The sequence below is a fragment of the Anabrus simplex genome, chromosome 4 (assembly GCF_040414725.1).
Source record: "Anabrus simplex isolate iqAnaSimp1 chromosome 4, ASM4041472v1, whole genome shotgun sequence".
NCBI classification, from domain to species: domain Eukaryota; kingdom Metazoa; phylum Arthropoda; class Insecta; order Orthoptera; family Tettigoniidae; genus Anabrus; species Anabrus simplex.
Genome location: NC_090268.1, coordinates 416,687,878 through 416,759,966, shown reverse-complemented (window position 1 = coordinate 416,759,966; position 72,089 = coordinate 416,687,878). Strand labels below are relative to the sequence as shown.

The 72,089-nt window shown below is 41.4% G+C and overlaps 1 protein-coding gene across 1 annotated transcript; it reads right to left on the bottom strand.

The window, feature by feature from the left end:
- Nucleotides 1-18,905: 18,905 nt before the first annotated feature.
- Nucleotides 18,906-65,861, bottom strand: LOC136872782 (uncharacterized). Its single transcript, XM_067146624.2, has 4 exons — nt 65,753-65,861; nt 56,685-57,053; nt 40,180-40,413; nt 18,906-19,126 (listed from the first exon to the last, which is right to left on the bottom strand). The coding sequence occupies exons 2-4, from the start codon at nt 57,051-57,053 to the stop codon at nt 18,983-18,985; spliced, it is 747 nt and encodes a 248-aa protein (XP_067002725.2). The 5' UTR covers nt 65,753-65,861; the 3' UTR covers nt 18,906-18,982.
- Nucleotides 65,862-72,089: the final 6,228 nt, after the last annotated feature.

Here is a 72,089-nt window from a genome sequence, read left to right as displayed (position 1 = left end):
GCTAATAGCGCCTTTAGCCAGCACATCTCAGCGGAGGTGGAGGTCGCCAAACTGTTCAATTCACACTACTTATTAGCCGCATCCACACCCTTACCTGAGTAGATCGGCGCTAAGAAAAAAAGAAGAGAGAGGGACGACGACAAGAGACTATCGGAAGAAACTGTATTTTTCAGCCCGACTTGCTGTACGGGATAAAAGATATAAAAGTAGTGAGAATGACAGGATTGCACTTGAAATGAGATGGAAGGTAGGACCACGTAAGGCAGTAACGTAGCCAAGGGGTGGGGGTGGGGGTTATGGTTACAAAATGATGATGGAACAGAATAAAGGTGATTGTGCGTGTGTAGCGTGCGCATGTGTGATTGTCATTAGAAGGACACCGATACAACTCAATTATGTTGATATTCAAATTGCAGAACCCATACACTACAAAATCTTACATTGAAATACGGAACAAAAACAATACGATCAAGGTGAATAGTTTTACGGCGAATGGTATGTTCAGATTACAATCTAAAATCCAACTTTCGAGGCTTCTTAGAAAATAGATTCAAGACATCTGTTGGTTTTACAATTACACCTCTGTGAATGTTCAAAAGAGCCAACCCACTGAGTCGACTTTCACTTGTTTATTGTCAATTTCTGTTCATTTTCTTTTGTAAAAATTCCATTACCCCCAGTAACCCCTCCTTAGCTACGCCCCTGTTTGTCAGGCGAACAGGGGATGAGGATGGGTTACGATGGTTAGACCCTATAGGATATGCGGAAGTCCAGTTCCAAAATATTGACCTGAAAACGTAATATTTGTGAAAATATATTAAAATATCGCGCAAAAGTTTTAACATGAGATGATGCCTCTCAGGACCAATAACATAAGTATATTATAATTTTTCTTTTCTAAATGGCGGGCATGATTCCTACCAAAAAGATTTTCGCAGTTCGGCTGATGAACATTCAATATTTCTCACTGTAATTCTTCTGTCGTCCGGCGATTTTTCGGAATCAATTTCGCAAATAATATATTGTCAGGTCTCTGTTTGTAAATAAAACTTTGTGCTGTCCTGCGTGATGCCCTATCAAAGACGATTATCATTTTACTTCAGTCAGTATGTTAAAAATATTTTTACTATTTGACACAACTTACGAATACTCTCAACCTGTTCCTCAGGTAGATGTCTAAGGTCTAACAACATATCATCCTGGGTAGGCGAAACAGATGAACATGACACAGAATTACATTTTAGCAAGGGAATTTTACAATTATTAGCAAATTTGAAGGTGCACGACTTGCTCTGGATGTCGAGCACTAGACCGGTGTGAGACATAAAATCCACTCCTAATATAATGGGGCAAGACAAGTGCTTAGCCACAAACAGTTTAACTTTCCAAGTAAATTTTAAATCCGAATTTTGGCAAAGATGAACCCTAAAATTTCTAAATGAGAGGAATTGGCCGAAACACATTGAACCGAAGACGAACAATAATCAGGAAATTTACAGACAGACTTTAATTTTGAGTACCATTCTGCCGAAATAATAGAACAAACGCTCCCAGAGTCTTATATAGCGGTAACGGGCTTACTATTTAATTCCACTTTCAGAAACGGTACAAGTGCGGGGGTCTCCGCCGCAATCCTAAAGCATTCTTGGGGCATTCAAGTGCGGAGTTAGAAGAACTTCTACCTTGTTCCGAGCCTGAGCTTTCGGACGGTTTATTAGGGGCTGAGCCTTGAAAAGATGAACACACTGACTCAGCCGGAGATACTAGTCATTTCTTATTACTTGAGTTGGTGAAGTTGCAACAGAAGTTGAACAGGAGGGGGTGCTATTGGCATTAGGGCAATTCTGGCGATATGAGAAAACGAGCCACATTTAAAACAGCCTTGGGATGACCCTGCTCCGTTCTTTGTCCCACTGGATTTAATCAAGGGGCACTTATTACGCAGATGATCTGCCGACCCACAAGCATAACATTTACGGGTTGTGAAGGTTCGGCGAGGTGGAGGCCAAAAGTTATTCGAAGACGTAGGGGGCTCCTTAGCGACTCTTAAGGTGTCGGCATACCTAACTCCTTCGGCTGAGACAGCCATCTCCTCCAACTCCGCAAAAGTTTGCGGACGTGACGCAAAACACAAGTATGACCTATAGGGTGGGGAAATGCCTTCCACAATGGTCTGCACAATTTGATCTTCATGGAAATGAAGAGCAAATACCCTTGTGTAAAACTTAATATCTTGGATGAAGTCTGCCAAGTTTTCTTATAGTCGCTGTACACTATACCTTTGAATTAGTGATGACATAGCTCGAGCCGGAATGAAATTAGCTAGCAGATGGGCGTGGAAGTCTTCTATAGATGATTGTTCAGCTATTGCTCTGACTATCTTGTCCGAGAGGACACCAATGGAGTAAGGATAAATAATCTGAAGAATTTGAGAAGGGGAACGAGAAAACACAAGAGCGTGATCCTGAAACTCAACTAAAAATCTTAAAAATGAAATGACATCACTAGTAGAATTGATCGAAAATTTGGAAATTCCCCTAAGCAACATAGCCAAAGGATGAGGCAAATTACTAAAGCCAGGTGACATAACAGGTAACGGTCTAGGGGGCGAAGAAGCTTCGGAGACAGGGTTATTTAAAAAGAAAGGTGGAATCGAGGTACGACGATCAGACTCATTTTCTAATGGGGCAGACGTCTGTTGAGTAGCCACAGATTTTCTACTTTCTTCCCCTTTAGAAGAATCCTCCTCGCTTGCAATCTTTACCACAGTGGCTTGGACGGTTTGGGGGGTAGCTGCCCCTGTCAACAATTGAAGAAGTTGATTTGACATTTCAGAGAGATTTTCGACAAGGTATCTAGCCTCCTTACCATGGTCCTCTTTAGTTTAAGAGACAATAGGTCCCTTACTCTATTGTAAAAGTGAAATAGTCTAGCTTGTACTCGTATAAGTTGATTGGGAGATGGATCACTTACTTTAAAAAACTAACTAGAGATGCTAGCTCAGTAGTGTTGTCAGTGCTAGTGGAGAGAGCCTCATCAATGTCCTTCTCTCCCAAGGTGGGGATACACATTGGTAACTCTAATGACTCTTTCAGTTTGGTTGAATATACCGCAACCGTGCCTCCAGATTGAACATTTCTAATAGCTAATTCGTAAATCAATTCCTCCTTGCGCAAGTAGCCGAGATGGAGGACTTCGCGAGGGCCGGACATGATGACAAAAATTTACAAAATTTAGAAAATAGGTAAGGAAAACTCCAGCGACTGAGATAATTGTTAGAGTGCAAATCGAATCTTATGTTTGGCCGTCAAAAGGGGCTTAATAGAGACCCATTCAACCACGCTCTGCTACCACTTGTTACGGGGTTATCCGTGGACCAGCAGAGGTGAAAGGAGGTGCCGGGATGAATGGGTCTAACTACAAAATCAAAGTTAATTTACAATTTTAACAAAAGGTTATATTTTTCGAAAAAACAAAACTTTAACAACTTTTCACTTTGTGAAATAACAATGACACATCAGGTACCATGACAAGGTTTAAACAAAGCAAAAAGTCAAACTTTGGTGACTGTTTAGTAACCTTGCTTTACATTACCTGAGCTCTCAGCTCAACTTTATAAAAGATTACAATTTTACACAAAGGGCAGAAATCTCCTACTACATGGAGCACTTGCTCCCAATTTACAATATCAAGCCTCCCAGAGGCAATTTTACAACTCTTGAAAAAGAGCTCACGCGCTCTCGGTTCTCAAGCTTATTCCAGGCAACACAATATGAAAATCTAATTATCATTGGCCTTACGAGGCACTATTTACAAATAGCCATCTTATTACACTGAGGTATCTAGTACCCAACCTACGGGGCCTTAGTGAAAAAGAACAGGTTCAATAAACGGCCCGAGTACAACTGGAATGGAGTCAAAGATTGAGCTCCCCGAAAAAATTTACAGACCTATAGGGCACTTGGCCAACGAAACAGGGGCTAATCCCAAACTACTGAGGTAGCGCGAATGGAGATAACTTCAATACATTGGAGAAACAAATGCGGTACCTCAAACTAAGATGAAGGGGAGTTCGAGAGTGTATATCACTCTCTATCCCCGGTTTACAGTTAAAGATTTATGAAATTTTCCATGAGCCGACACGAGATTTACATTTTAGAGAAAGTTACATATTTAAGGTTTCGGACCTTTCCCTCAGGTTAAACTGCGAGGCAGAGAAATAAAGATGTTAATTGGCTATTACCTTACTGAAGAACTGCTGCCTGATGAAAGAGGCGCCTCCCGCCCCCTGCTTGACACACACACACACTAAGTTAGACGACGATCAAATGGCCAGGAGACGAGAAAATCTGCAGTTTATAAACCCTCGGAGAAAGTTCGAGACCTTTCACGAATAAAACAGCCACACTCTCACAATTTTATTGGTGAATGAAAAAGTTATACTCAAAATCGAAGAAGAAATACGGGATTGGTTGAAAATTAATTCCAGAAATTCTCGATTGGCTAAATTCAAAACTGGCGGAAGGAAAAGATAAATATTGCCAACCTAAAGATGAATGAACAAAATTTAATAAGAAAAAACTTATGAATACAAAATTTGTTTAAAATTTCTTTCACTTCAACCAGGGTACATGATCATAGTTTTTAGCGGTGACATCTATCAGAGAATGTCCAAACTTCTTGATAAATGGAAAACAACACTAGTTGAAATTCACACAGTACTGGAAACTTCACAATAACAAAATTTTAGTGGTGCCATCTTCAGAGAAAATTTATAAGTTGGTCTAGCTTCAAGTCCACTGTTTCTAGTGTAGAGGAGTTCTTTAAGGCGCAAGATTTAAATGTGCGGCGTAGAGGTGTACCTCCCGGTAAAATTATTATTATTATTATTACTATTATTATTATTATTGTTATTATTATTATTATTATTATTATTATATTCAATACAAAAGAATCATATTTTACAAAGTATTTTATACTTACAATTGGAAAATACATGCATAACATAATGATGGTGATAAACAGAATCAGTTTACGAAAGATGCGGTGAATGAAAAATAGAAAATGTTTGTAACAGCATTTCTGTGTTTACAAGTGATATAGAACATATTTTCTTTAATTTAACGATTCGAATATTTTGACGCGATCAGAAGAAGAACGTGCTTTTCGAACATCAGTCAATCAAACAATCACTACTGATCTGCATATAGGGCAGTCGCCCAGTGGCAGACTCCACATCTGTTGTTTTCCTAGCCTTTTCTGAAATGATTACAAAGAAATTGGAAATTTATTGAACATTTCCCTTGGTAAGTTATTCCAATCCCTAACTCCCCTTCCTATAAACGAATATTTGCCCCAATTTGGCCTCTTAAATTCCAAATTTATCTTCATATTGTGATCTTTCCTACTTTTAAAGACACCATCCAAACTGATTCGTAAACTGATGCCCTCCCACGCCATATCTCCACTGACAGCTCGGAATATAACACTTAGACGAGCAGCTCGTCTCCTTTCTACCAAGTCTTCCCAGCCCAAACGTTACAACATTATTGTAACGCTACTCTTTTGTCGGAAATCGCCCAGAACAAATCGAGCTGCTTTTCTTTGGATTTTTTTCCATTTCCTGAATCAAGTAATCCTGGTAAGGGTCCCATACACTGGAACCATACTCTAATTGGGGTCTCACCAGAGACAAACATGCTCTCTCTTTTACATCCATACTACAACCCCTAAATACTCTCATAACCATGTGCAGAGATCTGTACCCTTTATTTACAATCATATTTATGTGATTACCCCAATGAAGATCTTTCCTTATATTAATACCTAGGTATTTGCAATGATCCCCAAAGAGAACTTTCACCCCATCAACGCAGTAATTAGAACTGAGAGGACTTTTCCTATTTGTGAGACTCACAACCTGACTTTTATCCCCGTTTATCATCATACCATTGCCTACGGTCCATCTCTCAACATTATCGAGGTCATTTTGCAGTTGCTCACAATCTTGTAACTTATTTATTACTTTGTACAGAATAACATCATCTGCGAAGAACCTTATCTCTGATTCCACTTCTTTACACATATAATTGATATATATATATACGAAAACTTAAAGGTCCAATAATACTGCCTTGAGGAATTCCCCTCTTAATTTTTACAGGGACAGATAAAGCCTCGCCTACTCTAATACTCTGAGTTATCTTTTGTAGAAAAGGAGCCACACAATCAGTCATTCTTTTATCAAGTCCAATTGCACTCAATTTTGCCAGTAGTCTCCCATGATCTTCCCTATCAAACGCCTTAGATAAGTCAATCGCAATACAGTCCAATTGACCTCCTGAATCCAGGATATCTGCTATATCTTGCTGGAATCCTACAAGGTGGGCTTCAGTGGAATAACCTTTCCTAAATCCAAACTGCCTTCTATCAAACCATTTCTTAATTTTGCAAACGTATCTTATATAATCAGAAAGTATGCTTTCCCAAAGCTTACATACAACGCATGTCAAACTGACTGGCCTGTAATTTTCAGCTTTATGTCTATCACCCTTTTCTGTATATACAGGGGCTACTATTGCAACTCTCCATGTATTTGGTAAAGTTCCTTCATGCAAATAAAAATCAAACAGGTACTTCAGATATGGTGCTATATCCCAACCCATTGTCTTTAGTATATCCCCCGAAACCTTATCAATTCCAGCTGCTTTTCTAGTTTTCAACTTTTGTATCTTACTGTAAATGTAATTGCTGTCATAGGTAAATTTTAATACTTCTTTAGTATTAGTCACCTCTATCTGGATATTATCCTTGTAACCATAAATCTTTACATACTGCTGACTGAATACTTCTGCCTTTTGAAGATCCTCGCATACACACTCCCCTTGTTCATTAATTATACCTGAAATGTCCTTCTTGGAACCTGTTTCTGCCTTATAGTACCTATTCACTCTCTTCCATTTATCACTAAAATTAGTGTGGCCACCAATTATGCTTGCCATCATGTTATCCTTAGCTGACTTCTTTGCTAGATTCAATTTCCTAGTATGTTCCTTCAATTTCTCCTTACTTCCACAGCCTTTCCTAACTCTATTTCTTTCCAATCTGCACCTCCTTCTTAGTCTCTTTATTTCTCTGTTATAATATAGTGGATCTTTACCATTCCTTACCGCATTTGTAGGTATAAACCTATTTTAAAATTCCTCAACAGTTGCTTAAAACCCATCCCAGAGTCTGTTAAAATTTTATTTACCGATTTCCACCGATCATAGTTATTTATTAAAAACTCCCTCATGCCTGTTTTATCAGCCATATGGTACTGCCTAACTGTCCTAATTTTAACCTCTTCCTTTCTTTCACATTTATGTTTAATTACCACAGAAACAGCTTCGTGATCACTAATACCATCTATTACTTCGGTTTCTCTATAGAGCTCATCTGGTTTTACCAGCACCACATCCAGAATATTCTTCCGTCTAGTTGGTTCCATCACTTTCTGAATAAGATGCCCTTCCCATATTAACTTATTTGCCATCTGTTAGTCATGCTTCCTGTCGTTCGCATTACCTTCCCAATTGACATTTGGTAAATTGAAATAACCCGCTACGATCACGTTTCTTTCCGTATCGTTTCAAACATACCTGATTATCTTACCAAATAATTCTAAATCCGTGTCAACGCTAACTTTTCCCGGTCTATACATTCCAAAGACATCAAGTTGTCTATTATCTCTAGAAATGAGCCTTACACCTAGAATTTCATATTTCTCATCTTTAACTTTTTCGTAGCTTACAAATTCTTCTTTCACCAGAATGAATACTCCCCCTCCCACCGTTCTCATCCTATCTTTATGATACACTCTCCAGTTTCGTGAGAAAATTTCTGCATCCATTATACCATTTCTCAGCCATGATTCAACTCCTATTACAATATCTGGTAAGTATATATCTATTGAATTTCTTAATTCCTTTACAATACTCCTACAGTTGAGCACTAACAGTTTTATGTCATCCCTACTTGATTTCCAGTTCCCTGTTCCCTTAACACCGCTCCCTAGCGCACCCTGTTTCCCTGAATGTACCTCCCTACAACCCTTCTAAACAAATTTCCTAACTTATATGTGCCACTGCGGTTTAAGTGAAGTCCATCTGAGCGCAGATCCCTATCTCCTACCCACCCATTATGATCTAGAAATTTCACTCCCAATTTCCCACATACCCACTCCATAGTCTCATTTAAATCCCCAATCACTTTCCAGTCAGTATCCCTCCTACACACTATCCCACTGATAACAATCTCCGCTTCCTTAAACCTCACCCGTGCTGCATTTACCAGATCCAGCACATCCCCAACTATGTTGGTACTTATACGTGCTTGTCTTACGTTGTTAGTACCAGCATGAAACACTACCACTTTCTCCTTTCCCTCCTCTTTCTCTTCTACTTTCCTCAACATCTGCCTTAACCTAATTCCTGGATAACACTCTACCCTGGTACCCTTTCCTCCACACACTTTCCCGACATGTCTAACCAGAGAATATCCCATGACCAGAGCCTCAACACTACCCACCTTATTTGATCCCCTCTCCACCCGGTCAGTCCTATCTTTCTTGACAACTGCAGAAGCTACTTCCTCCTCCCTTTTCTCCATCCCATGACCCTGTTCCACGTGTCTTTTCCTATCCACTACTCCACATTTCCCTTTCCTACCCCTTCCCTTTCTCCTACTTCCAAACTTCTCGGCAACAGTTCCCTGTTCCTCATCTTCCCTCGGTTGTTCTACCTGCAGTGACTCGCACCGATTTCTCACCGACACCTGTCCTGAATTTTGATGCTGAATGGAGCCCTTAGCCTGCAATCTCCTTCCCCTTAAAACATTAGACCACCTGTCTTCCACAATTCCCCCATTTACTTCCAATCCCTCTATTACACCTACTGTATCCTGTACATTGTTTGGAGGCCTACTTTCCTTCCTGTCCTCTGAGAGTATCCTAATTATCTCCCTCAAGCTCTACAACTCCTTCCTCATACTCCTTAATGCCTGGCCACACCCATAGTTCCTACACTCGCACTGCTTAGCCATTTTTACTAAATAAGAAAAGTAAAAATATGATAACTTAATGGGTGCAAAATAAAAATGAAAGGAAATAAATATTGTCTAGTTTATTTCCAAAAAAAAAAACGACAGTAAGTTATTTAATATATGCTACTACTACACTACAATACTACTTAATTGTACTATTTTTATTCCTACAACACGCTAACATGATGAAAATTGCTGTTAATTACTGGAAACAGAGAATAATACACAAGAATTACACAATTCTTAACTGCAGTTAAGTCTACCCTAATTACAACAACAGAATTTTTGTAAGAGAGTTACTACAGATACCGGTACCACAGAAACGGTACTATACTATACAAATACTTCACAGTAATAGAATAAACACACTACCGGTACTTTCTAATAAGATGCTATAATACACTACAATAATTTTAAACTACGTTCAGACGTATTCTAATTACAACAGGTTATTACCAAGCAAATACAGAAAATAAAATTTGCATTAAAGTTCGAAATTCGCAAAACTACTCAAATTATAGAATAGGCACTCTAATTTCTAATAAGTTACTATACTACACTACAATAATGTTAAAACTACGTTCAGACGAATCCTAGCTTCTTACTAAGCACAAATAGAAATGAAAATTCCAATTAGGCCTAAATTTAGATATTCGCAAGAACTACCGGTAGGTACTCAAAGATTACCAACAAAGTTAAACACGTATACAGATTAATATTAGTGCTACTTTGTCCTACTATGCTGTAATAGAAATGAAACCTGCCGTTTGCTCACGAATATAACAAGCAAGATACTATCTAATATACTGTATATACACTACAATTCTCAACTGAAATGCGGTTATGTGATCTTTACAGATGGTGGGTTACTATTATTTTCCCTACTCCGCGGACGGAGAATAAAACTGTCCTTAAATGTTGAAAAATATGAGGTTGTTTACAATAATTTCTCAGAAGTATTTCTGTCTAAACTACGCCAGGGACTTGAATTGCAATTATTGGAATGTAGGAACTTGATTATTACCTAACCGCTCATAAATACTGAAATGTCGAGGGTGTGAAATATAAATTACGGATACTTTAACTGCCTACTCAGAACTACAAATGATCGGAATACAAGAATCAGCTGATTTTTATTTATATTTTCTTGATAAGCTACACCCTTTGTTCACAGACTGTTGCCAACAATGCCAATATTTGAATAAGAAGAGCGACAATAATCAATAACAATTACGACTGTTAACTATTTCACCAGTGAAATACTGTTTATTCTGTTGAAATCCTTTCTTTAAACAAAATTTACAACAGTATCGCGTTATTAAAAGAAGTTATTACATTCGTGATAGGTGGGACCGTTGAACTGCTATTTGTGTTACGGAACCACATTTATTCCATGGACTGCCGTGTCATATCTTACTGGCATATCTATGAACATTACAAGTGACACAACACTGTTTATCTTGTTTGTGTAATCTTTGGTTGTGGTGTAGATCATGGCGTACAATGTATCTCTTGGTCAGTGCAGTGAATTGTAAACTTGTTTTATGTAAATAGATTGGAGCATTTGTGTTAAATGTGTTAACGTTACATTATAAGCACTTTTCTCAACATCTGGCGACCGTGACAGGACTAGTTTCCGCGTAAATATGACAGAAATTACGAAATTGGAAAGTGAACGAACACAATTGCGCCGATTGTTTACATGTGCTGGCAATGACTTTGAACAGAAGTTAAATGCAGAACAACCCACAAGAGAAGAGGTCTCCGCAGGATTCAAGATCTTCGAGGACAAAGCTGAACGATTATTCGTGCTCGATGAAAAAATTCGTGATGTTTGGTACGCCGGAGAGCACGAAGAAGAAGAGATCGCTGCCGAATACGAAATCATGGAGGGATACCGCGAAAGGTGGTTAACCTTAAAGACCAGGTATGAGAATTTTTTGCATGATGACACACTCAGTGACAATGGGGCAAATAGTATTGCTAGTACTAGTTCTAGTAAATCCGGGAGTAAAAGAAATTTAAGATTGCCTAAATTAGAACTTAAACAGTTCGATGGAGATGTGCGTAACTGGATAGCCTTCTGGGGGCAGTTCAGAAAGATACATGAGGATGACGAAATCGAGGAAGAGGATAAATTCCAATACCTTTGCCAGGCTACTGTACCCGGGACGTCAGCTAGAGAACTCGTGGAAAGTTTCCCACCCTCAGCTTCAAATTATCAGAAAGCTATAGAGCAATTAAAATCGAGGTTTGCAAGATATGAACTTCTGATTGAGATTTACGTTCGTGAACTCTTGCAATTAGTACTTGAAAAGAGTAGCATGCTAAATGATATAAGTCTACGGAGTCTTTTTGATAAACTGGAGACCCAGTTAAGGGCACTAGAGTCACTAGGGCTTACTAGCGATAAATATGCGGCAATGCTCTACCCGCTTGTAGAATCAGCACTACCAGATGACATTTTGAAAGCATGGGAGCGGTCTCGTATGTCGCAGGCATGTAAGAAGTGTGACCAATCTAATTATCTCGAGACACTTTTGAGATTTTTGAGACAAGAGGTAGAAAGTGAAGAACGTCTCCTTGTGGCTCGTTCTAATTTCCTAGGTGGCTGTGGGAGTGCATCGCAAAACAACAAAGAAAAGCTACCGACAGCAGCAGTAATTTTCTCGAGTGAAGAGAAAAGGGGTGATAGGGCATGTATTTGGTGCGATAAAGGCAACCACATGTCTCAGGACTGTTTTAAAGATAGAGGTCTCACTACAGAGAAAAAACAAGAAGTTTTGAAAAAGAAAGGAGCATGTTTTCATTGCCTCAAGGTGGGCCATAGTGCAAAAAAGTGCGAAGTTGTACTCAAGTGCTTGATTTGTTGCAAGGGGCATCACACAATCAATCAATCAATCAATACTGATCTGCATTTAGGGCAGTCGCCCAGGTGGCAGATTCCCTATCTGTTGCTTTCCTAGCCTTTTCCGAAATGATTTCAAAGAAATTGGAAATTTATTGAACATCTCCCTTGGTAAGTTATTCCAATCCCTAACTCCCCTTCCTATAAATGAATATTTGCCCCAGTTTGCCCTCTTGAATTCCAACTTTATCTTCATATTGTGATCTTTCCTACTTTTATAAACGCCATTCAAACTTATTCGTCTACTAATGTCATTCCACGCCATCTCTCCGCTGACAGCTCGGAACATACCACTTAGTCGAGCAGCTCTTCTTCTTTCTCTCAATTCTTCCCAACCCAAACATTGCAACATTTTTGTAACGCTACTCTTTTGTCGTAAATCACCCAGAACAGATCGAGCTGCTTTTCTTTGGATTTTTTCCAGTTCTTGTATCAGGTAATCCTGGTCAGGGTCCCATACACTGGAACAATACTCTAGTTGGGGTCTTACCAGAGACTTATATGCACTCTCCTTTACATCCTTACTACAACCCCTGAATACCCTCATAACCATGTGCAGAGATCGGTACCCTTTATTTACAATCCCATTTATGTGATTACCCCAGTGAAGGTCTTTCCTTATATTAACACCTAGATACTTACTCTTACTATTTACTATTATGTGCAAAGGTTTAAAGGATATAATTCCAGTCGATAGCAGCAAGAAAAGTTCAGTTGAGAAAGGAAACGAACCAGGTAGAACAGAGAACTTACTGTCTCTTCAAAAGGGTCAGACATTGTTGCAAACTTTGGTAGTTAAAGTGTCGGTGGACAAGGTTGTTAAGTTGGCAAGAGTGTTACTAGACTCGGGATCTCAAAGATCATACATCACGAAGGACAGTGTTCACAAGCTTGGGCTGAAGAAGATAGGGGAAGAGACGTTAATACATAATCTGTTTGGTGGAGTAGAGATAGGGCGAGAAGTGCATGGTATTTATGAAGTTACTCTTAGAAGTTTAGATGAAAAATTTGAGTGCACCATTCCTATGTTGGACCAACAGAAAATTTGTGGTTTTGTACCCCGGCTTGAGACACAGCGGTATTACCCAGTGCTTCGAAACCACAACATAATCTTATCAGATGTAGGCTATAATGTTCCTGAGGTAAAGATATTACTTGGGGCAGACGTAATGGGGCAACTGCTAACAGGCTGCAGATTAGTTTTAGATGACACGATGGTTGCTCTCGAAACTAAGCTGGGCTGGACGGTGATGGGGCAGCGTAGAATATTCAGCAACTGCAATACAGTAACTGACCTCTTTTGTATGGCAGGTTTTAATGTAGCTGATTTGTGGCGTCTGGAAGCCATAGGCATTAGCGACCCGGCAGATGTCAAAACCAAAGAAGTTCTAGAAGCAGAGACACTTGAATTCTTCGAGAAGACAGTGAAAGTTGACCAAGAAGGAAGATACGAGGTTTGCATTCCCTGGAAAGAGGGGCACCCGCAGCTGAGGGACAACTACGATCTAGCGGAGAAGAGATTGTTGAGTGTAAGCAAAAGACTAGAAACCATTGGCAAGTTGGAAGAGTATGATGAAATATTTCGTGAATGGCTGCGGGAGGGCATAGTGGAAATGATACCCTCTGCCAGCAAGAATGATGGTCACTACCTCCCTCACCAGCCAGTAATAAAGGAATCTAGTATGACCACCAAAATTAGGCCTTTGTTCGATACCTCAGCCCAAGATAAAAGAGGCAACTCACTTAACAGCTGTCTGGAAAAAGGGCCAAATTTGGTGGAATTAATACCCAAGCTGTTGATACAATTCAGAAAACATGATATTGGAGTGACAGCTGATATCAGAAAGGCTTTTTTACAAATCAAGCTAGCCCAAGGTGACAAGGATTTTTTAAGATTTCTTTGTTGGAAGGACTGTCGTAACAAAGAGGTGGCAATCCTCAGGCACTGCAGAGTTGTCTTTGGAGTGTCGTCTAGTCCATTTCTACTGGGTGCGACTATATCACATCACTTCAGACATGCGCCTGAGGAACTGAATAGTACTGCAGAGCGACTCAGAGACTCTTTCTACGTGGACAACTGTGTTACCAGTGTAGCCAATGAAGAACAGCTGCAGAAATTTGTGAGGGAAGCTACTGCACTGATGTCTACAGCACAATTTGATCTTCGCGGATGGATCAGCAGCCCCGTTCATCAAGAAGACAGAGCTGCGATGCAAGATGGAGTTGTTCCAGTCCTGGGTCTCTTATGGGATGTCACTACAGATGAGCTTCTCTGTGATGTCAAAACCATTGCGATGACCACTTGTCGAGTTACCAAGAGGAATCTGTTGTCTGTGGCTCAGCGTGTTTTCGACCCAATTGGCTTCACATGTCCGTCTACCTTACTACCAAAGCTGATGCTGCAAGAAACGTGGAAACACAAATTTCGATGGGATGAAGAGCTTCCGGATAGCATTACAAGTAAATTCAAGAACTGGGTGGAGCAGATGCAATGGATAGCTAGATGTCGCCTTCCAAGGAGAATGGTACAAGTGGACTGGGGAGCGGAAGATATCAGTCTTCATGTATTTTGTGATGCGAGCAAACTTGCTTATGCAGCTTGTGTATTCTTAAGGGCAAGGAGAGGCGCAGAGGTATCGGCCCAGTTGGTCCAGGCTAAGGCGAGGATTGCTCCTGTCAAACATGTCACTATACCACGTTTGGAACTGTTGGCAGCAGTCATTGGTACCAGAATTTCTACCCAAGTGAAAGAGGCGTTGGGACTACAACGGTGCAGAACATTCTTTTGGAGCGACTCGTCAGTAGCCTTGACTTGGATAAAGCGGGCGGACAACTGGAGTACATTCGTGGGTAACCGTTGTCATGAAATACGACAGTACACCAATACTGATGATTGGCGCCACCTACCGGGGACTCTCAACGCAGCAGATCTTCTATCAAGGGGATGCAGTCCAAAGACACTCTTTGAGAGCAAATGGTGGGAAGGACCACGGTGGCTAAAGGATAATCCAGAGCAGTGGCCGTTTTATGAAATTGCCGCACCTGAAGACGAAGTCAATATTGAGAAACGGAAGACAGTTATATCGAGTGTGGCGTGTAGTTCACCTGACTTTTGCTCGCGCCTCTTGTATTTCTCAAGTTATGTCAAGATAGTCAGAATGATTGGTTGGATCATCAGATTTTTCCGCAACCTTACTAAGGCAAAACAAGCAAAAAGAGGTGAACTCACTGGTGAAGAAATGCAACAAGCCGAGAACACCTTGTTGAGAGTTGTGCAGCAGGAATACTTTCGAGATCACGAGCAGGAACTTGAGAAGAAAGTCAGGGTATTCAAGGACTAAATGGGAGTTCTGAGGGTTGAAACAAAACTTACCTTTGGGGAAGAAAGTGAAGCATTCACGAAACCCATCTTGTTGCCGTCAAACCATGCCATCGTGACCACATTGGTTTGGGACGAACATCATCGGTCACAGCATGCAGGGCTACTGACGCTCTTAGCTAGACTCAGGGAAAGATTCTGGATTCTTGGAGTTAGGAAAGTGGCGAAAAGAGTTATTGCAAGATGTGTCAAATGCGAAAGGTACAAGGCTAGTACTACAGCACCAGCTTTTGCTCCTTTGCCCAAGGATAGAGTGGGCTCAACAGCAGCTTTCGAGGTCTCGGGAGTGGATTATGCTGGATCGCTGTACCTAAAGTCTGGAGAAAAGGCGTGGGTTGTATTATTTACTTGTGCGGTGTATCGTGCGATACATATGGAGCTGGTGCAGTCTTTGACAACTGATGCTTTCATTCTGGCGTTAAGAAGATTCATTGCCCGGCGTGGAAGAATTTCTGTGCTGTACTCAGACAACGGGACCAATTTCATAGGACTTAATAATGCCCTGAAAGCGTTGGATTGGGATGAGATTGTCACCCACTCGGCTGTGAGAAAGATTACTTGGAAATTTATCCCACCTACAGCAGCCTGGTGGGGAGGATGGTGGGAGAGACTAATCAGAACAGTGAAAGAACTACTGCGTCGAATCTTGGGACGAGCCTCTGTGTACTATGAAGAGTTATATACTGTGGTGTGTGATTGCGAGGCGACGATTAACTCTAGACCACTTACATACATTGCGGACCATTCGTCTGAACTAAAGCCTTTGACACCAGGAACATTTCTGCAGGGTATTCCTACAAATGAGACTCCAGATTTGGATGCAGTTGACAAGGTTGACTAAGTTAAACGATGTAGGTACCTCCAGAAACTACGTGAGGACCTACGACAAAGGTTCAGGAATGAATATTTGGCGCTCCTAGTTCACCACGGCCAGAGGAAGACCAACAGCATCAAGGTGGGAGATGTGGTATTGATAGGAACAGATTCCACAAAACGCATCAACTGGCCCCTCGCGATCGTCGTGGAAGTGTATCCAAGGAAGGATGAAGTAGCAAGAGTAGCCAAACTGAAGACATCTGAGGGAGAGCTGATCAGACCACTCTAGCGTCTCTATCCATTGGAGGTGCACACAACTCCAGAGGATTGGAAGCAGCCTGAAACTGTGACTATCACTTCGCCTGAGACAAAGCCTCCACATGAAGAATTCAAATTGTCAAAAGGGGGGCGGAGAATTAAAGTGCCATCAAGACTTGATTTGTGAATACTCTTGATGTGACCTTGCTTTTGTGTTCATTTATTTATTGTGTTATGTGTTTGTGTTTCAGTTGCGCTACGGAGTATTTTGCAATTGAAAATAACAATTGCAAGGTGGGAGGATGTTACGGAACCACATTTATTCCATGGACTGCCGTGTCATATCTTACTGGCATATCTATGAACATTACAAGTGACACAACACTGTTTATCTTGTTTGTGTAATCTTTGGTTGTGGTGTAGATCATGGCGTACAATGTATCTCTTGGTCAGTGCAGTGAATTGTAAACTTGTTTTATGTAAATAGATTGGAGCATTTGTGTTAAATGTGTTAACGTTACATTATAAGCACTTTTCTCAACAATTTGAAATACCCTGTCAAATGCCTGCACTAATAGATATAACCGCTGCTGAAGTTACGACTCTTTTTAATATCCCGTCTTTGTAAGTACCGTATTTTTATCAACAAACCTATTGATATTTTAATAATACTATTAAAAAGAAAGATATATTTCTTCTTTCACGTAGACCTAAATTACCGGTTGTAATCTAGCGAATGCCTATGGAACTACTCAGTGTGAAAACTGTAAATAAATGCCACTAATCGCAGATTACTACAAATAAACATAAAACACAGTTATATGTGGAGCTAAATGTATCACACACACGCAAAATTTGGTAAATTTCTACAATTATTAACTACTTTATCGCTGAGATAACACAGAGCTCTTGGAACAGTCAACCACTCGCCAGCGCATCCAACAATCTTCTACGGACGAACCTCCACGTTAAAAACAGAAACAGTTACCGATATAATAAAACCTTACCATTCGATCGCAATTAAATTTTAAAACGTCATATGGCCAAATGATCTTCTGAAATGAGGCCCTTTGAGTTTATTAACAAAATAGTTGTTTCTCAGTGCCGGGAACTCCAAAATATTTTCCTTAAACATATTAAATGGTTGTAGCGAAAATGTTGTGGTATGTTTAAGATATAGTTCTATTTTTTAATTATCAAAATTTTAGGAAACAAAGGTTATAAACTCCGTTTACGTCCATCAGACAAGACGAAAGCCCACAAAGTCGCAGTTCGCCAAACACCTCACGAGAATCATGCCTTCAGTCCGGGTCATTATCTCAAAATTCTTCACATTAAAGCCAAGGACTTCATATTAAATACTTTAGAAATACTAAAGTGTAATATAATTGAAAAACCTTCCTTCCCTTACTACTCCCCCACTTAAGTTATCACCGCACACTATAACTTTCACACTGTACAAGGTACGTATATCCAGCTGATATTAAATGCTGTGTTCTTGTATATTTAAATGTACGACTAGATATCTAATCTGCTTTTCTGTCGTATTTACAGTCGAAACTTAACTACCGGAATGAGAATTATTTTGTGGTAAAAGAAACTACATCTAAAGCGTATCATAATTACTTTCCCTACAATTGAAAATCTTCAAGAAGGGCTATTATAAAATATGATTTTAATTTAAATGAAAGACACGTCAGATCGAGATGATAAGAGAAGAACGGCATCGTTATTTTGTTACTAGCCAGAGTAACTTCTGCCCTAATTAAGACACATTTACTCTCGCAAGTCGATATGAAGCAAATGTAGTTCCCACTTTTAGAACCCGCATAACATTTCCCTGAGAGTCGGGCTCGGAAAGTGGTCGAAATGAACATTTAGACGATCAAAAAACATAATGTTGAACAAACAACACTCACTTCTTTCACTAAAGCGATAACAATTCATAAAAATTCTATAATTTATACGCTTGCTGAACGCACTTGCAGCCATGTTGTGTTAGAATTTGGTTACAATCGGTTGCCGAAAGAATTGCACATGTTTTTAAAGTGAAGGTTCGTCCATAGGAGGTCGATAAATAGGTTCTTCCTCCGATCCCCTGAACATAGAAATGAAGGGAATAATAATTGTTTGTATATTTTAAGTTGAGTTCGACTAACTCGTTCAATATTTATTGTGATTTAAACTCGAGTCAACGACAGAAGAAACTTCTAGCACTCACTGGCATACTCAAGCACAACGCACCAACAATCATAAAATGTCAGAACTAAAACTCCACGCCCAGGTTTGTGCACAACTGCCAGTAAAATATCGTTTCATTTCTATTCTTTTAGTCTTTCCTTTTCTAGAATTTACCTTTACCTTCTAGGGAGAAAGGTAATGTCATAACCGCGTGCGCGCTTGAGGCAAAAACCAGCTATTCTCGGAACAGGTTAGAAATGAAAAAAGGATCAGTACAGGACATTAAGGATAACCACTGTGACTTTTTATTTTATTAGCTAATCGTTTTTGGAACAACTATTTACTAAATACTTCATGTACTATTCATCTAAACTTTGGATTCGTTTTGCCATCAACTTCATAGTAGGCGTCTTCATGTTTGGAAACACCACCTGGCCATCTTGAAGATAATCATTGTATGCGACCTCAGCAAGAACCTCCATTTCAATACGGTGAGCAAGGATCTGGAAAACGGAGAAAACAAATTGCATTGTTTTAGTTGTCAACACTCGTTACGACTCCTACAGCAAGTGACTCATACAGATCTGTAGTGAGAATTACCAGATGAAGGATGTTGTGTTTATAAAGCGAAGTGAATCACACAGATCTTTAGTGAGAACGACCATCTTAAGGAGGTGGTGACTATATAGTGGTGTGGCTCCTACAGTAGGTGACTCACACAGATCTGTAACGAGAGCGATCAGCTGAGGGAGGCGGTGTCTATATAGTGGTGTGGCTTCTACAGCAAGTGACTCACACAGATCTGTAACGAGAGAGACCAGCTGAAGGAGTTGGTGTCTATATAGTGGTGTGGCTTCTACAGCAAGTGACTCACACAGATCTGTAGTGAGAACGACCATCTTAAGGGGGTGGTGACTATATAGTGGTGTGGCTCCTACAGTAGGTGACTCACACAGATCTGTAACCAGAGAGACCAGCTGAAGGAGTTGGTGTCTATATAGTGGTGTGGCTTCTACAGCAAGTGACTCACACAGATCTGTAGTGAGAACGTTCATCTTAAGGAGGTGGTGACTATATAGTGGTGTGGCTCCTACAGTAGGTGACTCACACAGATCTGTAACCAGAGAGACCAGCTGAAGGAGTTGGTGTCTATATAGTGGTGTGGCTTCTACAGCAAGTGACTCACACAGATCTGTAGTGAGAACGTTCATCTTAAGGAGGTGGTGACTATATAGTGGTGTGGCTCCTACAGTAGGTGACTCACACAGATCTGTAACCAGAGAGACCAGCTGAAGGAGTTGGTGTCTATATAGTGGTGTGGCTTCTACAGCAAGTGACTCACACAGATCTGTAGTGAGAACGTTCATCTTAAGGAGGTGGTGACTATATAGTGGTGTGGCTCCTACAGTAGGTGACCCACACAGATCTGACGAGAGCGATCAGCTGGAGGATGTCTGGTGTCTAAATAGTGGTGTGGCTTCAACAGTATGTTATCCACAGAAATCTGTAGTGAGAACGACCAGCTGAATTGAACGATGGGGACACAACGCCAAGTGCTCTCACTGCACAGCTGGAAATCTCATGCCTTAACTGTAACATAGCATGCAAAGAGTATCCTTAGGTTGCCTGTCACTCCCGTTAGTAATCTCCCAATCCGATAAGTATAGGGCTCCTTCGTCCTTATTTCCTTTACCTTAACATCTGAACTTCCTCAAATCATAAGACAGGAGTAAGCCTAAAATAATATAATCGTGAAACAAACCCTACTATGTAATTCGCTGAGAACCAAATATAACGGAGGAAAAGTTAGAGACACAGAATAACGCATGCATAGGTCCTAAACCTATTAATAATTACATATAAGCTCGCCAGAAGGCATTATTAGACATTTTTTTACAATTACAGCGAATTCAGCCTATGCCTATCCCATGCTAAAAAATATGTTCAAACTTATCTGTTCTCTTTGCGTCTTTAGCTCCTATATCCAGGCCGGCTGCATAAATTAGTGCATCACTGCACTATTTATTTCCATGGTTGCAGACCCTTGATTCGACTCCGTGCTGTAGTTCATGGTTGGTTTCGTCTGCTTGAATGGCTCGTTCTATGGAGAAGTCCCTTTCCGTTGGAAGATCACGTTTGGAGGAAGATGTAGTTTCGTCGGAAAATCGCGTTTTATTGTTTACTGCATTTATTATTATTATTATTATTATTATTATTATTATTATTATTATTATTATTATTATTATGTCTTTATTTGTGGCGACGTTAGGGCTCTTGGCACTCTCTTACACTTAACCACATTATGCGGCTCGATAATTAATACAACCTTAATATTCAAACTCAACACACAGAATATATTATAGTAACATAACAATACAGACTAAAACTAAAAGATCTACATCCTAAGTCTAAAATGAACAAAATTAATTCAATATTAACTACTCTACGTGGAATTCATATAATATAACAGTAATTAATGTAAACTTTTGGGAACTATTTACTCAAGACATTCACTCACGCATTCACACTTAACTACATAATATAGCCTACGTATTCAAGAGGAAATCTTTAGACTACCTTTTGAAGGTAATTAATGAGGAACAATTTCTAACTTCAGGGGTAAAGCATTCCATATTCTAGCGCCCGACACAAGGAAAGAATTACTGAAGGCAGATGTATGATGTGGAGGTATTTCAATTGTTGACCCAGAACGCGTGTCACAATCATGAAAGGAAGATAGAAAACGGAAGTTACTGGAGAGATATTCATGTATATTTTAGTCAAGAGTCGATAGATAAGGGTGGATACATGCTGATTTCTCTGCTGCTCTACTTTTAACCAAGAAAGTTGTGCATAAAAAGGGGATACATGCGAGGCAAAATTAAATGAAAAAATAAATCTAATGCAGGAGTTTAAGCTATCTGCAGTTTCCTATTTTGTTCACTGGTAGCATCCAGCAACACAACATCACAATAGTTAAGAATTGGAAGTATCAGTGTTTGAACCAGTCTTATTTTTAAGTTGAGAGATAATACGGTCTGGTGAAACTTAAGGGGATGAAGTGATGAATGAAGTTTCCTGCATACATTAGTGACATGCTCATCCCAGTTCAAAGTTTCATTTATAGTGACTCCAAGGCTTTTTACTGATTTACAGAATGGGATAGCAACGCCATTTAGTTGAGTAACTGGAAGTTGTAGACTGTGTAAATGGGTGAGCAGTTTTCTCTGCCCTAGTATGATAGCTTGTGTTTTCGTTGGGTTGATGGAGAGAGAATTCTCTGCTGCATAACAGCTGATCTGCTCTAAGTTTCGGTTCATATTTTCAATAGCTGCATTTATGTCATTCACTTTTGTGGGGCAGTAAATTTGAATGTCGTCGGCATAGAGATGGTAGTTGCAGTTTTTCCAACTTAGAAGAGATGTCATTCAAATAGAAAATAAATAACAGGGGGCAGAGTATAGAACCTTGCGGCACACCATTAACTTTGTACTTCCACTCCGTTCGCTTTTCATCCACGATAACACACTGTCGTCGGTTAAGGAGGTAGGAAGAGAACAAATTGAGAGCAGCGTGGCTAAGATGGAAGAAATGCAATTTCGCTATTAATATGTCCGTACTGATAGTGTCAAAAGCACTGCTGAAGTCTAGGAGAATGACCACGGTCACTTTACGTTCATCCATTGCTTTTCTTACGTCATACGAAATTTTTAGAAGAGCAGTAGATGTACTATATCCTTTTTAAAATCCAGATTAGAAGTAATCAAGTAACGAATGGTGCGTCAAATATTGGAGCAGTTGTTCATGCATGAGATTTTCTAAGAATTTCGAAAGTGAAAAAAGTATAGTATAGTCAGATGGAGAATTTGTTAGAGATTTTTTTGGTACTGGAGAAATGAAAGCATCCTTCCAAACAGTTGGGAATTAACCTTACGAAAGACATGAGTTACATATGTGGGTTAAATATGGCAATACTACATCTATCAAGGTAACGACGAAGGATATCGGGATGTCGTCCACTCCGATTGCTTGTGATTTGATTGATGTTAGTTTTCTCCTTACATCAGTTTCATTTACTTTACGAAATTTGAACAAAGGCCGTTGTGGTAATGGAATAGATTGAAGATAATTTATTGTTTTTTGTATAATATGAGGATGGCTACTAACTATTTCTCTATTAAAGTGGGCATTTAATTCATCTGGATTTATGTCATGCGTATTGGAGTTTGTAGTTTGCCTCCCAATACCTACGGATCTGAGTTGTTGCCAGGTACTTTTTGTGGTCATGTTACTGGCTAATTGTTAGAAGTACGCATATTTTTGTTTCTGATTATTTGTTTAACTCTATTTCTAAGCACACGGTACTTTTCAAAAACGTCAGTTGATAATGTCTGCTTTGTAACATCTGTATAGTGCATCACGTTAAGCCATTGCGGACTTAATGTAATTTGATAACCATGGATCAGCTTTGCGAGTCACCCTAGCAGTAAGTTTAGGTACGTGTTTGTTATATAATCCCAACAATAATGTGTTAAACCTCTTTACTTTTTCGTCATTGTCAGTCAAGTGGAGTATTTCGTCCAACGGGCAGAGAATAGCGTCTTGTATTAATTGTTGAGGATTTAACTTGTCATGTCTCTATAGGTTATCCACTTCGGCTTTGTTTTGGGAACTTTCGAAGAATAAGCTAAATATATGAGATCGTGTTAGGATATACCTGGTACAGAAGTTTGTCCGTGTTTTAGTATTTTCTGAGGATTGTTTGTGATGAGTAAATCTATTAGAGTGTGTGAGGATCCGCTAGCCGTATGCACGTGGTGAATAGGGTTAAGTGGCAATACTGACATGTTACAAGAGGTCAATATGTTCCGTAAACGATTTGCTTCAATGGAGTCTATAAACAGGTTTGTGTTAAAGTCGCCATATATGAGTACATGTTCGTAGGTAGGTATGAGTCTTAGTAAATTTTCTTCGAAGTCGGTGAAGTTTCCTGGTTTTGGTGGTTTGTAAACAACTCCAATAAGTACTTTAGTCTTATCAACAGATAGTTCAACAACCATATATTCAGTTAAGGTGTCAGTAGATAATGTCGAAGTTTGTATAATCTTTCCCGTTAAATGGTTTTTGTAGTATAGAGCTACTCTTCCTCCACGGCGCCTCGGTCTATTGTGAAAAACTGCATTAAATCATTCTGTATTTACCGTGTTTAGAGGGACCGAGTCCTTCAACTAACTCTCACTAATCGCTACAACTTTCACCATGCTTCCTTCAAAAATAGCTTTCAGTTCAGTGTGATGGGCAATTATAAACTGAGCATTGACATGAGCACAAAATAATGAGCGGGGAAAGGACGAGAATTCTCTCTCCAGGTGACTGCGGGCGGGGTGAGGAGTCAGGGAAAGAGAAGGGTAGGAGGGTTCAGTATCAAGGTGGTGGTCGTTTACCCTGCCCAGGGAGAAAGCTACATTACTACCTGTGTTAGCCATAATCAAAAATAAACAAAGGACAACTTACTATGGTTTCCTCTTGTATGCGTAAGCCACTTGAATCATTTAAACATTCACTCACACTAAATTTATAATAAAACCACTTATAATTAAAACGTAAATCCATCATGAGTCATGTACGCTACTCTACTTGTCACCTAGACCTGAAATAACAGCGTTTAGTTCCGCTTTAGTGGTCACTGTAAATGTGTTTTTGTTTTTTCCTACAACTATGATTCTTCCTTCCTGAGTCCAAACTGTCGGGATATTTGATGTTTTGATGTTGGTCATGTTTTATTGGGAACGGTATTTATTGTAACCTTAAAAACAAAAGAAGTACAGATCGATCAGTCCTTGTAAAATTGTAGTATTCGCGAGTCTAAGTATTGCATTAAATGGATTTAAGATACCTAATTATTACACGACATATGATATGATATGATATGATATGATATGATATGATATGATATGATATGATATGATATGATATGATATGATATGATATGATATGATATGATATGATATGATATGATATGATATGATATGATATGATATGATATGATATGATATGATATGATATGATATGATATGATATGATATGATATGATATGATATGATATGATATGATATGATATGATATGATATGATATGATATGATATGATATGATATGATATGATATGATATGATATGTACAAAACATTATCATCTGGCGACCGCGACTGGAGAGTTCTGGCCGTGTAATTATCCTATGAAGGTAAAATAAGAGAAAACTTGCTTCGCGGTACACCTTTCGATTTCGACCGACGTAAAGACATGGCTGCTTTAAATGTATTATTGAAAGAAAGAACATAGTTACACCGTTTATTTACAAGAGCGTTTAACATATTCCAGAACAAGATTGCTGAGGAAAATGTGACGCAGGAAGATGTTTTCACCAGTTTTAAGGTACTCGAAGATAAGGCCGATCGACTGTTTACACTCGATGAGAGAATCCATGAAGCTTGGCATACCAATGAAGGCACGGACGAAGATGTAGCTGTGGAGTATGAAGAAGTCGAATCATATCGAGATAAGTGGACAACAGTGAAATGTAAGTACGAGAAATTCAATGAATGTCAAATAACGTGTGATGCTTCTTCCATAAGTTCGAGTGTTTCTCAGACTAGCAAATTGGTTAGTAAATTGCCGAAGTTATCGCTTGTGAAGTTCTCGGGAGATATTAAGCAGTGGTTATCATTTTGGGCACAGTTCAAACGAATACACGAAAGTAGCGAGCTCGATGATGCAGAAAATTTCTCTATCTAAGAGAAACTATGACTCCTGGGACAAGGGCTTATGAGCTTGTGAATAGTTTTCCACATATTCCTGAAAATTATAGTAAAGCTGTTCAGTTGTTAAAAACACGTTATGGTCGAAAGGATTTATTAATAGAGATTTACGTAAGAGTGACTGCAAAACCTTCCCTGTCAGTGTTGTATGATCGAATTGATGTTAATGTTAGGTCGCTAGAACCAATGGGTCTAACTACTGACAACTATGCTCCATTATTATTTCCTCTCGTGGAGTCTTGTTTGACTGATGAATTGATCCGTGTATGGCAGAGGAGAGGTGATAATATGCAAGAAGCTGGGTCACAAGAAAAGCTCAAAGGACTGTTAGAATTTCTGAAATCTGAAGTAGAAAATGAAGAATACTTGCAGCTAACTAGGAAGATCAGTGATATTAGTGTGGGTAAAGCTCAAACATCAAAACCTTTGAGAAAATCTGATGTTCCAACTGCTCAAGGTTTAGTTTACACTAGTGGTGTAGGTAAATGCATGTGCTTTCTGTAAAGTAGAGACTCATGCATCATCGCAATGCCAGCAGGTAAAAAATATGACTCTCGAAGAAAAGAAAGCTAGACTCTCCCAGAACGGTGCATGCTTCAAGTGCTTCAAGGTTGGGCATGTTGCAAGAAAATGTTATGCTCGCCTCTCCTGCAATGTATGTAAGCGGCAACATTATCCGGCCATGTGTGATCTTTCAGACAGAAAAGTTGAGAAAGAGTCGCAGGCTTCACCTCAGTCTACGTCAGTAACTAATTTCTGCATTAATTCCTCGTGTATCTATCTTCAAACTGTCTTGGTTAAAATAGTGCATGGATATAATCAGGAATTTGTGCGTGTCCTTCTGGACTCTGCTTCGCAGCGTTCTTACGTGAAAGAAGAACTGGCAGAGAGACTAGGTCTTCAGGAGATTAGAAAAGTGAGTATGAGCCATGCTGTGTTTGGGGGTATTACTGGGTCTCCTGTAGAACATCGTGCATTTGAACTTGTTCCTCAGAATCTTGATAATTCTAATCAGTTGAGACTGACTGCTCTTAGCCAGCCTGTTATTTGCAGTCATGTTCCTCGCCTTACAGCAGAACACGTGATGAAACTGGGACTGTCACACCTAGATGTGGGGAGAGATAAAGAAATAGAGATCCTTATCGGAGCAGATTTCCTAGGGTCAATTCTCTTGAATGAGCGTAGAATAGTGGGAGATTTGACGGCAATGTTGACTACATTAGGGTGGACGGTATTCAGCAGAAAGCAGCGCTCAGGTTGTGATGTGAGGGAAGCGACACCTATTCTGCTGAATATAGAGAAAGTGAATGACCTGTGGGAACTGGACATTTTGGGGATAGAAGATCCTATCACTGAAAATAAGAAATGTCAACTGGAAGAAGACCGTACAGATAAAAGAAGATGGTAGGTACGAAGTTCGACTTCCATCATATATGAGACAGCAGAAAAGCGGCTAGAAATTACAAAGAGAAAGCTTGACAACAACGGGCTCTTAGAAGAATAGAAGTTTTTCAAGGCTGGCTTGATGAAGGGATAATAGAAGAAATTCCGGGTGATCAGGCTGGAATCTGTGGGCATTATCTTCCTCATCGAGCTGTCGTCAAGAATTCTGCAACAACACCAGTGAGGCCAGTCTTTGATGCTTCCACGAGAAGAGGTAAGAATCCTTCCCTCAACGATTGTCTAGAAAAGGGTTCCAATCTCATCAAACGAATTCCTTCTCTCCTCCTACAGTTCCGAAAGAAGTCAGTTGGGGTTATTGCTGATATCCGTGAGGGGTTTCTGCAAAATTTCAATAGCACCAGAAGATAGAGATTTTTTTGAGATTCCTGTGGGGCAAGGAAGAAGTGAAAACCTATAGGCACAATCGAATAGTTTCTGGAGTGACATCGAGCCCTTTTTTACTGGCAGCGGTGATTGACCACCTTCTAGACCAAGCCCTGCATAATGCTCAAGATGAAAATAAAGTGACTGTTGGTATTATTAGACAGCTTAAGGACAGTTTTTATGTTGATAATTGTGTGACAAGTGTCTCAAATGAGGAGGAGCTGGAACTATTTGCCAGTACTGCTCAAGAGGTTTTTTCCCAACACAAGTTTTAGCTCAGAGGTTGGGAGAGCACTGATCCTTTGCATGAAGATGATTGTAAGTTGTCACCCGTCCTTGGAATAATGTGGAATCGCAAGGAGGATGTGCTTCGTTTGAAGTGTGAGCCTGTGGAAAATATTTCACAAGAGAAGATAACTGAAAGGATAGTGCTGTCTACTGTCCATCGGATTTATGATCCGATAGGATTTTCGGTGCCCATTATACTGCTGCCGAAGCTTTTACTACAGAAAATAAATGAGGTCTCTTGGGACACGGAAATACCTTTGGAAATGATAACCACATTTGGAAAATGGCTTTGTGAACTTCGAGAATTACATCAGTAGGAGATCCCCAGAAAATTCCCTGAGGTATATATAGAACGTAGCCTTCACGTCTTCTGCGATGTGAGTCGAGATGCATATGCCGCAGCGGTATTTTTACGTACGCATACGGAGTCAGGAGTTTACGTCCAGCTCCTTCAAGCAAAATCAAGAGTAGCTCCTTTACCCCGGCCGACCATTCCTCGACTCGAGCTGATGGAAGCAACAATAAGTGCTCGATTGTTGTCAACTGTGAGAAAAGATTTTGACGCTGAGTCAGTTTACTTGTGGACATATTCTACGACAGTCTTGACATGGATACAGCGTGAGATCCTTTGGTCAGTCTTCGCTGAGAACAGGGTTTGGGAAATAAGACAACTGACTCAAAAGGAATCTTGGAGGCATGTGCCTGGTACAGTGAATCCTGCTGATCTGCCTACTCGAGGATGTGGGACAAGAGAACTTATAACCTCCACATGGTGGGAGGGGCCATCCTGGTTGTACCTTCCAGCGGAAGAATGGCTTCAGATTGCAGCGCCAGAAATGGAGATGAAATTATGCACGAAAGAAGAAAGACTGCCACAAGCCTCGTCGTCACAGAAGATCCATTAAGGTCAGACTGGTACTACAAATATTTTTCTCGATTTCACAAGATAGTGAGATTGATTGGTTGGATCAAACGGTTTATTTTTAACTGCAAGTCTAAAAGGAGGAAAAGTGGAGAGCTGAGTTGTTCAGAATTGGAAGACTGAGAAAGAACAGTTATTAAACTTATCCAAAATGAGAGTTTTCGAGGACCTGAGGATCAAAAGCTGATTTCAGTTGTACCAATCCTGGACGAACATGGTATTTTGCGGGTGAATACGAGAGTATCAGAGAGGGAGGATAAATTTGAGCTTCGTCAGCCCGCTGTCTTGCCGGGAGATCACCCTGCTGTTCAACGACTTATTCATGGTACTCATGTTCAGAATTGTCATGTAGGCCCACAGACTCCGTTGGGTAATCTCAGAGAAAGATTCTGGATCTTGAATGGAAGAAGAGTCGTGATATCATGTGTGCGAAAATGTGTTATTTGCAAGAGATATAAGAGAGACTAATGGTTTCTACTCTACCTCTACCTCACGATCGCGTGAGAGATGCCAAGATTTTCGAAGTAGTTGTTGTTGACTTGGCCGGCCCGTTGATTGTGAGAGGTAATCAGAAGATGTGGGTATGTTTGTTCACATGCGCTGTGTACCGAGCAATACATTTGGAACTGCTCGCATCGCTATCTACAGACCCTTTTCTTCAAGGACTACGAAGATTTATATCACGTAGAGGAAGGGCTTCGACGATTTATAGTGACAACGGAACAAATTTTAGAGGTGCGAGTAACATGATGGCTAAGCTTAACTGGCAGCAGATGGAGTCTTATTGTAGCATTCAAAGAATTGCATGGAAATTTAACCCTCCCACAGCCTCGTGGTGGGGTGGTTGGTGGGAGAGATTGATCGGACTGTTGAAAGACATGCTTCGTAAAGTTCTGGAAAAATCTTCCCTGACATGTGAACAATTAATGACTGTTTTATGCGAGTGTGAGGCAGTTATCAATAGCCGACCCTTGACTGCAGATACAGAAAATCCTGATGACTTGAGACCAATCACACCAGCGGTGTTTCTGCAAGAGGCCCATGAGATAGGTGTACCGGATCTGGATGCGATGGGTGGACCTCAACTGAGGAAGAGAGCAGCCTATCGACTGCTATTGAGAAATGAACTTCGTCAGAGATTTCGAAAGGAGTACCTTGGCCAACTTCAATTGAAACAGAAGCAGCATGACAAATTTAGCAAGGGAGATGTTGTGCTCATTGAGGTGGACAATCGTAATAAACTAGAGTGGCTGCTGGGCATTATCGAAGATCTGTTACCTGGGAAGGACGGTCGTGTAAGAGTTGTGAGGCTTCGTACGAAGAGAGGAGTAGTCATGCGACCTGTTCAACGTCTGATCCCGTTAGAATGTTCCCTGTCATCAGTTGAAGAGACCGAACACAAAATTGATGCCTCGAAGAGAGAGGCAGACTTAGAGGTAGACCGTACTAGATGTGGAAGAGTGGTGAAGCGATCTGCACGGTTTCTGTAATGACTGACTGTTGCTAATTTGTTGAATGACTGAAAATTGCACGGTGGGAGAATGTCGGGATATTTGATGTTTTGATGTTGGTCATGTTTTATTGTGAACTGTATTTGTTGTAACCTTAAAAACAAAAGAAGTGCAGATCGATCAGTCCTTGTAAAATTGTAGTATTCGCGAGTCTAAGTATTGCATTAAATGGATTTAAGATACCTAATTATTACACGACATATGATATGATATCATATGTACAAAACATTATCACAAACGTTGCGCATTCCGAGCTAGTCTCGGGCTCGATTTAATAGATCTTTTCTTGTAACAGTCAATGACTCCGTAACCAACAGTTGGGTAACTTTGAAGTGTTTCTTATTGCGCCAGACACGATCGCGAACATGAAACTGGACGAATTTAACTATAATCGGCCTGTTTCCCGAGGTCACGACTTCCGCAGCTGATCTGCGTAGAGGTCCCAATCTATGACAGCGATCGATGTCATCCATCGATATGTCCACTTGCAGGTTAGATTTTACTGTCTCTAACACATTTAGCTCAGAGTATTAGTCTATTTTTTCTGCTTACACTTACTGCACTTGCGATTATTGTATTTGTCGATTAAAGTAATCTTCCTAACTTCGAGGAGCTAGTTACCCTCACAACTTGCTCGCGATGAGCCTGATATTTACTTTCTATTGTCTATGGAGGCACATGCCCCGTATTTCCGTTGTGCTAATGCTACCGACCTACGCCTACGATCCACACCGTGTGTCATTCAGTCTTAAACAGTGACAGCATCTATTGTTTCTCCTCTCTTTTATAACATTTAAGTACGTACGTACATACATACATACATACATACATACATACATACATACGGTATCTTTACTTCCACCATAGTACATACCATAGGTTAGGGTGATAGAGATAACAAGCCACTACTGCCTCTATGTCTAAATTTACAATCTATTAAATCTACTCTGTAGCATCCCACACATGCGAGGATATCCAGCACCACGTGTAAGACGCTACCTTAACTACTACAAGTTACACTAACATCCTAACTAGCTTATTCTACTGCCTAAAACTAAATTAAAAGAACTGGCTGGTCGTGGTATCTCCCCTGGTAAGGAAAACTGCCCGTCTAACCAGTAGACACCACGACCAGCCCCGCCTCATGTGGTCAGATACCGGAAACCAAGGGCAACTTGCTCACAATGTGTTTTCCTCTCATTCTTTGCGTGATAGACCACATGAGGTGGAAGCCAGTCCATCGTGTGACCCGTCACATTCTTATCTTCTGCCCAGCCTGTTGTATACGACTCAAATTTCTTTACATTGCCAGCATCCTTCCTTGCTTCTCCCCCTTTCCCCACATGCTGACATGCTTAATCGTTTTTACCATGGGGTGGGTCAGTCTCAACCCACCCTTTCACCTCTTATATCTCGCACTACCCATCACGTATCTTCCAGACTGCTCTTTCTCACTTACATACTCCTTTCTACTCCCTCACCTAGTGTTCTAGATATCTTCGTACAGTTCTTCCACATTATTTACATCTTATACCCTGCAATCCACATACTAATTGTTCATTTTCTTAAACTGCGCCATAAATTTAATATTTGTACACGTCTTTACATTTACTGTCTCAGCCTTCCTTCTCCTGCCTAATTTCTACATATTACAAAGTCTTTCACCATCCCCCCGATCAAGATATTACCTGTTCGTCTCTTAATACATTCCATTACCAACATATACAAATCTCTTCTCATAATATCTACCTACTATATAATACAACACTCATTCTACTGACCATCATCTTGCTCAGGGCGGATAACCATTCCTCTGGGCAAGATGTTCTTCCACATTCATCAGAGTCTTGCTCAATCCATCATTCTATTCAACTACTCTAGATACACATACACCATACCTCGTCCTCTCTCCACAGTTCACAACACCGACGTTACAAACATACCAATAGTTTCCTTACTACTCTACTAGTTTACACCATTTTCAAACAGTTCTTCCACATTATTTACGTCTTATACTCTACAATCCATTCACTAATTGCTCATTTCCTTAAACAGCACCATATATTTAAAATTTATACAACCTCTTTACAGTTACTCTCTCAGCCTTCTTTCTCCTACTTGATTCCTACTTTTAACAAAGTATTTCACCATCACCCCTATCTAGATATTACCTGCTCGTCTCTTAATACATTCAAATACCAATATATACAAATCTCTTTGTATATATACATTATATATAATATAGCATTCAATCTACCGACCATCATCTTGCTCAGGGTGGATAACGATTCCTCTGAGCAAGATGCTCTCCCCCATTCATCGAAGTCTTGCTCAATCCATCTCCCTAGTCACTACTCTAGATATACAATAATTCATCCTCTCCCACTCACTCTTACTCCCATTTACACTAACTCTATGCCAATCGTTCCTCCTTGAATTCACTACACTACTGCATTACACTATACAATAACAATCACTTCATAGTACAGATCCTTATATCTAATACAACTCTCTCGTTCTACTTAGAAGCATCCTGCTCAGGGCGGATAACCATTCCTCTGGGCAAGGTGATTCCCTCGTTCATCTAAATCTCACTACCTCTTTCTCTGAAGACTCCATTTCCAGATTCAACTCGCCATTTCGCCTATCTCCTACCTTCCTACTCATTTCTCCCTGCTTCTCTCACCTCCTACCACCTGTTTAAAACATAGCTCCAACCCTCCCTGCTCTTTGTTCCTTCCATTTCCTCTTCTTTCTATCTTATCTCTCTTCTCTTTTATTGTCCTATTTTCGCTCTCTCCATTCTTCCTGTTATTCGCTCAATTTATTTTAAAATCTAGCTCTAACTGCATTTAAATATTTTGATATATTTGTTCCTCTCTCCCACTCTCTACACAACCATGCTGTCATCTTATAACACTTTTCTACCTTTTCCAACTCTTTCTTATTCAGCAGTTTCTTTTTAATCTCTTCTAAGGCTCTGCATTGGTTAAATTTATGCAGGTCCGACCAACCCTCCCCACACAAAATACATCTATCCTTATTTTCTCGTCCTACCCATTTTTCGGAACTCCCATTACCCACCAATATAATCCTCTTTTATTTCTTCTGCCCTCAAACTCCTTTTTCGGGTTCTTTATTTCCACCAATTTGTTTAATACTGATAGCGAGTCTCTCCCTACATTCCATTATTAAACGCTGTCTTCCTACATCTAATAATCTTCCCTTTACCCTTTTCCATGCCCATTCTTTCCTCTCCCCCCATCCCGCGCACCCTAACTCCCCAACCCTAAATTTTGTAACCTTTCTTACACTTATTCACCCAGTATCCTTCGTTCTCCATACTTTTCTGAAACCTATACGCTTCTTGTAGTAACTCCCCTCCTTTCTTCCAATAATATGCAGTACTTAATCACCCTCTTATCTATCGTAATTTCCATCGATTCTTTACACACTAACCTAGTTCCCACATTTGCAGTGCAGTTTGGAAGGCCCATCATAATCTTGTTAACACCACCTGGTTTAGTTCTTTCCTACTCTCCTCCAATCCCCATACTTCTACACTAAATAACGCTTTGCCTTTCACCAGTGACTGGAACACCATTTTCTGAATTTTATACTTTATACCAGGGAATTTGTTTTCTAATACCCCCACTGCTGCAAGTGCTCTCCTTCCCTTTAATTTGGCCCTCCTAGATTGTTCTTTCCATAATCCCTTATTACTAATTATTATACCTGAATAATCTAGTTTTTTCAGGTCTGATTTCTTCCTGCTCTACCATCCAGACTTCCTTTTTATTTCCTGCCTCTCCTTTTCCTACATACCATTATTTGCGTCTTCCTTACATTTACTCCGAGCGACCATCTTCTAGTATACTCAACTACCTCGTCTAACCCTCTTTGCAACCCACTTGCTGTTAGTGCCAAAATCAATAGATCATCTGCAAATAGCAGGCCCGGTACCTCCAACTTCCCTATCCAAGGACATGGCCACCTCTCTCCTTCATGTCTCTCTAAAATATTATTTATAAACAATAAAAATAATATCGGTGATAGCTTACATCTTTGCCTCACCCACCGCTTCGTCTCAATACACTTACTCATCCCTCCCGCCTGTAATTAATTCGTCACCAGTACTTTCTCATATATTACTTCTACTGCCGCCCTCATTTCCTTCGATAGCCCTATCTCCCTTAATCTAGTAATAGCGCCTTCCGACTCACTGCATTAAAGGCTTTTTTCTAAATCAATCGCTGCTACATATAATTTCATCCCTGCCATCCTCAAATACTTCGTGATCAAAGTATCTACAATCCACACATTATCCACCGTGTTTCTTCCTTTCCTAAACCCATTCTGATACTCCGATATCCTCCCATACTGCTCTGCCCAATTCTTAATCCTATTCGCTAAGATGCCTGTATACACCTTCGACAAAGAGTCAAGGAGTGTCTTCTGTAATTATTAGGATCACTTCTAGCCCCTTTATTATAAATGGGATATAATACCCCTCTTCTCCACTCATTAGGATATTGCGCCGTTTCCAACATCCTGTTAAAAAATTTAACCACCACTTTCAACATCGGTTTATTGGCCCCCACTTCCTTCCATACCTCCTGCTGCATTTGTTCTTACCTTTCCTAACACCCAAATTACTTCCTTGCTTGTTATCTCTTCATCTAGTATCTGAATTGCTACTTCTAATTCTCTTACAATATATATCTTGCCCATTTCCTCAGGACAGTTTTCTCCTCCTCCTAAGAGACCTATAAAGTCTCCTACCCACTCATTTCCCCCTATATCTGTCTTCTTACCCATTGGTCTCGCTCTCTTTATCTTATTTATAGATTCCTAAATCCTCTTAAATCTCTTCTCTTTGCAATATCCGTTTATTCTTTCTACTTCCGCCTCTTTCCAGCCTTTTCTTTCTCGTTCAATAACTCCTTGTAATCTCTTCTTAATTTAGCAAAATATTCCTCCCTTTTCTCTTGTTCCTCTCCCTTCTTAAACTCCGCTAGAGCTGTCATTACAACCTCTCGTTTCATCCTACAGTCTTCATCAAACCACCCCGTGACTCTGTTATTATTTCTCCCTTATCTTACCTTCACTTTCTTTCCCAGAGCCCATACGGGGAGTTTTATTAATTTTAGCACCTTATCCATGTCATTTCCTTCCAACGCCCTTTCAGTTTCTACTCTTAAGATATCTCTCCTCTCTTTTAGCTGTAAACTCATTTTTACTCGCGTAGTATCGTTCCAGATATACTTCCATCCCTCCTTCTTATACCTCTCCCTTATTTTTCCTACCTCTCTCCTCTATTCATCATCCTTACCTCTTAGTTTTACCTTAATGACCAAGCTCGATAGCTGCAGTCGCTAAAGTGCGGTCAGTATCCAGTATTCGGGAGATAGTGGGTTCGAACCCCACTGTCGGCAGCCCTAAAGATGGTTTTCCGTGGTTTCCCATTTTCATACCAGGCAAATGCTGGGGCTGTACCTTAATTGAGGCCACGGCCGATTCCTTCCCACTCCTAGCCCTTTCCCGTCCCATCGTCGCCATAAGACATATCTGTGTCGGTGCGACGTAAAGCCAATAGCAAAAAAAATTATCTTAATGGGCATGTGTTCTGTTGGCCCACATTCTACCACCTCAAAACTTATCATTCTCCATAACGCTATCTCCGTGCTTATTCCTATACCTACTACACTCCCTCCATTCGATGTGATGTACGTCAGTTCCCCTGACTATCTCCCTTCAGCCATACATTTAAAATATATAAATTTTCTATAGCACATATCTCTAACAGCCTTACTCCATAACTATTTATATCTGTGGCTTTACTCCTTATTCTGCACCCTCTAACTTCGGTATCCTCTCTCCCATAATCTCGTACGCTGTTGCTCACTCTTGCATTCCAATCCCCCATTAAAATCATTCCATCTTCCACATACAGCCGTTTAACCCTGTTTATTTCTTCAATCAATTCCTCAAAAAAATGTATTTTTACAAACTGAATTTTAGGATGATTGTATAATAGGGCCAGACAAATTACCTCCTGTCCGTCTGTTCCCATTTTAATTCTAAATCACACTACCCCCTCTACCTCACTCTGCATCCTCTCTACCTTCCCCGATATCTCATTTCTTATTAAATCTGATATACCTCTGGGTTTCTTCCCATCCTCCCCAGTGTTCTCCTTGTCACGTTGACTACTCTATACCTGCCCGATTCAATTTCTACCCCTTTCCCTAACCACGTCTCCAAACAAAACCCCATGGTGCAACAGCCCCGAAGTACCATGACCTACCAAGCGACCGCTGCTCAACTCGAAGTCCTGCAGATTACGAGGTGTCGTGTGGTCAACTCGACGGATCCTCTCGGCCGTTATTCTTGGCTTTCTAAACCGGGGCCGCCATCTCACTGTTAGATAGCTCCTCAATTGAAATCACGTAAGCTGAGTGGACCTCGAACTAGCCCTCAGATGCAGGTAAAAATCCCTGACCTGACCGGAAATCGAACTCGGGGTCTCCGGGTAAGAGGCAAGCAAGCTACCTCTACACCGCGGGGCCGACAACCACGTCTCCACTAAGGCAATTATCTCAAAATCCTTCTATAATTCCACAATTTTTTGTTTCCTAGCTTCCCCCATCAACCCCTCAATATTCAACAGCCCTATCGCCATATTTAGTTATTTATTCCCTCCCCCTCCCCTTCTCTGCTTCTGTGTTTCACCACTTCCAACCCTACTTCTTGTCACTCTTCCTTGCAAGCCTTCCTCATCTCTCTCCTCTTCCTTTTCTTTTATATCGTCCTCCTCCTTTCCTTTCTCCGTACCCTAACCTTTTCTTCCTCCCCATAAATCTTTCAAACTTATCTATCTTCCCTTATTTAGCGCCTGCCTTCTCTCCATTTTCCTCTCTGTATTCCCTTTACACGGTGAAGTTGAATCATTACCCTGTCTCCTATTGCCTTCACTCACCCCTTTCACTTCACTCTGCACCACTCGCGCCCTATGTCTTGTTTCATTCCCCTCCGCGCTGTCCTGGCTCACCAAGGTCTCTGCATTCCCGACCATGTGGTTGCTGACGCTGCTGTTCAGAAATTCTCCACTTCCCGATCTTGGTGTGCTGTGGAGACTTCACTAACTTCTGTAATATCACTCTCCTCTACGTCATCGCTACTTCTCCTTGTGACATTCGTCATTTCTCTCTCTGCCGTCGGGGTCGCCTTTTGTTGATGTTGAATTTCTTCATCTGTTTGCTTTAGCCGGCGCACCGTCCATATGCGTGACAATCTGCCATTCCCAACAACCAGCTGCTGCCCTCTAATATATGCTTTAAGGCCTATCTTGCCTCCCTTAATGCCTGCTCAGGATTCTGTTCTCCTTGATGGCTTCACTACTCATCTCCCTTCTTATTCACACTTTCTCACCTTTTCAAATTACTCTCATTCCTTATCACAATGTACGCCAGCAATTTAGATAATAATTTCACTCTAATCGGCCTCCTTCCCTTAACTTTCCCAACCAGGTGCACATCGTCTATATCAACTTCGCTCAAGTTGATCTTCATCCTATTCTGCACCATTTCCACCACTTTATACACTAGTTCCACTTTAGTCTCTTTTTCCTCAAAATTCCTTGATCACTACTCACTACTAATCGCTTCGTCTCTCTCAGGTCTTTCTCCAAACTTCTTACCTTCTGCTTCAATAATTCCAGCTCATCTTTATTACACCCTTCCTCCTCCATTATCGCCTTCACATCTTCCTTAATACTCATTTTTAGGTCCTTAAACTCCTTAAATAGCTCCCGAAACAATCCTCTTATTTGTTCCGTCTGAGATGCCTCTCTTATCATCTCTTTTATGCCTCCAAACTCTTCCCATACAATAGAACCCACTAGACCAGGATTAACTTCAACTCCTCCTTTTATCAACAGCACAACCACCACCGCCACCACCAGTAGAGCTGCCAACATCACCCTTTTTTCACCATTTATATTCACTTTTCTCGCCTTTCTACTTTCCATTCCACAGGGCCAGCTCTCAATCGCTATCCTGCATTGTGCCAACGTGTTGCCCATTACTCCACACTCAACTCAGCACATCCGCACTCCTTGCTTACTCAAACACGACATTTTGATAAGATATCATAACCAACGCCGGGCTTTTTGTAAATAGATTTGTATTTGATTTGTAGACAAGTACATATTGTGTGTGCTGGCCCCGCGGTGTAGGGGTAGCGTGCCTGCCTCTTACCCGGACGCCCCGAGTTCGATTCCCGGCAAGTTCTGGGATTTTTACCTGCATCTGAGGGCTGGTTCGAGGTCCACTCAGCCTTAAGCGATTACAATTGGGGAACTATCTGAGATGGCGGCCCCGGTGTTGAAAACCAGGAATAACGGCCGAGAGGATGGATCTGTCGTGCTGACCACACGACACATCGTAATCTGCAGGCCTTCGGGCTGAGAAGCGGTCGCTTGGTGTTGGGGCTGTTTCGCCATGGGGTTTGTTTATATATTGTGTGGTTAAAATGTCAGCACTAATACAGACACTTACTACTACTACTACTACTACTACTACTACTACTACTACTACTACCACCACTGCTAGAACAAGCAAGATCACTACTGTACGCTACAATTCTAAACTTCACTTTAACCATATCCTAATTATAACAGGTTAATTGAAACAAGAGAACTGAAATTAGAACTCAATACTTGATAGGCTACTTTTATTATTATTATTATTATTATTATTATTATTATTATTATTATTATTATTATTATTATTATTATTATTATTATTATTATTATTATTATTATTATTGTCTTTCTACCTACGCACTAAGAGAAAATAAAACTGGCCGTAATTGCTGAATTATCAAAAGTACGGTAAAGGGGCTGATGACACTGTGCTGTCGACACACCTGCCGTACATCAGCAAGTATTCAGCGCCAAACTAGGTAGATATTGTAGGTGACCAAAATGAAAGTGGACAATTCCTTCCAGACTACTCTACAGCCCTCACAATACATATTCACCAAGTGAACTTATAGATCCAAAGAGGAAACATTAGTCAATACGAGGTGAAAAGACAAGTTCCCTGCCGGCTCAAAATGTACACAAGAAAGTAAGGAACATTCGCCAAGCGTCTGATTATACCACAGCGGTAATTATACATGCTTATTAGCCTAGATAGTTAATGAATAGACAGGAAACTCGGCTCTAAATAACGGTTATTCTACTACTAATAATATTAATCGTATGGCCTCAGCTACCGTGTGCAGACATTTAAAATCGACTCATCTGGCGGTCTGCTCGTCAATGTCGACGTTCTGTTTTACTCTAGGCCTACTAGATGGAAGACCGAGTAAACCGAAACTAGCGTGCTGGCCTTTGGTCACATTGTTCACGGGTTCGATTGCCGACAGGGTCGGGAATTTTAACCACCATTGGTTAATTTCTCTGGCACGGGGCTGGGTGTATAAGTTGTCTTCATCATCATTTCATCCTCATCACGGGTCGCCTACGGGTGTCAAATCAAAAGACCTGCACCTGACGAGCCGAACATGTCTTCGGATACTCCTGGCACTAAAAGCCGTACGCCATTTCATTTCATCGTACGACATGGAGTGTCGAATGGACTCTTGTCCTTCCTTCACTCAAAAATCCGACTACCTCTGCCGGGTTTGAACCCGCTATCTTGGGATCCGGAGGCCGATCCACTGGTCCACTGAGGCAGCTGGTTATCCTGCTACTTTTACCGGAGATATCAAACATAACATGTGTAACTGTGGTTCGTAGATTATGCTCGGACTTTCCATAGGCTGAAACGTTCTAACCTGACGTGAATACTAGAGACTAAAGGACTAGGCAGCGAATATTTGACCTTCATTAGAAACCAATACCAGCAGTAAGAAGGTCATTAAGACACGGGTCTTCTCCTCATGCTTAATTTACTATTCGATGGAGTCCACTAGCAGTCGCCAATGGCATAAAACACGGCATAAGATAGGGTTGTGTGTAGTCTGCGCTACTGTTCAGATCCTTTTAAGGCAGCCTTCGAAATGAAGCTATTCAAAAATGTTGTTTGGAACGTGCTTGTCCACAGCAGTGAAACGTGGACTCTTGATTCAGCGGGAAGAAATAGATGTGGTGCTACCTGAGGATCCTGATGGGTCATGACTCTCACCTGTGAAGATATCGCTGTGAAGACGGTCACAGTCAGCTTTAAGCCGACTGCACGCCCCAGATCAAAGCGCGCTCTCAACAACTCGATGCCAATCCCTTGGCCACGGTATGCAGGATGCACAGAGAGCCCCATAGCTGTCATGTACTCGTTCACACCGTACCGTTGGAAGACATCCACCTTGCCGCTGATGTATTCCAGAGCTGCTAGCACAGTCTTCGTCGGGCCGCCCTCGAACTGAACAAAGAAATATATATTCATTATTTTAGTTGTATCTGCCTGTAGTTTTTCAGCTTGAAACTGATGGTTTCCTTTTATAAATTAATGAAAAAGTTACAATATTTCTCTAGCAGCAAACCTTTGTAATAAAAAACAAGCTTTTTCAAATTTTCTAACAATCAATGTTAAGAAAACGTGAAACCGATTTATACACCATCCGAAAGAGCACACTGAAGTAAAACCCTCGAACAGTACATCCTGTCGCGCACATGGCCTATACACGAGTCACCAAGGCGGTAAAGATGAGCGGGTCGGCGTCGTTAGTGTCCAATCGGAGTGAAGTTCTTTTGAACTGTTGACGCTATGTAAGGAGAAGCGGGCCAGAGAGAGAGTTACTACTACCACTAAAAACTGTTTTCATTTATTTCCTGAAAGGGGAGGCGGGCTTCTTAGACGGCCTCTTAGTCTCTCAGGCCTGGAGATTTGTTACGGTGAAGGAGATGCTCGGAGAAGGTGAGGGGGTTGGCGGCCGTGGCCTCTACTAGGAACTGTCCCGACATTCGCCTTAGTGCAGGAGAATGGAAAACCACGGAAAACCATTCTCAGGACAGCCGACGGTTGGGGCCAGCCATGAGGTCCAGCCCTACCCCGTCTCCCGAATGCAGAGGAGTAAAACGACAGTAGAGCCGTAGCCACCCCTCCTCTGCTTGGTTGGCCGGTCAGAGTGCAGAGCTGTTGGACCACGGACCAGCCGTGGTCACTTGAGGGCCAAGACCCACTCTGCATCTACCGACCCCAGAGAGAGAGAGAGAAAGTATTGTGAGTGCAGTGAACTTGGCACCGTGAGTTGAGTACGGGTCGTTCCGAAGTAAGCTTCCGCCTATAAAAATGAACCCTCGTAACGGAATGAATGCGTTATATAATCACTGTAAAGAAAATCATTTCCAGCTTTCCATTTTAACCGAAGAAGATGAGACAATGTTTCAATATTTAGTAGACATATTAGAGTCTGATACAGAAATAATATATACGCAGACTTTAGATATTAATGAATACGAACCAGTATCTGAAACAATGTTAGTGCCCGACGAATACAATTCATCAGAAAAATTAACTTCACATTTATCAAAACAGGAATCAACAACAGAAGGTCCACAGAGCCCGGAAAAACATAGAATAGAATGGCCATTGGAAGAAAAAAGAAAGGTTTAAACACATGGTTGAGGACAAAAAAGCACGACACACAGTTGTGCCGTTTTAAGGAAGATACTGCAAAAGCCGGGCTCAGTGGCTCAGACGGTTGATTGATTATGGGTATAGATGTGAGGTCTTTGATGATGATGATGATAATAATAATAATAATAATAATAATAATAATAATAATAATAATAATGGATGAGTTAATATGAACCTGACATTGATGGACTATGGATCATTAGTGGATTTGTTGATGTTAGGTGATCTTCACAAGTATAAATAAATGGGTATATACTAGAGGCTTCGATGATATATCTATGTAAATAAAGTTGTAGGGGGTCCGCTGTCTGTAATTTCGTATGTTTTGCCAATGTTTTAGATATCCGTTTTGGGTCAACTCAAGACCGTATCGGTGGTTTTAGCTTTCGTGTCTGTTTGACTGTTTATTTGTCTGTTCCACCATCTTGGCGAAACAGCCGAATAGACGTCGACCAAACTTCATACTTACAGTATATTCATCCATGGAAAGGTTTAGATATGCATGCCATGTAAACGTCAGTGAACAGACTGGGGGTTTATAGCAAAACCAGAACAGTTTTCTTCCATTTTCCCCTATACTAGTCATTTTCTGTAAAATCCGTGGGTTAAATGTGAAACGTCTCTTCATTTTAAACAACTTTTGCTATGTACAGTACATCATTTCGCTTACTCTTCAGATGACGGGAGAAAATTGCTATATTCTCCAGATTTAATTCGCTGCATTGAGTGACCGACAGGCCGACTACGAACCTACTGGTAACCATGGCAATGTCTCTGTATGCTTGCCAGCAAGGAACTGACGTGATGCCATGTTCGTCATCATTCCTGTAAATTTGTGATTGTTCCTTGGGTAGAAGGCAAGAGAGATATCAAGCTGCTATTCTGAGGGATATTTGCGGAATACCCTTCGAGGTTACAATCGTCTTCCAATAGCACTGAAGGTGGCAGTTAGTATTTGAACAGTACCGCAGAGTGTAACCCATTATTTCAAACCGTAATGTGTTTCCTGGCATTGGCTATAATTTGTACTGTATTTCTCTTCTACCGTTTTCTGGTTTAATTTATTGCCTCTGCCTTGCCTCTTAAGGCTTAAGTAATAACACAATAAGGCCTCTTCTTATCTGTTTATCTATGAATCCCTGCGTCTAAATTTCTCCTTTGTTACTGCTTTCTCAAATCCTATCATCACACTTTAGTGAGGAACATTTCATTTTACATACATCCACTTGGTATTTACGTATTTGTCCTATCCGGCTGTCCTGCATTATTTTCCTATTTTCAATTAATGTCGACTTTTGCAACTGTATTATTTTCTTCCTTAATTTCTCCGTATGTGTGCGAGTGCTAATCCTGAAACCTGGACACTCTTTCCTTTGATAAAAATATCAAGCTGTCCAAATGTGTAACATTTTTTGCCCCGAAAAATATTGAAATATGGAGGCAATTTTAATGACGGTGCATACCTTCGTTTTGGGGTAATTGATGGCTAAACGGTAAGTCATTACACAAAATAGATAATATAATCGCCGCTTAATTGGGAGATATCTACGACTTTGGTCCTTTGATTTTTCTTTTCTTCTCGTATATCGATTCCTTATTCGTTTGACAGAGCTGCATTTCTCGATTATTAACCACTCTCTCCAACTCTATTGTGACTGGCATTAGGAAAAGGGACCTGTCTTTGTAATGAAAACTCCACATATCTACTGTGAATGGCAGTTGGCAATGTCGTTATAGTGGAAACTCCTGGACTCCATTGTGAATGGCAGTAGGAAATATGGCCAACCATTATCATTAAAACTCGCCAAAGCGCACGTTACATCGAAACAACGTACGGGGTCCACCTCGGTTTGTTTCTCGTATAGCACTAAGGGGCATGCAATTTAATATAATCTTACTCACTGTGTGTACAATAATTTAGGTAGCATACCGTAGCGAAGCACGGGTACATTTGCTGGTATATAGGTATATGTTACAGTAGAAGTGGAAGTTTCATTGAAGGTATGCCATCACTGGTGATGGTGCACCTTCACTGACCCCTTTAGTGAAAGTGGATTATTGATACCAGTTTTGCCAAACAATACACATTCACTAGGGATAGTGCACCATCGCTAGTGATGGTATACCTTCACTGTCAAGAGGTGAACAATGGTGCTGCAATAACAAAACAGTCATATTTCGAGAGTTGCATTTTATGAGCTGCAATTTGAAAACATAGTCATATTATATGAAAATAGCATGAAAAGTATAAAGTATGAACAGAAAAAGTAATTTGCTGCACTAAAAGTTGAATTTTAATTTATTAAAAAAACAGAGTCCGACTCGTTGGCTGAATGGTCAGCGTACTGGCCTTCGGTTCAGAGGGTCCCGGGTTCGATTCCCGGCTAGGTCGGGGATTGTAACCTTCATTGGTTAATTCCAATGGCCCGGGGGCTGGGTGTTTGTGCTGTCCCCAACATCCCTGCAACTTACACACCACACACAACACTATCCTCCACCACAATAACACGCAGTTTCCTACAATTGGCAGATGCCGCCCACCCTCATCGGAGGGTCTGCCTTACAAGGGCTGCACTCGGCTAGAAATAGCCACACGAAATTATTGTCCGCCTCTGTGGTGTAGTGGTTAGCGTGATTAGCTGCCACCCCCGGAGGTCCGGGTTCGATTCCCGGCTCTGCCACGAAATTTGAAAAGTGGTACGAGGGCTGGAACGGGGTCCACTCAGCCTCGGGAGGTCAACTGAGTAGAGGTGGGTTCGATTCCCACCTCAGCCATCCTGGAAGTGGTTTTCCGTGGTTTCCCACTTCTCCTCCAGGCGAATGCCGGGATGGTACCTAACTTAAGGCCACGGCCGTTTCCTTCCCTCTTCCTTGCCTATACCTTCCAATCTTCCCATCCCCCATCAAGGCCCCTGTTCAGCATAGCAGGTGAGGCGGCCTGGGCGAGGTACTGGTCATTCTCCACAGTTGTATCCCCGACCAAGAGTCTGAAGCTCCGGGACACTGCCCTTGAGGCGGTGGAGGTGGGATCCCTCGCTGAGTCCGAGGGTAAAGCCGAACCTGGAGGGTAAACAGATGATGATGATGATGATGAAAAAAACAGAACTGAATATTCATGTATTGCATCAAGGACGTGCACTGTGGCACTTACAGTTCCACAACACATTTGTCTTTTTGCAAAAGCATCTCAGAGTCTGACATTTGTGCAGGAAGTTGCATTTGAAGAATCCCTGGCCACCTCCCGTCGACTGAGACGTCACAACTGTCCTCAAGGCAACAGCTTTCTCTGCTGGAACATCCTCCTCTGAGATCATTGTAAGATGGCAAGTACTGAATGGGACCTGTAAAAAAAATGTTGTCGCAGCAGTAGTCGTAAATCGTATCGTCCCTTTCCAAAATACACTGACTGACAGAGCAAATGCAACACCAAGAAGGAGTGGTCAGAACTTTATGCCAATTGCAGGGTAGACTGACGTCACTGAGGTATGCTCATGATGTAAAATGCGCCGCTGTGCTGCGCACGTAGCGAACGATAAATGGGACACGGCGTTGGCGAATGGCCCACTTCGTACCGTGATTTCTCAGCCGACAGTCATTGTAGGACGTGTTGTCGTGTGCCACAGGACACGTGTATAGCTAAGAATGCCAGGCCGCCGTCAACGGAGGCATTTCCAGCAGACAGACGACTTTACGAGGGGTATGGTGATCGGGCTGAGAAGGGCAGGTTGGTCGCTTCGTCAAATCGCAGCCGATACCCATAGGGATGTGTCCACGGTGCAGCGCCTGTGGCGAAGTTGGTTGGCGCAGGGACATGTGGCATGTGCGAGGGGTCCAGGCGCAGCCCGAGTGAAGTCAGCACGCGAGGATCGGCGCATCCGCCGCCAAGCGGTGGCAGCCCCGCACGCCACGTCAACCGCCATTCTTCAGCATATGCAAGACACCCTGGCTGTTCCAATATCGACCAGAACAATTTCCCGTCGATTGATTGAAGGAGGCCTGCACTCCCGGCGTCCGCTCAGAAGACTACCATTGACTCCACAGCATAGACGTGCACGCCTGGCATGGTGCCGGGCTAGAGCGACTTGGATGAGGGAATGGCGGAACGTCGTGTTCTCCGATGAGTCACGCTTCTGTTCTGTCAGTGATAGTCACCGCAGACGAGTGTGGCGTCGGCGTGGAGAAAGGTCAAATCCGGCAGTAACTGTGGAGCGCCCTACCGCTAGACAACGCGGCATCATGGTTTGGGGCGCTATTGCGTATGATTCCACGTCACCTCTAGTGCGTATTCAAGGCACGTTAAATGCCCACCGCTACGTGCAGCATGTGCTGCGGCCGGTGGCACTCCCGTACCTTCAGGGGCTGCCCAATGCTCTGTTTCAGGAGGATAATGCCCGCCCACACACTGCTCGCATCTCCCAACAGGCTCTACGAGGTGTACAGATGCTTCCGTGGCCAGCGTACTCTCCGGATCTCTCACCAATCGAACACGTATGGGATCTCATTGGACGCCGTTTGCAAACTCTGCCCCAGCCTCGTACGGACGACCAACTGTGGCAAATGGTTGACAGAGAATGGAGAACCATCCCTCAGGACACCATCCGCACTCTTATGGACTGTGTACCTCGACGTGCTTCTGCGTGCATCGCCGCTCGCGGTGGTCCTACATCCTACTGAGTCGATGCCGTGCGCATTGTGTAACCTGCATATCGGTTTGAAATAAACATCAATTATTCGTCCGTGCCGTCTCTGTTTTTTCCCCAACTTTCATCCCTTTCGAACCACTCCTTCTTGGTGTTGCATTTGCTCTGTCAGTCAGTGTATTTAAAACCAATCAATTTATTACCTTGCGTAACGCTGGCTCAGCACACCATCTCTTGTCATCAGATATCAGTCGTTGTCTCGAGGACGACACCCAGGATAGACCTTCCTCGATCGAAGTCGGGAACTGGAACTCTCACTGTACATTCCTTTTCCACTGGTGGCAACAACAATCTGAGCACTGCTGCACTCTTTGTGCTTGTTCCTCTAAGCACTTGCACGCCTCAGTTCTGTGTCGTTAATAGCACGAGTTGGCTCGTCTAAATCAGGCAGTATTTATTATTGTCTGGAACACATTCTCCCTCTCTGTTCTCGTTGGTATGTTATCCTCTTGCACTGGAGATTTGCTATGATCATTATCCTGCAACGTTTCACTCCCTATTTCACTTCTAACACTCACTCGATTAATTATATTTTTAAGATCGTCCTCAGAGAGAACGTTCGCCAATGCTTCAGGATGTAAACTTGACGAAGACAAACCATGTTTAGGAGGGCATCTAACATCGCTTCGTACGGGGACCTATTAATTTCAAAATGTACAGCACTGTTCTTCATTAACTGGGCAAACCTTAGTGCACGGCTCCACTCTGAGGTGTTGTGCTACTGGAACCATGTAGTTAGCACATGTCTTGCACCAGCTCACCCCAGGGCTCTCCTTTTACAAGCGAGACAAGCTCGCGTGTTAAGAGTCGGAGGTGCACCGGCGAAGCCCCGAACTGGCGAGGAACAGTGGTGGCATCTAAGCAACTTAGAATTCCACAGTACTTTATTACACTTAATACAGTCAGAATAATTTGGCAAAGAAATATAAACATAAGGATATAATACAGATGTATACAATAGCAAAGATTACAATCAAAGAATTATAGTCGTAGGTCGTCGTGGACGACCTCGAAGTTTTCTGCTCCTCATGGCTGTTCTTCGTCCGGGCGATGGTGGTGAAGGAGGTGGTAAGCCTGTTAGCCACCGTGTCACCGGGAACGGCACTGGTACCAGGATGGACGGGTTGGTCCTGGCTAAGGGCCGTCGCTCCATCGTCCGGTGCTGGTTTCTCATTTGGCCGCGCCCCCTCGTGCCCAGCGGCCCCGTCCATGGGCCCTTCGTGGGTTGGCGACCACGGGGCCCTTAGATGAGTCCTGGCATTGCTTCTACTTACTTGTGCCAGGCTCTTCACCTTCTTCTATCCTATCCGACCACCCTTGATCAACTCTTGTTCTTTTCCGACCCCGACGGTATTAGAGCACTCGAGGCCTAGGGAGTCTTTCATTTTCACCCCCTTCGTGGTCCTTGTCTTTCTTTGGCCGATACCTTCATTTTTCGAAGTGTCGGATCCCTTCCTTTTTCCCTCTGATTAGTGTTATATAGTGGATGATTGCCAAGATGTACTTCCTCTTAAAACAATAATCACCACCACCAGCAGAGCTATTAACTTAACAGGGTTTTAGAGTCCTTCAGACTCGAGTTCAATGTAATCTGTAAAACTTAACTGTGCGCTTTGGATGTAGATGTTTTGTTTGATGAAGTCATGGTTTTTGTGATAGTAGTCAGCTAGTGCCAAGTCGAAGGCAAATATGAGACTTCAGTCATCAGTTATGTAAAGTATTCCCGTGTAAATCCTGAATGTCGGCCCTAATGTCCACCCACACTTTGCCATATTTGTCAATAAACCAGACCAAGATCGCATTCTTAGCATATAGTGTATGCTTGTGTAGGATAGTTACCACGATCCTCTTGCCTGATAATGACATTGTTATCATGCCATTGCACGAGACAAATTTGCACGTCTCAGGCCATGTTACCTGAGGCCGGGACATTACCCAATCCTTAATCCTGCCTGACCCTGAAGAGTCTTAGATAGAAGAGAGAGGAGATTGAAGGACTCGTATAGAAGAAAGAAGAGATTGATGGAGAGACACCCTGACAAGTCCGGGTTAAGTATTATGTACGGTCCCCACGCATACAGCGTGTTGTGGGGAACTCTACGCAGGGTCATTTGAACTTCAGTTTATGTGTACACTGGTTTGTGGACAACACGTTTGCTCGATTTCTGGGGACACATGGAAGGTGTGGTGTGTGCTTCGACGTCAACGACCTTGATTAACGCCTGTGCACCTTCTCGACAAGAGTCGAGAATCCTCGAGCGGTTGCGCTAATCCATGATGGGGTGGCATGCGATATATGCTCATAGGAACATGAGCGCCCATGCCCGGGGGCAAGGTGGGGACGCCCCCCCCCCCACCAGCTCTCAGGGAAAGGACAAAATGTAATATAGCCAGGTGTTTTTCTTTCAAGAAAATTGTTTAAAAATCGGTATTAGGTAGAAGTGGTAGGAGGTACCGTGTGTGGAATTCTAACGTGGAATACAAGTCGCCATTCGTCTTCCAAAATATTAAAAATACTACATACCCCCAGGTCTAGCCCCCTCCCCTCGCCCAAACTATCCTATGGGCGTCCATGCATAGGAACATTCTTTCTTTTTTGATCCCACCATTCCCGATGTGTGTACAGAACTAGCTTGTACCCGCGGCTTACTACCGTTACATATTTTTACACCGTTCATTCTTCTTCTTCTTAATCTGTTTTCGCTCCAGGGTCGGTTTTCCCTTCCGACTCAGCCCGGGATCCCACCTCTACCGCCTCAAGGGCAGTGTCCTGGAGCTTCAGACTCTGGGTCGGGGGATATAACTGGGGAGGATGACCAGTACCTCACCCAGGCGGCCTCACCTGCTATGCTGAACATGGGCCTTGTGGAGTGATGGGAAGATTGGATGGGACAGGCAAGGAAAAGGGAAGGAAGCGGCCGTGGCCTTAAGTTAGGTACCATCTCGGCATTTGCCTGGAGGAGAAGTGGGGAAACCACGGAAAACCACTTCCAGGATGGCTGAGGTGGGAATCGAACCCACCTTTCCTCAGTTGACCTCCCGAGGCTGAGTGGACCCCGTTCCAGCCCTCGTACCACTTATCAAATTTCGTGATAGAGCCGGGAATCGAACCCGGACCTTCGGGGGCGGCAGCTAATCACGCTAACCACTACACCACAGAGGCGGACTACACCGTTCATTTCAAACCAAAATGAACAACTATTATTTATTAACACGCGTCATTTTTACATAAATTGCATGAGTTACATTAATTTATTTTTTATATTGTTACTTTCAATTCCTAAGATACCGGATTGGTGGATGGTACAAATAATATTAAAATAATATAAAAGACGATAATATATAAAAACAAACTAACTTTCCTAATAGAGATTACGCATAAACTTCATTAAGTGTCCTTCCATTTGGAGCTAAGATGTATGGAGTGTTTGCCTTTCCAACTCTTGAACAATCCACGTACAGTTCAGTCACTACTGATCTGTATTTAGGGCAGTCGCCCAGGTGGCAGTTTTCCTATCTGTTGTTTTCCAAGACTTTTCTTGAATGATTGCAAAGAAATTGGAAATTTATTGAACATCTCCCTTGGTAAGTTATTCCAATCCCTAACTCCCCTTCCTATAAACAAATATTTGCCCCAATTTTTCCTCTTGAATTCCAGCTTTATTTTTATATTGTAATATTTCCTACATTTAAAGACAACACTCAAAACTTATTCGTCTACTGACGTCATTCCACGCCATCTCTCTACTGACAGCTCGGAACATACCGCTTAGTCGAGCAGCTCGTCTCCTTTCTCCCAAGTCTTCTCAGCTCAAACTTTGCAATATTTTTGTAACGCTACTCTTATGTCGGAAATCACCCAGAACAAATCGATCTGATTTCCTTTGGATTTTTCCAGTTCTTGAATTATGTATTCCTAGTGAGGATACCATACCCTGGAACCATGCTCTAGTTGGGGTCTCACCAGGGACTTACATGCCTTCTCCTTTACATCCTTACTACAACCCCTAAATACCCTCATAACCATGTGCAGAAATCTGTACCCTTTATTTACAATCATATTTATGTGATTACCCCAATGAATATCTTTCGTTATATTAACACCTAGATACTTACAATGATCCCCAAAAGGAACTTTCACGCCATCAACGCAATAATTAAAACAGAGAGGACTTTTCCTATTTGTGAAACTCACAACCTTTTAACCCCGTTTATCGTCATACCATTGCCTTCTGTCCATCTCACAACATTATCGAGGACATTTTGCAGTTGTTCATAATCTTGTGACTTATTTATTACTCTCTACAGAATAACATCATCTGCAAAAAGTCTTATCTCTGATTCCACTTCTTTACTCATATCATTGATATATACAGGGTGAAAAAAAATGCCGCACGTGGAGGTTGGCATGCTGTTCCTCGTCGAAATTCACGACAAAAGTTTATCTTGAAAAACCTAGTCCCACCAATAGGTTTAATAGAAATGCGCGTTAAGAAATGAGGCTCTGGCAACGCTGTAACGACGTGCAGCGCGGCCAAGTACAGGTCACATGAACTCGGCGCTCCGCTGGAGCTGTCTCACTAGCTCAGTGAGACGAGGTAATGCCATAAAAGGCCGGCTGTGCGGACGCGACTCGAACGTCGGCGCGTCCGCGTCAAAAAATTTTCAGTTAATGTATCAAATTGTATCCAATGTACACCTCCACTATGCAATACACTAATGTTCTGTCTTACTGTTACAGTTACCTTTATTTAAACATTCAATCATAACATGAACTCCTTACAGACGTAAACGACCACTTTGTTTCGTCCATGGCACAAATAAAGCCTATACGTAGAACATAATAGTGGATACAGTAACATCGTCTCTATGCAATAAGGTACAACGAAACACAATACAGTACAGTACGGTAGGTAGGCTACACTGGATTGCCCATTATACTACGCTGAATAATTCCACAATGTACGTGTGACGTCCAGTCTTATCTTCACAGAGCCGGTACGTACACTTACGAGCAACGTTCACCTCACAGCAGATGTTCAAAATGACCACCTTGCATTTGCAAACACTGCGCCAATCGCTGGAGCATACTTTGCCGGACTCTACGCAACGCACCTGCATCCACCATTGCCGATGCAGCATGCACGCGAGCAATTAGGTCTTGTACATCCATGGGTGGAATACTATAAACATGTTCCTTTAAGTGTCCCCACAAATAAAAATCTAGTGGATTAAGGTCCGGGGAACGTGGAGGCTAGAACATTGGAACTCTACGACCAATCCATTTCCCTGGAAACGCTTCATTTAACCAGTTACGCACAATCATTCCAAAGTGTGGCGGTGCACCATCATGCTGAAACCATAGCTGTCGCCGAATACCAAATGGAAAGTTTTCTAAAGCGTCAGGCAAAGTATTGCCCAGAAACGTACGATAGCTGGGTGCATTCAACTTGTCCGCAATAGGTAAGGGCCTAAAAGCACCCCTCCCACGATTCCAGCCCATAGGTTTATGCCAAAGCGTGCCTGAAAGCCACGTTCACGGATGGCATGTGGGTTGTGGTCAGACCAGTAATGGCCGTTGTGATGGTTGAAAATACCTTACTGAGTGAAGCTACTTTCGTCACTTCATATCACATTCTTTATGAAATGTTCGTTATCTTCAACGCGTTGCAAAAGCCATTCATAGCACTGTACTCGTTGAATTCGGTCTTCTGGCCGCTGGTGTTGACTTAACTTGTAATGATATGGCTGCAGTTTTTCGTCGTGCAACACGTCAACAACCAGCGTTTGAGATACCTGGAACTGCCTTGCAATATCACGGGTACTTCGCCGAGATGATTGGTGAACGTCTTCAAGAATGTCGTCCTCTGTTTGTGGAGTACGTCTAGTCCTTGGACGACCTCTGTCCATTACTTGTGGACGAAGATTACCGGTACCGAGCTCGATAGCTGCAGTCGCTTAAGTGCGGCCAGTATTAAGTATTCGGGAGATAGTGGGTTCGAACCCCACTGTTGGCAGCCCTGAAGATGGTTTTCCATGGTTTACCATTTTCACACCAGGCTAATGCTGGGGCTGTACCTTAATTAAGGCCACGGCCGCTTTCTTCCCACTCCTAGCCTTTTCCTGTCCCATCGTCGCCACAAGACCTATCTGTGTCGGTGCGACGTAAAAGCAACTTGTAAAAAAAGATTACCGGTTTCCCGCAGGCGTTGCTCAAGGCGACGAAAAACGTTCTTATCAGGATGGCTCCTTTCAAGGTACCGCGCTGCATACTCACGAGCAACAGCAGCAGAAGCTTGGTTATCGGTTGCACCCAACACTAAAGCATATCGACGTATTCGCCGTTTGTGTACTCCATCAGGAAGCCGTCCTACATGCACTTCACAGTACCAGTTATGGTTGTACACTGCGTGGTTAGTCGACTCATGCATTCATTTGAATGGATCACACTGTCATGTGTTCGACTACTGTCATGTGACAACAGGATGTGCCTCTGTGGTGTAGTGGTTAGCGTGATTAGCTGCCACCCCCGGAGGCCCGGGTTCGATTCCCCGGGTCTGCCACGAAATTTGAAAAATGGTACGAGGGCTGGAACGGGGTCCACTCAGCCTCGGGAGGTCAACTGAGTAGAGGTGGGTTCGATTCCCACCTCAGCCATCCTGGAAGTGGTTTTCCGTGGTTTCTCACTTCTCCTCCAGGCGAATGCCGGGATGGTACCTAACTTAAGGCCACGGCCGCTTCCTTCCCTCTTCCTTGCCTATCCCTTCCAATCTTCCCCATCCCTCCACAAGGCCCCTGTTCAGCATAGCAGGTGAGGTCGCCTGGGCGAGGTACTGGCCATACTCCCCAGTTGTATCCCCGACCAAGAGTCTGAAGCTCCAGGACACTGCCCTTGAGGCGGTAGAGGTGGGATCCCTCGCTAAGTCCGAGGGTAAAAACCGAACCTGGAGGGTAAACAGGTGATGATGATGATGATGATGATGATGATGACAACAGGATGTCATGCTTACAAACGCAGTTACACGACGGGAACTAGAGACCTGACGTCACACACACACACACACACACACACACACACACAAAAGAAAAAATCCTAACGTAGATTCGAGTCGTTCCATGGTGCATGCAGGTTTGATAACCCAGCCGTCTACTCAGTGAGCTGCAAAGGCGGGTACGGTAGAGCGGGAAGATGCACGTTTCTCTATTATAGTCTGATGCGCTGCAGGATGTGACAGTGTTGCCAGCCTCACGTTTTCGACTTGTTTTCCAGCAGCGCCAGGATCCGATTTGGTTATAGAAACTTTTGTCTTGCAATGGGATGAGGAATCGCATGCCGACGTCCAAGTGCGACATTTTTGTTCACCCAGTATAAGAAAACATAAAGGTCCAATAATACTGCCTTGAATAATTCCCCACTTAATTATTACAGGGTCAGATAAAGATTCGCCTACTCTAATTCTCTGAGTTCTATTTTCTAGAAATATAGCAACCCATTCAGTCACTCTTTTGTCTAGCCCAATTGCACTCATTTTTGGCAGTAGATAGGTCATTCGCGATACAACCATTTGACCTCCTGAACCCAGGATGTCTGCTGTAACTTGCTGGAATCCTACAAGATGGGCTTCAGTGGAATAACCTTTCCTAAACCCGAACTGCCTTCTATCGAACCACTTATTAATTTCGCAAACATGTCTAATATTATCAGAAAGAATGCTTTCCCAAAGCTTACATGCAATGCATGTCAAACTGACTGGCCTGTAATTTTCAGCTTTATGTCCAACACCCTTTCCTTTATACACAGGGGTTACTATAGCAACTGCCCATTCATTTGGTATAGCTCCTTCATGCAAACAATAATCAAATATGTACTTCAGTACAGAGTAATAAATAAGTTACAAGATTGTGAGCAACTGCAAAATGCCCTCGATAATTTTTTGAGATGGATAGAATACAATGGTATGATAATAAACGGGGTTAAAAGTCAGGTTTTGAGTTTCACAAATAGGAAAAGTCCTCTCAGTTTTAATTACTGCGTTGATGGCGTGAAAGTTACTTTTGGGGATCATTGTAAGTACCTAGGTGTTAATATAATGAAAGATATTCATTGGGGTAATCACATAAATGGGATTGTAAATAAAGGGTACAGATCTCTGCACATGGTTATGAGGGTGTTTAGGGGTTGTAGTAAGGATGAAAAGGAGAGGGCATATAAGTCTCTGGTATGACCCCAACTAGAGTATGGTTCCACTGTATGGGACCCTCACCAGGATTACTTGATTCAAGAACTGGAAAGAATCCAAAGAAAAGCAGCTTGATTTGTCCTGGGTGATTTCCGACAAAAGAGTAGCGTTACAAAAATGTTGCAAAGTTTTGGCTGGGAAGACTTGGGAGAAAGGAGACGAACTGCTCGACTAAGTGGTATGTTCCGAGCTCTCAGTGGAGAGACGTCCGGCTCCATGGTTACATGGTTAGCGTGCTGGCCTTAAGTCACAGGGGTCCGGGGTTCGATTCCCTGCAGGGTCGGGAATTTTAACACTCATTGGTTAAATACTCTGGCACGGGGGCTGGGTGAATGTGTCGTCTTCATCATCAGTTCATCCTCATCATGACGCGCAGGTCGCCTGCACCTGGCGAGCCGAACATGTCCTCGGACACTCCCGGCACTAAAAGTCATTCGCCATTTCATTTCATTTCAGTGGAGAGATGGCGTGGAATGACATCAATAGACGAATAAGTTTGAGTTTTGTCTTTAAAAGTAGGAAAGATCACAATATGAAGATAAAGTTGGAATTCAAGAGGACGGATTGGGGAAAATATTCGTTTATAGGAAGGGAATTGGATTGGAATAACTTATCATGGGTGTTGTTCAATAAATTTCCAATTTCTTTGCAATCATTTAAGAAAAGGCTAGGAAAACAACAGATAGGGCATCTGCCACCAGAGCGACTGCCCTAAATACAGATCAGTAGTGATTGAAACTCAAACGAACGGGGAACTGCAGACCTCTAAACTGAAGTGGTATATCCGAAGGGATGACTTGAATCCGAGGAATGAATATTACTTCGTCCGCGGCATGTTCAGTCATGATGGTGGCTTCAATAATATTCGGCATTAGTTTCTTGACTGAGAGTCGTGTTCCATTGCAGTGGGATGAAGGATTCATGTTCCTGAGAAAGCTAATCGGTGCCAAAATAGTCCACTCTAAGATGTTCATGGGTACTCCAGGTTACTCCAAGTTGTTCAAAAACTCTGTCGTCTAGTTGACAGCCTCATCTGTATTACATGTTGTATCGATAGACTTGTAAATTTGTAGAACACCGGGTAATTCTTATAAACGTTGCTTGTTGATGATGTTCACAGCTTCATATCTTGGAGCATGTATTGATCTTTGATACACCCATACGTGATCGGTGAAATGCTCTATCCACCTATGTTAAAAATGTCAGATCTCTGCGTGCCGTAGATTTGGCTAGGCGGCGCACACATACACACAGGGAAACGCTTCCGGATATCACGGACTGAATACGGCTCCTTGTGTCGGGAAACGAAAATGTCTTCCTATGCCATGGACTTAAAATAGCACCCTGAGAGACATATGTATTATTATTCCTAGTTTATTATTATTTACCTCATGTACTATATGTTATAAGATTGATTTGGTTGAAATGAAATACTGTTCATGTTTTATTGTTGATATAGCGAAATCGTCGTACTCCCTAAAACTTTCAGTGAGTAAAATTTATATTGGGTAATTATGAAATAAATAAAACGATTAAAATGAATATAAACAATGAATGAAAATTAATTTAAAATGAACAATTATTGAATGCGAAAATGAAAAATCTGGCTTCGATGTGCATTTATATCCCTTTCCATCGACCTATTTTAAAAGTTTCAGATCTCTGCATAAAGAATCATCTAAGAATACGCCCATAATTCAGATCTCTGCGTGCCATACGCCCGTACACATACACACAGACGGACACTTCCAGATATCACGAACTGAATAAGGCTCCTCAGGTCGGAGACCGAAAATGGCTTCCTACGCAATGGACTTAAAATGGCTCCTTGTCTTGTATTACTTATCTCATGTACGTTTCCTAGCGACAGCGAATCTATTGTCACATTCCAACATACGTTCTCCACTGGTTTTCGTTCATAACTCCCGAACGAACGCGAAAAGGAAAAATCCGGTTTCGAGGTGCATTTGGACCTTCTTCCATCCACCTAAGTTAAACACTTCAGATCACCACGTGCCATAGACACACACACACACACACACACACACACACACACACACACACACACACACACACAAACATTTCCTTTCATTATTAACCATTGATCACTTACTTGTGTATCTTTTCCCTTGTCACTGTTGTACACCACCCCTGTGACGTTGCACCCGGCGATTACAGGTCCATTGTCGCCATTTGTGAGAGCTACCAGAGCCACCCGCTGTTTGATCATCTCCCGCCATAAGCTCTGAATCTCTCTCACGGACACCGGATCATTCCAGAACTTAGTGGTTGAAGACAAGGGCTCGTCGTGCAGGAAATACTCCGTCATGTGAGCCACCACATCCTCTGCTAGGTCATCCGTCACGTCCTGAACCCAGAAGTTCGGCACCTTTCCGTTCTCGACGGCCCTTTTGCCCTCGAAGCGTCGCCAAACCGAGGGGAAAGGAACAGTGTCCGGCCTCGTCCATCGCGGCGTCGTCATCTATAGGACCACAGAGAAGAAGATGTACAGTCTTCGACTAAAAACCTAAGCTCCCCATTGCGATGTCCACCATTTATAACGTCCTTACGTCAATACGTTGCCCACATTACGTTTCAATGAAAGTTTTATAACAATTCCTAAAACGCAATTCATTCCAACCCTACAAAGGAAAATACTTCTCATGTGAATAAAAGTTAAAAATACTTCATGCAACACTAAAAGACGATATTAATGCTCATGTCAATAAGAGTAAAATCGTACGAGACTTAGTCGCTGGTTTCGACATAATGTCTCAAGTTTAAACACCATGAGTACGAGCAGCTCCCGATTAGCCATTGAGTAAAGAAGCGGAATCAGAGATACGGCTTTTTGCGGATGATATTATTCTGTACTGAGTAATAAATAAGTTACAAGATTGTGAGAAGCTGCAAAATGAACTAGATAATGTTGTGAGATGAACAGAAGGCAATGGTATGATGATAAACGGGGTTAATAGTCAGGTTGTGAGTTTCACAAATAGGAAAAGTCCTCTCGGTTTTATTTATTGCGTTGATGGGGTGAAAGTTTCTTTTGGGGATCATTGTAAGTACCTAGGTGTTAAAAACAAGGAAAGATCATTGCGGTAATCACATAAATATGATTGAAAATAAAGGGTACAGGTCTCTGCACATGGTAATGAAGGTATTTAGGGGTTGTGGTAAGAATGTAAAGGAGAGGGCATATAAGTCTCTAGTAAGACCCCAACTAGACTATGGTTCCAATGTATGTGACCCTCACCAGGATTACTTGATTCAAGAAATGGAAAAAAAAATCCAAAGAAAAGCAGCTCAATTTCTTCTGGGTGATTTCCGACAAAGAGTAGCGTTACGAAAATATTACAAAGTTTGGGCTGGGAAGACTTGGGAGAAAGGAGACGAGCTGCTCGACTAAGCGGTATGTTACGAGTTAACAGTGGAGAGATGGTGTAGAATGACATTAGTAGACGAATAAGTTCGAGTGGTGTCTTTAAAAGTAGGAAAGATCACAATATGAAGATAAAATTGGAATGCAAGGGGACAAATTGTGGCAAATATTTGTTTATAGGAAGGGGAGTTAGGGATTGGAATAAATTAACAAGGAAGATGTTCATTAAATTTCCAAATTCTTTGCTATTGTGTAAGAAAAGACTAGATAAACAACAGATAGAAAATCTGCCACCTAGGCGACTGCCCTAAATGCAGATCAGTGGTGAGGGATAATGTGATGCTATTCATGATCCTGTCTCGTTATATACGACATGACTCATCAGTTGTTTGCTTGTTCCTTAATTCATACATTCCCAATTAATTTTTGAACTGTCATTTAGTGAAATCATTGTTCGTAACGTAAAAGTATTTTGTAACTGAAATATTTCCAGTCCGCCTCTGTGGTGTAGCGGTTAGTGTGATTAGCTGCCACCCCCGGAGGCCCGGGTTCGATTCCCGGCTCTGCCACGAAATTTGAAAAGTGGTACGAGGGATGGAACGGTGTTCACTCAGCCTCGGGAGGTCAACTGAGTAGAGGTGGGTTCGATTCCCACCTCAGTCATCCTGGAAGTGGTTTTCCGTGGTTTCCCACTTCTCGTCCAGGCAAATGCCGGGATGGTACCTGACTTAAGGCCACGGCCGCTTTCTTCCCTCTTCCTTGTATATCCCTTCCAATCTTCCCGCAAGGCCCCTGTTCAACATAGCAGGTGAGGCCGCCTAGGCGAGGTACTGGCCATTCTCCCCAGTTGTATCCCCCGACCCAGAGTCTGAAGCTCCAGGACACTGGCCTTGAGGCGGTAGAGGTGGGATGCCTCGCTGAGTCGGAGGGAAAAGCCAACCCTGGAGGGTAAACAGATTAATAAGGAAAGAAAAACGTTGTTTTTTAAAATTAACACTGAAATGCTATTTGGTAATTGGGGTGTTCCCAACTAATGTTCATATTTAACAGTAGCGGCGATTGGGAATTAGAAGTGTGGGCTGGGAGCACAAAAGCACAAAAGTTATAGACAACAAGAATAAGTTCCCGTGTTTTAGGGATGTAGCAGGAAGGGAATAGGGGAGTTGGGTACATCAAAATTCCAGACTGACGAATGCGCGTGGCAAGAGGGTGAATCATACATGTGTCCTAGTCTTGTCTTGTCTTGCCTTGATAATTTGATGGGCTTCGCGGAATAGCGGTGTACCCAGTCACAGAACCTATAATAAAACCCAAAGTATGGAGGAGGCGAAAACGCAAGAGATAAAATTTAAAAGGAGGGTAAAAATTCAACTACTAATCTACACCTGTGTCCTAGACCCTGCTTAAATATAGCCCTGCTACCCTTCCTCACAGCACACGCTACACGTTGCCGCACGAGTCTCCACTACTTGCTGTCGCGCTGTACGAATCAGTTAGCCGCGAGGAATGACACTTTTGTGCGTATTTTCACCAAGTATTTTTCTTAATAATTAAAGATGTTAAAGGAAAGAAGTAGCTGATAAACAATAGGGTTCGTACAAATTGTCTTTTTAATAATTCCCTACCGGGCGAGTTGGCCGTGCGGTTAGGAGCGCGCAGCTGTGAGCTCGCATGCGGGAGATAGCAAAAAATATAATTCCCAGTTTCAGGTTAAAATGGAATAAAAATGCAATGTGTCCTTCACAAAGTGGGGGAGCAACTGCTACACTCCCTCGCCACACTAATCGCCACCATTGTCTTTAACTCTGAACTGTTAATGATCAATTAAAATGGTACAACTTATTAGTAAACCGCAATATAACCATTTATTTTCCTAACTTAACTGTGAACTACGCATTACTTATTAAAACTAACAATGATATGCTATTTAATATGTATTTCCTACTGAACATTGTAACTCCGCCATAACCGGTCCCAAGCCCGGCTAAGAAAGGAAGAGGGACTCTGGTTACACTCTGTAGAGATCTAAATTGACAACAGTATGAGCAGGAAGTAGCGACGAACATCAAATCATGAAGTATTCAGAGGGCGGACAAAGACGCTAAGGGGTCAGCCCGCATCTTCGAGAAAACGTTATTACTGAAACTGCAACAAAGAGAAACCGGACAAAAAAAAAACAGATGATTTTTAGCATGAAACAGGTCACGAAAATTAGAAGAGATGAGGGAGGACGGCAAATCCTGGGCAGACTTACAGCTGAATGCCAGGAGACGGAACCAATGGAGGACTTTTGTTTCAGCCCTTTGCTCCGAAAGAGAACACAGGATATAAGTCAAGTAAGTCCCTGAACATTGTACTTCTATTTAAGAAATTTATTTATTTATTTATTTATTTATTCATTTATTTATTTATTTATTTATTTATTTATTTATTTATTTATTTATTTATTTATTTATTTATTTATTTATTTATTTATTTATTGACTTTAGCAGTGACGAAGTTAGGGTTCATGGCCCTCTCTTACACTGAACCACATAATTAATTTACAGATAATACATATATAAAAGAAATGTACTATTCTATCATAAAATCAAAAATAAGCTAAAAATTACAGATTTGAACAACATATAATGAAGAAAGAAACCAGAGTTCAACAAATAAAATAGAATAAAATTCGGAGCGTAAAGATAATGAGAAAGAGACGAAGTCATAATGAAAAAGTAAGATACAAACTGGAAAAATAAGCAATGCATAAAGAGAACACCATAAGTAATAAAGTAAATGGAAATATAAGTATAGCCATAAAAGTGATCTATGTACATGATTAAGAAGCTAAATATTATGCACATTACATTATTATAATAATAATAACCACAATCACACAACCTATCATACGTCATCATACACACGAAACAATCACGCGAAACAATCAGCGGTATTCATCAGGTAATCTCTACATGCAGTCTTAAATTTCGATATTGAGTCTGAGTTCGTGACAGCATCTGGGAGTGAATTCCAAAGTCTGACCCAGCCACAACGAAAGATCTGTTACATATCGAAGAGTGGTTGTGTAACGGTTCAAATCCCGTTACAAGATGATATCTGTATTTTTATTATTTTATCTGTATTTTTTATTATTATTATTATTATTATTATTATTATTATTATTATTATTATTATTATTATTATTATTATGTCAGTATTATTATTATTTTATCTGTGATATTGTTACTATTATTGTAATTATCCGTTTTATTCAATTCGATTTTGCAATTGCCTGTTGCTTGCAAGATTGTACTTAGATGTATGCATATATACGTATGTGTAGATTATCATTAAACACCTGTACAGTGAGAATTGTTGTATATATCAGAGATTGGGTGTGACGTTGGGACATTGTGCAAGATTAGTGGCGATTCTGCCAAGTCATCGCCGCGCCATGGCTATGTCATCGTATTTATTTAGATATGCGCTCAGAGAGTTAGTCGCCGCGGGGCTATTTCACCACTGTATGTAATATTTGCCGCGTAGGTGGGAGTATGTCATTGTTATTTCTGGAGATTACGTAGTTGTGTCAACCAACGTCTATATAAGGTGGATGCATATTGTAGCGTCAGTCATTACTTATACGGATGCAGTACAGTGAAGTAGTCTACTAGATCAAGAGGCCTTAGTTGGTCAGTCAACCAGTGTGAACGAGAGATGGTGAAGACTCAGTGAGCCATTATTGGTCATTGAGAGAGTGAGACCAAATGGTTGGTCCGTCACTTAGTGGAAGACGCGGACGCAAGGCTTACCAAGGAGTCAGAGAGGGCAACCCTGGACCTGCCAAGAGGTCTTACCATATTGACTTACAAAGAAGTCAGATGATATGGAGAAGAAGCAGTCGCAAGGATGTATCACCACGTTAGGCGTGACACATCTACAGTAAACACCAGAGCAAAGGAATACGTCGTAATTACACTCAAAGTGTTGAAGGTACAGTCAAGTGAATCAGTGAGGGAAATATTTCGTATAAATTGTTAAATGTCCGGTCAAGAAGAATTCTAATTCATGCCTAGTTTCTTTCAGTTGCAATGTCATAATTTCATATTCTCATCTGTTTTATCGCAACAAGACTCACTATTTTTTGATATATTATTTAAAGAATATATATTGTTCTATCAAACGAATTCTTAGTTTCATTTCATTGTAAGTAAAATATCTTAACCTCAAAATTAATGGGGAAACCGAACGCCAATCTCCTTTTCCCAGAACTTATATGGTATGTTGTCAAAAGTAAGCTTATTACCCCACACCCTAGAGATGGTCAAGAGTCTCATTCTATTATTGCTGTACTGAGTGACAGCTGGCGCCCTTCAAATAACGTATGTGTAAGTAAGCAGGTAACAAGTAAGTGTGAGTACAAGGTTCGACGAGTGTGTATTTTATTTAATGAATATTAATTTTCATAATTTCCATTATAAATGCAAATATTCAGATTTCCCATATTAAATTCAGATTAATATGTTTGTAAAATTAGTCAGTCAGCGACTTAGAAAGCTCACAGTTGACGAGAATAGCGAGGGAAGTGCCAGATCTAGTGTTACAATTATGGAATGAAGATAATAAATGGAATTTTGAAGAGATGTATTTGGGTAGATTTTCCTTCTGAGTTCGATATGTCAACGTAAGTACGTGGAATTTCCGTCGCCTCTCGGGCTTCAGCCAAGAAAGAAATGTGTAGCTAGGGGTTATGTGAGCATCGTAACTCGAGTTAAAAACAAATCGAAGACCAGAGTTCAATGCTCGTTGAAGTTTCATAGTTAGTTCACGGGTCGCATCAATGAGGACAATGTCGCAGTAGTCAAGTATTGGTAGTATCAAAGTTTGGAGTAATTTTATCTTTACGTCTTGTGGCAAAATGTCCTTATGTCGTTTCAGAGGGTGTAGCGTCGCGTACATCTTTTTACATGAATTTCTTGCGTGTGCAGACCAGTCAAGACTTTCAGTCAGGGTCATACCTAGGTTCTTCACTTCCTTACTGAACGGGATTACGGTGGCATTTAATGTCACCGGAGGAATAGCATAATGTTTATACATGATGTTTAATAATTTCTGAGAACCGATCATTATTGTTTGAGATTTTTGGAGGTTGGGGAGGAGAGAGTTTTCACTGGCGTACACACTGAGTTGATGAAGGTCGGAGTTAATATATCTTATTGCATTCGATATATCATTTATATTAACGTGGCAGTAAATTTGGAGATCGTCGGCAAAGAGGTGATATCTATTATACTTTTTTTTTTGCTAGGGGCTTTACGTCACACCGACAAAGATAGGTCTTATGGCATACTTTATTTTAGAGGAGATGTCATTTATATAGAGGGCAAACAAAAGGGGACCAAGAACAGAACCTTGGGGGTTCCTGCCATCCGGAGTCGCCACTGAGAAGCAGTATCGTGTACTGTAATACGTTGTACACGATCTGTAAGGCATGCTGTGAAAAATGTTAAAGCAACATTACCGAAAAACGAATTGAGCTTCATCAGCAATGTCTGGATGTTCATCGTGTCAAAAGCACTGCTGAAGTCAAGGAGTGTGAGTATTGTCACTTGTCTTTCGTCCATTGCTTGTCTGATGTCCTCAGTCACTTTGAGTAAGGCAGTGGCTGTGCTATGACCCTTCTTGAAGCCAGATTGCAGCGGGTCAAGAAGAGAGTGAGCCTGAAGGTATTCCAGTATTTGCGCATGTACCAACCGTTCTAACGCTTTGGAAAGAACAGGGAGAATCGAAATGAGACGGTAATCGGATAGGAGTTTCGAACCTGGGTTTTTAGGAAGTGGAATTACATTGGCGTACTTCCAAATTGTCGGTAATGTGCAGTTTCTGAGACAGTAATTAAAAATATGGGTGAGAGTGGGTAGAATAGCGCCAATAATATTATGTATGAAAGTAATAGGAATTTCATCGACACCACTTGCTTTGGATTTAATAGAATACAAGACGTTCTTAACTTCATTGGTGCTGACGATACGAAAGGCAAAGCAGGGGCGATTTTGTGGGACAGGTGCTGGGACGTTATTTACGTGTGGTATGTTAAGCGGATTAGACTGAGCTCTCTCTTCCGTGAAATACTCATTTAAATCGTCGAGTGGATTGTCAGGTACCTGAAGCTGTACATGTGTTTTTCCTATGCCCATGGCTCGGAGATGCCTCCAGGCACTAGCCGTATTTAGGTTACTTACTGATTCGCGAACATATTTAAATTTAATATTACGGATGATTTTTTTTAAGTTTTATTCTTAATTATTCTATACTGTTCATAGTCATTTGGGTCCTGAGTACGTTTTGTAATGTCGGTAAAGAGCATCACGTTGAGACATTATATTTTTAACTGCAGAGGTTAGCCATGGATTAGGTTTGCGGGATAGGATATTCTGATCTGTCTTTTCGGTGCATGTTTAATGTATAGATTGTGTATTAATGAATTAAATGTATTTATTTTTTCATCAATGTCTGTCAGGTTTAAAATGCTATTCCACGGAAGATTGTAGGCATCGTGTCTTAATTCATAGATGTCAATATCTTTCATATTCCTGCACGTTATATACCTAGGTTTATATTTTGGAACGCGAAGTGAGTACGCAAGAAATATAAGATCGTGGGTGGACACGGCCGGTACTGAAATTTGTCCGTGGTTACCACTTTCTGAGGGTTGTTTGTTACTTTAAGATCTATTAAGGTGTGGGAGATGTTGTTGGCAGTACGTACGTGGTTAGTAAGGTAAGGATATTCAAGTCATATGAGGAAAACAAGTCTTCTAGTTTCTTAGTATCGTATTTCTTCGTAAGTAAATTTGTATTGAAGTCCCCTAATATAATGATATGTTGATAGGCTGGTAGCAAGTTAAGTAATAATAATAATGTTATTTGTTTTACGTCCCACTAACTACTTTTTAAGGTCTTCGGAGACGCCGAGGTGCCGGAATTTAGTCCCGCAGGAGTTCTTTTACGTGCCAGTAAATCTACCGACACGGGGCTGTCGTGTTTGAGCACCTTCAAATACCACCGGACTGAGCCAGGATCGAACCTGCCAGGTTGGGGTTAGAAGGCCAGCGCCTTAACCGTCTGAGCCACTCAGCCCGGCAGCAAGTTAAGTACGTGCGTTTCAAACTCGATCAAGTAAGATACTTTAGGTGGTCTGTAAACCACTCCAATAAGTATTTTCTGTCCACTAGCAACTACTTCAACGAACATAAACTCCGTCCTCGGCAATTCACCGGTTGATGAGATACAAATGACACGGCTCTTCATGTCATCTCTACAGTAGAGAACAATACCTCTACCCCTCTTATTTGTACGATCATGGCGCCGCTTTGACAGTGCGAAGCTATTTAGAAAATTAAATGTGCTATTGAACTGCTATTTAGGAAATTCACTGTTCAAAATCAAAAGTGAACTGCTACTTACTAATTAAACGTTGCTAACCTAACATTCAACAACTATGTAGTAAATGCAATGTACCGATATCTATTTTAACACTGAACTGTTATTTAGTAAATTCAGTGTTTCGATCTTAACAATCAGTAATTTATTTTTTCTTAACTTAACTTAACTGAAGAGTGATTTCGTATTTAGTTATTAAAATGTTTCCAACTTGACAGTGAACCGGTATTTAGCCATTTAACGGTGAGAATTTAGTGAATTTAATAAACTCAGTGTTCACACTGAGGCTGCTATAGCCTAAAGTAAAGAGTGTACTGTTATTTAGTAACTTAACATTGAACTAATATTACAAAAATTGTGCATGCTCACAGCTGCCTTGTTGTTCGCCTGTCTTCAATCTACTGCCTTGCCTCCTTTCACGGTCTTAAGTCCTTCTTATCACTGGTGAATACGTCACAGCTGTTGGCATACGTTATCTATACGGTAGTAATCAGTAAAGTGATCGTATAATTATAATTCCTTCACAGAACGCGAGTCTTTAGGGTATCACTAACATTTTTTTTTTCACATGAGTATGGAATGGTACCAAACTTTGGAAGGGAAAATAACATTACTCCATTTTGTGTTATTTGGCATAGAGACATTTAGTGGCTGTCATCACTAGGCGAGACTAGTCAGACTTTCAAAATGACTTTCCTAAAACAAAATGTGTGCGTCACTTTCTTGTTTTCATTATTTTCAGAATAACAAGTTCAAAATATTTATTCAAATAGGGGAATGGAAGTGCCTTAAACCCTTCGCCGTCACATGTTTATTTCGGCTCAGTTCCCGACCAGGTAACCTCTGTGGGTGGGGATGGTAGAATAACATCTACGGTATTCTCTGCCTGTCGTAAGAGGCGACTAAGAGGGAGACCAACTTGGAGTGGTGGGTGACGACTACGGTTCCGCTAGGTGAGTCTGGCAATGCTTCCACTTACTTGTCTTAGTGTCCTCGGTCAACTAGCGCTCTTTCCCGACCTGGAGAGTATTAGGTTTTCGAGGCCTAGGGAGTCTCATTTTTCACGCCCTTCGTGGCCTTCCCTTTCTTTTTCTGATTACTACGGCTCGGAAGACGAGGTAACATCCTTTTTCTTATCTCGAGTGTCCGAAGAAGACGCCCAACATACACATAATATAGGCCTATCTACATTATAGGTCACTGTAGGCCAGAAAATGGTGGGCTTTATTTGTCATTTTTCGACGTTGTTGTCTTACTGGTCCATTTTCAGCCGATTTTGAAGGTCTTTTAGTTTGCAACTTCACCTTCTCTCCACAACACTTTTACTGCCCATTATCAATTTGAAACTTCATTAGTTCATCCATCACCTTTTAAACATGTTTTCTCTAGTAAATATATATTGTTACGGAGTTTTCCGTGGTAGGTAGAGGTGAAAGAAGGTGCGGGTGTGAATAGGTCTCCAGCTACGAAAGCAAAATTAATTTAAAATTTAACAAGGTTATATTTTCTTTTCAAAAACAAAGAAATAACAAGCATGGCAGGTACAAAGTAGCAAATCAAAAAGGGTAGTTACAATATTTACAGGGATTGGGCTTCGCGCCCAGATTTCACACTGCTTGGGCAATCAGCTCAGTTTTACCCCAAACACGAGTTTTAACAGAGGGGCAGAAAACCCCATTCATACCTAGGAGCCCTTGCTCCAAATTACACAGAAAAGCCTCCACGAGGCATACAACATTCAATTTTCAAAAGAGCCACTCGCTCTCAAAATTTAAACCAAACTCCACCTTCAAGTTGTCCTCAACGGACATAAACACAGGGGTAAAATACCCAATCTACTGAGGTCTATTAAATAAAAATGGGCAATTACATGACCTCTAAAATAACAATTTGAGAGGAGGCGAACTTGCACTCCTAATACACTTGTTTAAAAAACCTAATCTGGCTCTAGGCCACTAATGCAAGGGCTAATCCCATACTACCGAGGTGACTTAAGAAAAGAACAATTTGTTTTACGTTATCGAAGAATAGGTTGAGAAAAATAAGTTCACCTCAAAACAATAAGAGTGGGAGCTCGAGAGGGTTAGCACTCTCTATCCCAGTATGTAGCTTAAAAGAGAATAGAAGAAAAGATCGTTACATTTTAGGAAAAGGTTACATGGAGGAACGCTTCGCACCCGCCCCGAGAGTTAAACTGCTGAGCTAGCAAAGAAAGAATTTATTAATCGGCCATTACCTTATTGATGACCGCTGCCGAGGAAAGAGGCGCTTCCCGCCTCCTGCTATGTACTTTATACACTGAAAGATGGAACAGAAGTGGCCCGGAGACCCTAAAATCAGCAGTTTATATCCTCTCGCGGAAGGTTCTAGGCGTTAGGGGAATGAAAACACCCTCCCACAAACTTATTATTGGCTCGGGTACAGAAACATATCCAAGTTGGGGGAAGATACATCGGATTGGTCGGAAATAACTCAAAGAAATTCAGGATTGGTTAAATGCAAAACAAGGGGAAAGAGAGGGGTATACAGCCAACTTAACCAAAGACTAAAAAAAATTTAGCAAAGACAAACATTTGAAATAAAAATTTCTCCAACAAAATAGTTCTTTGACTCCGCACTAGGTTGCACTATTGTTGATCTTCAGTAGTGTCCTCTAGAAGAGAAAGTTCACACTTCTTACTTCAAGTGAAACAAAACCACATCAAAAATGACACAGTTCAAAAACTCAAAATTTTCCACGTGGTGACATCTTCTGAGAAAGTAGAGAATTAATAGCGTAGATAAAGTTCAGACTTCCTCCAGCAGAGGAGTTTCAACTGGCGCACATTTTAAATTAGCGGAGTGGAGGTGTACCGCCCGGTACATATATATTTGAATCATATCTGAAAAGAGAAGAAAAGAAATGAAAATAGAATGAAATTATGGAACCAGTGATTGAAAAACCCAGGGGTACCGGTATCAAACTATGTGTAAGACAAGTGAAATATTGAAAGGAGAAAATTTTGATGTGGGTGTTTTTGAAGAGGGAGATCCCACTTACTTGCTTCAAGTTTTTAATATCCGTTGATGCGGAGAGAAGTTTCTCGATGTTTCACTACGTGCTGTATGGAAACAGACGATCCTTTACACTGAAAAAATGAAATGGCGTATGGCTTTTAGTGCCGGGAGTGTCCGAGGACATGTTCGGCTTGCCAGATGCAGGTTTCCTGATTTGACTCCTCTAGGCGACCTGCGCGTCGTGATGAGGATTAGTAAACCCCCGTGCCAGCGAAATCAATCAATGATGGTTAAAATTACCGGCCCTGCCGGGAAGCGAACCCGGGACTCCTGTGACCAAAGGCCAGCACGCTAACCATTTAGTCATGGAGCCGGACATCCTTTACACTAAGAACCTGGAGACGACTATTGTGATATACTGCAAAGAAAACTGAGGAATGGTTTCCGAATTCCAATTTCTGTTACCCTAGCATGGTTAAGCTAAATATGATTCCAGTTATACTACTTTCAATTTCTCTCTCCAGGATGTCCATTGCGGTTTCTCTGAATTCATTCCAGCTGGAAAAAATATTTCAATCTAAATTCTGCACGTAAATTTTGTGTTAATATAAGGAAACTTCTTCAGTGGGGTAATCACATAAACGGGTTTGTAAATAAAGGGTACTGATCTCTGCACATGGTTATGAGGGTATTTAGGGGTTGTAGTAAGGATGAAAAGGAGAGGGCATATAAGTCTCTGGTAAGACCCCAACTAGACTATGGTTCCAGTGCATGGGACCCTCACCAAGATTACTTGATTCGAGAATTGGAAGAAATCCAAAGAAAAGCAGCTCGATTTGTTCTGGGTGATTTCCGACAAAAGAGTAGCGTTACAAAAATGTTGCAAAGTTTGGGCTGGGAAGACTTGGGGGAAAGCTGCCCGACTAAGCGGTATGCTCCGAGCTGTCAGTGGAGAGATGGAAACTGAATGGCATTAGTAGACGAATAAGTTTGAGTGGTGTCTTTAAAAGTAGGAAAGATCGCTATATGAAGATAAAGTTGGAATTCAAGAGGACAAATTGGGGGAAATATTCGTTTATGGGAAGGGGAGTTAGGGATTGGAATAACTTACGAATGGAGATGTTCAATACATTTCCAATTTATTTGCAATCATTTAAGAAAAGGCTAGGAAAATAACAGATAGGGAATCTGCCACCTAGGCGACTGCCCTAAATGCAGATCAGTAGTGACTGAGTGATCGATATGGAATTCTCTTTTTTAATTGTATGTATGTTTAGTCATCAGCCCGAAGTCTGGTTGGATCCTCAACAGCTCCGCCAATAGCTGTCATAGATAGCCTAGGCATCACTGAAGAGGCGTACTAGGGAAATGAGGAGTGACGTAGTTTCCCGTTGCTTTCCTCACCGAGCCAGAAGTTGTTATTGTTGTTGTTGTTGTTGTTGTTGTTACGTAACAGTCTGCCAAGCCCTCTGAAATGCATGCACCAACCGACCCTATGACCAACAGTTTCACACCATCCATAGCTGGGACTGGCTGCATAAGGAATGGCATTACTAGCATCGCTCATACCTCAGTCACTTTCATAGCGTCAAAGCCAAGGATAAGACCGAGACCGTTCAATGAAAGTAACAAAATTGTTCTAGCCTATACCAGAAGACGTAGTGCACTGTAAACACTAGGTCTCGCCAGCAATCTAAAAATATATAATGTCTGAGAGAAGAAGTATTTCACTCACATATTTTTGCAATCTATGTTGTATACCAATAAAAAATTCATTTTTAGATATTAAATATGTAATTACAACTAACATTATTAATGAATTTGGATCGCATTTTTACGTCTTTTTTTGGTTGCTAATTTACAGTTTTTTTTTTTTTTTTTTGGGATACTTTAAGTCCTGTTATATGTCGTTTTTGGTAATTTACAGGTCTTCTACTTCCGAGTTCTACTGATTACTATAGATAACCTATGTTCACAGCTGTGACGTATTCACCAGTGATAAGAAGGACTTAAGGCCGTGAAAGGAGGTGCGGCACTAGATTGGAGACAGGCGAATACCAAGGCAGCTGTGAGCATGCACAACTTTCTGAAGTGTTGGATCTCCTCAATTTCCCTTCTTATTAGTGTTAATAGAGGATGATTAACAACATTTACTTCCTCCTAAAACAATAATCACTACCACCACCATCTCTACCTCGTATGACACGATTATCTAAATCTTAACCGGGAATCACGACAACCTGCGAATAAGCGAACGAGTGCACGCTGCACGTCGTATCCTGGAATTACCACCTTGGCGCGATGCCTTGCGACACTCCGGAGATAAAAAGATATTTTTGCCAAATGCATGGATTTTCACGAAACCTTTTTGGAATCTCACCTACATAAAAGTAGAGATACCACGAACATTTCTTTCATATACAATTAATAGTTTTCCCACAATAATTTTCTGAAATTTCTAATTATATTTTTCATGAAATTTAATTAACATCTTAACGAAAATTTGTAATTAAGTAGATAATAATTCTTTTGAAACCACTACGTATCGATTTTTCTGTGCATAATTATTATATAAGGAGATATATGATAATAAAGTTTGTGTAATTTTTAGGTTCTAAAATTGTGGACTTAAAATCCCTACTACTTGAAAAAATTCCGCAATCAAAAATTCCATAAGCAGGATTCTTTATATAGCTGTGATACGTACACCATACAAATTTTGTTACATTTGGCAGAATACTATGGGAGAAAAATGGGATTTAAGTGTAAAATTACAATTGCCAACAAAGCATTATTACAGTGATAAATTGTTTGAATTCAGCGGAATAACTTCGTGACAAGAAAAAAACTTAATCCTTTCAACTTCAGTCATAAAACATTTCACCAAAATGACCAAAATATCGATTTTTATCTCCGGAGTGTCGCCTTGAGAAGAATGGATGAAATTCTGCATTTGAAGAAGATCATTTAAGAATAAAGGCAGAGAAAAGTACGACGACTTGGATAAGAGTATCAGAAAGAAAGTAAGGGCTGCCGAGAAGGACTGGATGTGTGGAAAATGCAAAGAAATCGAGGGGTTTTAGAACAAATACGACCATTTCAATTTTCATCGTAAAATTAGAGAAGCAACGGGCAAGTTTAAAAAGAAGCGTACTCCATTCCTGCTCGAAAATGATAGAAACCTGGTGGTAGGTAGGAACTGATCATCTTAAGAAGTATTCTGTGATGAACGAGGACCGCATCATTAGGACCTCCTATTCTCGTGAGTGAAGTTGAAAAGGCATGTGAAAGATGTAAAAGCGGAAGGGCAGCTATACACTGACTGACAGAGCAAATGCAACACCAAGGAGGAGTGGTTCGAAAGGGATGAAAGTTGGGGAAAAAACAGAGACGGCACGGACGAATAATTGATGTTTATTTCAAACTGATATGCAGGTTACACAATGCGCACGGCATAGACTCAGTAGGATGTAGGACCACCGCGAGCGGCGATGCACGCAGAAACACGTCGAGGTACAGAGTCAATAAGAGTGCGGAGGGTGTCCTGAGGGATGGTTCTTCATTCTCTGTCAACCATTTGCCACAGTTGGTCGTCCGTACGAGGCTGGGGCAGAGTTTGCAAACGGCGTCCAATGAGATCCCACACGTGTTCGATTGGTGAGAGATCCGGAGAGTACGCTGGCCACGGAAGCATCTGTACACCTCGTAG

Excerpts from the sequence above, each read along its gene's own strand:
- LOC136872782 (XM_067146624.2), bottom strand. The coding sequence starts at position 57,053 with ATGACGACGCCGCGATGGACGAGGCCGGACACTGTTCCTTTCCCCTCG. Across the intron at positions 40,414-56,684 it reads ACAAGGGAAAAGATACACAA|TTCGAGGGCGGCCCGACGAA; the intron begins GTAAGTGATCAA and ends TTCTTTGTTCAG. Across the intron at positions 19,127-40,179 it reads TCACAGCGATATCTTCACAG|ATCCTTGCTCACCGTATTGA; the intron begins GTGAGAGTCATG and ends TCCGTTTTCCAG.